The 72089-nt window shown below is 31.8% G+C and overlaps 5 protein-coding genes across 7 annotated transcripts; 1 reads left to right on the top strand and 4 right to left on the bottom strand.

Annotated features, from left to right (window-relative positions):
• Positions 1-13409: 13409 nt before the first annotated feature.
• Positions 13410-40632, bottom strand: LOC134706846 (ATP-dependent RNA helicase DDX42-like). Of its 2 annotated transcripts, XM_063566160.1 has the most exons (20): positions 40514-40632; positions 39203-39417; positions 38559-38691; positions 35223-35281; positions 34336-34480; positions 33569-33709; positions 32861-32980; positions 31109-31216; positions 30215-30283; positions 28938-29066; positions 27882-27981; positions 27138-27185; positions 26046-26143; positions 23259-23352; positions 20149-20229; positions 19229-19330; positions 17300-17401; positions 16408-16643; positions 15087-15191; positions 13412-14160 (listed from the first exon to the last, which is right to left on the bottom strand). In XM_063566160.1, exons 2-20 carry the CDS (start codon positions 39409-39411, stop codon positions 14044-14046), a joined length of 2196 nt encoding a protein of 731 aa, XP_063422230.1. In that variant the 5' UTR covers positions 39412-39417; positions 40514-40632; the 3' UTR covers positions 13412-14043. The 2 variants fall into 2 exon arrangements, with proteins under 2 accessions (XP_063422231.1, XP_063422230.1); XM_063566161.1 differs by lacking the exon at positions 40514-40632 and having other exon boundaries at positions 13410-14160.
• A 2594-nt stretch (positions 40633-43226) lies between these two features.
• Positions 43227-43673, top strand: LOC134705681 (cysteine-rich, acidic integral membrane protein-like). Its single transcript, XM_063564401.1, has one exon. The coding sequence runs from the start codon at positions 43227-43229 to the stop codon at positions 43671-43673; it is 447 nt and encodes a 148-aa protein (XP_063420471.1).
• Positions 43674-51900: 8227 nt separating this feature from the next.
• On the bottom strand, positions 51901-54388 carry LOC134704995 (uncharacterized). 2 transcript variants are annotated; one of them, XM_063563771.1, is made up of 3 exons: positions 54370-54388; positions 53780-53878; positions 51901-52590 (listed from the first exon to the last, which is right to left on the bottom strand). In XM_063563771.1, the coding sequence occupies exons 2-3, from the start codon at positions 53795-53797 to the stop codon at positions 52078-52080; spliced, it is 531 nt and encodes a 176-aa protein (XP_063419841.1). In that variant the 5' UTR covers positions 53798-53878; positions 54370-54388; the 3' UTR covers positions 51901-52077. The 2 variants fall into 2 exon arrangements, with proteins under 2 accessions (XP_063419841.1, XP_063419840.1); XM_063563770.1 differs by lacking the exon at positions 54370-54388 and adding an exon at positions 54230-54363.
• A 4548-nt stretch (positions 54389-58936) lies between these two features.
• LOC134706847 (uncharacterized) lies at positions 58937-61880 on the bottom strand. Its single transcript, XM_063566162.1, has 2 exons — positions 61761-61880; positions 58937-59720 (listed from the first exon to the last, which is right to left on the bottom strand). Exons 1-2 carry the CDS (start codon positions 61776-61778, stop codon positions 59202-59204), a joined length of 537 nt encoding a protein of 178 aa, XP_063422232.1. The 5' UTR covers positions 61779-61880; the 3' UTR covers positions 58937-59201.
• A 2597-nt stretch (positions 61881-64477) lies between these two features.
• Positions 64478-70095, bottom strand: LOC134706848 (heat shock 70 kDa protein 12A-like). The gene is made up of 5 exons (XM_063566164.1): positions 69995-70095; positions 68845-69173; positions 68338-68556; positions 67180-67339; positions 64478-66004 (listed from the first exon to the last, which is right to left on the bottom strand). The coding sequence occupies exons 2-5, from the start codon at positions 69160-69162 to the stop codon at positions 64542-64544; spliced, it is 2160 nt and encodes a 719-aa protein (XP_063422234.1). The 5' UTR covers positions 69163-69173; positions 69995-70095; the 3' UTR covers positions 64478-64541.
• Positions 70096-72089: the final 1994 nt, after the last annotated feature.

Below are 72089 nucleotides of genomic sequence, written 5' to 3' on the forward strand. Positions count from 1 at the left end.
GAAATTATAGCTTATTATGTAGTATTATTACTCTTGTCTATTTAACTGAGTTTGGATTTGCATGGCGAAATGTCCCTGTTTGACTCCTTGTAGAGAAGATATGCTTCCCTCAGTTTGTGTTCGTAATAATGATTTATTTCTAGTTGTAGTGCTTTATCAGTTATAATATGTGATATTAGTTCTTGTTATTATGGTCTATCCGATAGTGCCATCGTTCTTAACTCTTACGTGTATTCCATGTACAAATATATTTATACAACAATTTCATTGATATAGCTATCAGATATTTCCAATGTTCTGAGCTCTTACAATAAGGGTCTATTAGGTAGAATATTTATTGTGAACTGAATTCTTCATGGTCCAACAGGTAGTATCATTGTTGTGAGCTTAGTTCATTATGGTCCAATAGGGAGTATCATTGTTGTGAGTTCAGTTCATTATGGTCAAACATGTAGTACCATTGTTGTGAGCTCTCACCCATCAGGTCGTTTATTTGCTATGAGCTCCCATAAGATAATATCGTTGTTCTGTGCTCTTATTTACCGGCCCTATCATTGCTGTGAGCTCTTGTTTACCAGGTATAATCTTTGTTATTAGTTCCTGTTATAATGGTCTATCAGATAGTACCATTGACTCTGTTCGGCCTAACCCTTAGAATTTTACGTACCCTCTATAGATCCATAGAGAGGTCAGTAGCAAACTTATATTTTTAAAATAGCAATGCTTACCTTGACCTAGTACATTTAATCCTACAGACAAATTAAAGGAAATATTTTTCTTATTAATGATTTGATATTATATTTCAGAGATGTGTTTCATTGCAATTGATGTTTCTGAATTTAAATTTATCATCTCATTTTCTTGTTACACACGATTCTAAAGACATTATTACTTAAAGTCTGTAATTATTTTCTTTGAATTTATGAGACGTTACTATTTGACAAATTATACGTCTCTGTTCTTATTGAAAGGTCTTATATCTACTCATTAGATCACTGTCTGTTGTATAAGTAAATACGGCGATTTATTGTGTTATCTACTTATAATTGTTGTAAGTAGATACCTTATTATTGACTCCAAAGATTTTACTCTTTTTTTTTTTTTTAAATATATTGATATTGTTTTTCACCCAGAATGATGGTATTTCATAAAATAACAGTCAATAATTCAATATGATATGAATATATAATTAGTTGTTGGAGAGTATATAAGATGCTGCTAGACTTTAAGATGTGACAATTTGAATCGTATGCATATGTAGCAGCTTCGTCGAAGAATAGATGTCGCTCTATGTTACTGGTAAGTTTTACTTATTTTTGTTAATGATATTTTAGGACAAATGGGAATCATGTATACACTAAATTACTTCTTATATCGAGTTCGGCTTACAGGGTAGTTTTATATAAACATGTGTTCAGCTTCAATTCACTTGAAAAAAAAATGAAATGATAAAAATTATCACAAATTACTGAATAAGTTTAGACCTTTATGTGCTTATAACATATGTCAGGCTTTAACTCTTCAGATAAATAAAAGTTTGGGATACATTTAACAGCAACAATCATATAAACCCATTCAGATATGATAGCAACTATCATCGCGGTTCGTGACTTAGAACAACTACCAGTAATTGAGAATGTGTCGGGTTTTCAGATCTCAACTGTCCCCCTTTTTCAATCTCAATCATTCCATTAATAAAACGTATATAAATCAACTTACACCAAGATGTCGTTAAATGGAATTGAAGATATAATAATGACATTCACGTTCTTTGATACCACATCTCATTATGTTGTACATACCAGTATACAAAACAAATTATAGGAAAGCACCTCGTGTCATAAAAGGAAACTAAAATAGAAAATATATAACAATATTAAAAGCATTTCCAGTTACTGAATGTTTTGGTTGATTTCTAAGAAAATAGTTTATGTATCAAATATGCATATTCAATTTACAATTTCTGCATGTGTCATTTACAAATATAGTGTCCATATTTGTCCCCAATATGTTACATACGAGGGGATGCCACGATCGGCATTGCCTTGTTTGAACTGTAAACTGTGTGCACTAGTCTGAATAATCACCGATACTGTTTACTGATTTATCTTAAAGGTAAGGTAATGGGTTCGGTGATCCCTTTTACTCAACAAGAGCTCTTTCCAGGAGAATATCATAATAAAATGGACAAAAGGAAGGATGTGGGTAAAGCAATAAATGCGGCAAAATATGACATACAGAAAACAAAATGGTTATGGAGTAAACATTCGTGTGACAACAACTCAGACGATACATAAAAAATCAGAATAATGAAGAAAAAGTTGGTTTCCCTATATAAGTGTACTTGCAGTGTTGGTGTACGAGGCGCGTTTATGATTTTCATTATGTTATTTGATATGAAATATTGACAAAAAATAATATTTACTTGTAAAATTATATCATGAGCCTGTAAAAAGTAAAATCACAAACATACTGAACTCAGAGGAAAATCAATACGGAAAGTTCATAATCACATGGCAAAATCAAATAACAAAACGCATCAAAAACGAATAGACAAGAACTGTCATATTCCTGACTTGGTAAAGGCATTTTCAAATGTAGAAAATGGTGGATTAAACCTGGTTCTATAGCGCTTACATTCTCTCTTTAATAACAGTCTCATCAAATTCCGTTATATTTACATGATGCGTTAAATAAACAGTCACAATTAATAAAATAGTCAAAATATGGGTACATCAGTCATCATCGCATAACAATTTTAAAAGGGACAATTTAACAGAACATAAAAACATCTATCTACGAACACATGGATTGACTTGAGTAATATATGCTCTTCTTGATCCATTTGAATTAATAGAAACAACGCTTTCGCCTTTCTTGTTCTCATAGAATCATATGATATGAGCTCCATGTTTTGTGAACATCTTTCTTAACTGTCGTATTAGACTGACCAGTGCATATTGTGCCTGGCACTTTAACTGTATTTTAGCGCAAAAAATAATTTACATTTGGCTGGAATTATTGCCGTCGTAGTTCCATCTTGTCGCCTTCGTACTTTTATTCGATGGCAACACGACGGGATTACGAGGTCTTCACGAAATCGTGTTGCCATCGTAAGACCCTCGGGTAGCTTCGTGATTCATTCGTGTAGACTTTGTTATGTCAAAACTGCCCGATGGAAACGATGGAAACACGAATGCAATACGATGTTCAAAGATGCATTCCCGGTGACATTACGATGGTGAGGATGGTGATACGAACTCAATACGAACCCTCAACATCGGACGCACCTTCGGGGATTTTTTAACATGTTAAAAAATTTAGAACCTTTCACGAAGTTGTCTCCGAAGGCTAGAAAAAGTAGCCGATGGTTCTACGATGGTTAAAGATGGCACTACGAATAGTCCGATCTGGATACGATCAGTCCCGATTTTGAAAATTTACATAATCGTGTTGCCATCGGCGTAAAAATCGGGACAGTGTGGCGCGGGCATAAAGGGTCAAAATTACATTTCACCCATTTTCACCATTTTCCCGCCAAAATTCGGGTTTTCAGGCAAAATAATTTTTTTCCCTCATCGGTGACCTATGTTTTTTATTTGCTCATTCTTTGAAGCTATACTTCAGCTTTTTATATTACAGTTTTGGACCAAGTGTCATAGAACGTTTTTTTTATATTCCGATAAAAATATGTCAACAGCTCTATCATTTCATGGAAAATGGTCCCTTTTACATACCTGTTTAAAAGTAACATTTTGAGCTTAAATGGTCCGTGACCCCCTATTTTTTTTCGACCAATTTGATTCACTTTCTGTAAAGAATAACATATAAAAAATACGGCACTTCTGATAGAAACTTCGAATAGGCCCGAGCCACCTTAAATGTTGTCGATCTAAGGGTGTTCTCAAAATCAGTATGTATTACTACTCGATGAAACATTACTTGTAAACTGATGATAGATTGATTGATTTGCTAAACGTTCAGTGGCAAAAAGGTTATCAAAGGTACCAGGATTATAATGTAATACGCCAGACGCGCATTTTTTACGTCGACATATTCTCATCAGTAACGTCCAGATCAAAATATCTATAGAGCCAAACAAAGAGAGTTGAAGAGCATTGAAGACCCAAAATTCCAAAAAGTTGTGACAAATACTACCAAATTAAGGTAATCTATTCATGAGATAAGAAAATCCTTAGTTTTGTCGAAAGATTCAAAGTTTTGTAAAGAGGTATTTATGAAAATGACCATAAAATTGATATTCATGTCAACACCGAAGTGCTGACTACTGGGCTGGTGATACTCTCTGGGACGAAATGTCCACCAGCAGTGGCATCGACCCAGTGGTGTAAACAGTTATCAAAGATACAAGGATTATACTTTAATACACCAGACGCGCGTTTCGTCTACATAACTCATTAGTGACGCTCAGATCAAAATAGTTATAAAGCAGAAATCAAGGCCGTTATCTTTTGCTTTTCAGCAGACTACCATAATTAGATGAACTCGTTATGTGCAACATTGTCGTTTGTTTGTATAAAAATAATTTATTGTATCTGAAAAGGTGCAATGTGTAAAGTTGTCGTACACAAGATGAAAAAAAAAGAGTAACGGTGATACTGTATTTTCTTTTCAGATTGTGTCTGGTAATCACTATCAGTAAACATGTTGGGAATAAGCATGGTACTATTTTCATGTAAGTTACAGAATACAAGTTATTATTCACATACTATGAAAGGAGTAGGTCCGGTAAGGACCGATTTTGGCCTCAATTTTCAATTTCATTTGACGAAGGATTTTTACCGCTTTTTAAACACTTAAGTGTCTATTTCATTTGATTCAATTAATTTTTGTGAAAGATTTTAACTTATTTCGTCATTAACAACGGTCCGATTCAAGCTTAAATATGAAAAATCTACCAAATATACGAAAAAATGTCACTTTTCAGATTATTTTTGTCAAAAATGAAGGTGGCCGCATCCGTGTTCATCTTAAATCTTTATATATGTTATGTATTATCATCAAATACAAATTCCATCGCAATATTTTTGATGAACACGAATGCGGCCACTTTCGTTTCACACGGAAACCGTCTCAAATTTAACTAAAATGCTGGAATTGTGAAGACTTCACTAATTTAGCATGACTTAATGGTGCTAGTACCAAATATATGTGCATTGTATTGTAAAAAACAAGGCCAAAAAGGGCTCTTACTGAACCTACTCCTTTGTTTCGGTTTTATGAACAGCCATTCTATTATTTGAATTATGTATAAACAACAATTATTAATTGTAAAAACTTGTTTGGTCCTATTGGAAGATTGATTTCAGATAGTATCATTCTATTTCAGCTGTGTATGTTTGAAGGTACATAAAAAATGATCAAGGACAAAGGTTCTAGACTCGGCCGTCGTGTAATGTTTCGCATCTCAGTCTTATAAATTAAAGAAACAAGTCCCCACTAATGGTCTACGTATATGAGACATAAACGGTGACCAGGTGTCTTGCAATAGTAGAATTGTAAATGTCTAACCTGAAGAACTATACCTAATGTATAAACATATCGGTACATATAATTTCTTTATCACATATGCATAAAATCGAATATGTAAGTTTGCGATCAAAACACAGTAGTTCCAATAAGTTCATTTCAAATTAAAAGGCCATTATGTACTGATACATGAACTTTTATTTTGGTTCGGCAAAGATATGTTGATGACGTCTTTATGCTTTGTTCGCTTAGGGGATACTGATTGATACTTTTTATCTTGGAAAACATATTTTAATCGAAATCCAGCAATAACACTGCGGACTACTTTACGATCGGTACTATATGTCTATTGTCCTTGTGATAGTTGTTTATCTTTTTGTACTCCGTGTTGATCTGTTAAGTCAAGACCTTTCCAACAGATTTTTACAGTTTGTTCTGAAGATGTTGTGCTGTTAATTTTACCAATGTCCCATGTTCGGGGAAGGTTGAGAGCTCACATAAGTGTTTATCCCGTGCCTTTCTTATGTGTCTGTCTCATGCTTGAAACCTGCATTCCAGTGGATGGCGTTTATGTATGTCCGTAGTATGATGTACTATTTGGTTTTGCATTGATGTTTAGAAATCAGGTTGGTTATATCTTTTTGATTGTCCCACCTATTGTCATACGGGGTCTTTTAAACCTCACAGGTATGAATTTTGGTCATTTTTGAAGTCGATGATCTATAGTTGTCAGTTGCAGGTGGTCCTTTGGTCAATAGATATTTGTTTCATAGGCAATCATCATATACCTATTTAATAAATGTACATACTAAGAAGACATAAAAAGCTCAAAACACACTTCGGACTGTACAAAAGCAATACTGATCCCTTTAAAAACAATTACCGATTGTGCACGGGTTATTTAGATAGTCAAGGTAGTTAAAAACTTTCATCATCATAAAAAAAACTAGAGATGCTTTCTGTAGATTCGGAAAGTTAGATACTTCCTTCTCCTCTAGGGCTTCCCATTATGTTACGCAGGATGGGCACGAATCCGATGACAAGTCTCTTTTAAGGATGGCGAAAATAAAAGCGAGAAACAAAGTAACGGGTAAAATACCTCATTATTTACAGATACCATAGTAACAGTAAACACTGACATTTGGTCAATAGGGGCACAGAATAAATCAGACAATGTTATAAACCCAGATGGAATAGAACCATCAGATGTTACCTCTAGGAATCTCCCAGTAGACTGGGTCATCGGTGATATGAATAAATCAAAGGATTTTTTGGATTGGAATCAAGACAATGTAACCACATCCAATTTGCTAGAAATAAAGATCTCCATGAACGACAGTTTTAACGGAATTACTGTACCAAATGGGAGAGAAATTGACGGTACAATGGAATTAGGTACAAATGCTTCAAATTCAGGAAATCTGTTTGATGATCAAAATACAACTAGGCCACAGGTAAGTATAATACAAAGTATAATTGTAGTGGTATTAGACATAATAAATGTACATGAGATAAATCGTACAGTGCTAAGCAATAAAACCAATCACGTTGCATACGACACAAGTTTTCCATAGAATATTCTTGGGAGATCTTTAATTTGCATAGATAAAACATATACAACGTCAGTCCCTTTGCTCGGTTTTGTCAAACTTACTTACTGCCCTTGTACGCCATTGGCGTGAAGGGCAGTGGTTTTGTCTAAAGTTACTGGTAAAATGTCAAAATTCTACTAAAACGTAAGATTGCATCTCATAAATACGATTATTTATTTAGATAATTACACAGATTACAATTTGTTTTAGAAAAGAGCAAAGATTTTGACAGGAATCTTAACAGTTAAATTGTTACCCATTAAGTAAGAAGTACTTTGATTACCTGCATGACCTTTTACATAAGCCGTTATTTGTTTTGGTCCTAAATATTCATTAAATATTTGACACATGACTTAAAGGTCCCAGGAACAGGAACTGGTCTGTCGCAGAATATTGAAAAAATGGGCATTTAACTTAGACCCGTTCAACAATATTTTTTTTTTTATAATAATACATTTATCTCTTTTATTTTCTGAAATGTTGGTGATTTAATTCTATTAGAATAGGTGAACGTTTGTATAGAAAGCATATAATATCGACGAATAAAGTTCTGAAATATAAAACGACCAAAACCTTATATAATGCCACAAGCATATGAGTGCACTAAATAATGTGTGCTTATTACTCTTATGACATCGGATCTAGATTGGCAAAATGGTAGTTTTTTTAACATGTTACCCCGATTTTGTTTTTAGTCCATGGATTTATGAGTTTTGAACAGCGGTATACTACTGTTGCCTTTATTTTTAACATCAACATCAATATTACCTGTACAAAGTCATATTTTCTGTAACATCTTTTGTTGTGCTTGTTATTTTCTCGGAGTTGGTTGTTAATGGTATTCCATACACAGAAATTCTAGTGAGCTTTTCATATCGACTAGATGACAAAATATATCTTACATACCAAAGTCATGAATATAACACAATTCTAAACAAACAATGAATAGTAAGATACAATAGATGAAATATAATAGTTAAAAGCTTAGAATGCATAATATAGTATATCCTTAAACATAGCACAGGTTAGAATACATGCACAGCAGATTATAGCAACTATAGTCACACAAAAAAGTGAATAAAAAAGCCCAGGCATAAAAACACTACTAGTAGGGGCATGAGTTGTTATTTGGATCCCATGTTTGCACCAATTTTTTTTCGAAATGGTCAAAATGTGTTTCCATTCTACAATGGTTCGGCAGCTCATTCCCGATTTGTGCAGCCTTATAGCGAAATGATCATAAAACATACCTGTTAGTTATGACTCTCGGGAGTACGGCTGATTCCTGTTATCTTAAAGCATTCTTAATAATTTTGATATCAAATTAATCATGCAGAGATAGCTTGTTCTTTTTTCGTGAGTTATTGTTATCCGTTTTACTGCCTTAAATTTTTTTATTATTCGTATTCATTATGTTTGTTTATTTTGAAGTGTCCAGTGCTTACGGATATATTAACAAGCGTGTTTGTCTTCTTATTGGAAAATCCACCGAATGCATCATCAATACAACCTGAAGATGTAGATGAAGGAATGATTCTCGACCCTGGTGATTTACCGGACGGGGCTATAGAGCTTCCACCTGGAGTTGACATACCGGACGGGGCAATATTGCTTCCACCTGGAGAGTTACCAGATGATACAGTGTTGGTTGGTGGTAATGGTGATATTCCAGGAGACGTAGAAATAGACAATACTGCAGAAAAAATTTTGAAAAATGATATATTTCCACTTAGTGATACTTGTAATAATATTTTTTCGAGATCTTGGGTCAAGTCTCTTTACTTGTTTCTTGTAACATCATGTATCATATTGGCATTGGCTGGGTATATTATGTTTATTCTTCTTCCAATGCAAAAAAAGGAAATATTGTCACCTATTTTCATAACAATACGATCATTTATGTTAGTTGCTTCAATCAAAGTCTTGTTGTTTGCCTGTGAAGGCATTCCCGCTTGTAAAATATTTCCATTTGAATTGTCAACTATAACCTGCAGTGTTTGTTCATGCATATTCGTCATTACACCGAGAATTTGTTAGTCACACATATGTGCTTGTTGTCATGCCAGTCTCTCTACAGGACAGTGTTTAAGACGGGAGAGAACCTCAATATGAAAGTTACCCGTATTTCGTTGTCATTCATATACATAGGATGCGCGATTTTAAGTATGATGTACGCCTTTGTAAATATCAGAACTTGCGATGAAAACTTAAGTATGACAAGCGTAAGTGATATCATTTGCCTGAATGCATTGTGTATAACCTTAGTTGTTTCTGTTGTTATAGCTTCAGCAGCAAAACCCTTGAAGGCGTTTAACAGTTCCCAGCAGGGAATTCTGAAAACTCAGTCACGGATGTCTTTGACTATGATGGGGTGGTATGCTATAATGTATTGTCCATGTCAAGCAATGATTGTAAGCTTAGTTGTACAAAACTGTCCAAATGAGATACCACTGATGTTTGTTAGTTTCTTAATCGATTTACTAAAGATGCTGTGTTTGTCCATTTTTCCTTTTATTTTTTGTCTGAGCATACCAGATCTTCGACAAGCATTGTCATCCAAATTATGTGCATGTTTATACAAACAAAACCCTGGTCAAAAGGCATCTATGGAATTATCTACCAAAACTTAAACCTACACAAAACATTAAAATCTCTTTACCAATCTATCTACCAAAAGTTAAACCTACACAAAACATTAACAGCTCTTTACCAAGCTATCTACCAAACGTTAAACCTACACAAAACATTAGAAGCTCTTTACCAATCTATCTACCAACAGTTACACCTACACAAAACATTAAAAGCTCTTTCACAATCTATCTACCAAAAGTTAAACCTATACAAAACATTAAAAGCTCTTTACCAATATATCTACCAAGATTTAAACCTACACAAAACATTAAAAGCTCTTTACCAATCTATCTACCAAAAGTTAAACCTACACAAAACATTAAAAGCTCTTTGCTAATCCATCTACCAAAAGTTAAACCAACACAAAACATTAAAAGCTCTTTCACAATTTATCTACCAAAGGTTAAACCTACACAAAACATTAAAAGCTCTTTACCAAGCTATCTACCAAAGGTTAAACTTACAAAAAACATTAAAACCTCTTTACCAATATATCTACCAAAAGTTAAACCTACACAAAACATTAAAAGCTCTTTACCAAGCTATCTACCAAGAGTTAAACCTACACAAAACATTAAAAGCTATTTTACAATCTATCTACCAAACGTTAAACCTACACAAAACATTAAAAGCTCTTTTACAATCTATCTACCAAACGTTAAACCTACACAAAACATTAAAAGCTCTTTCACAATTCATCTACCAAAGGTTAAACCTACACAAAACATTAAAATCTCTTTTACAAGCTATCTACCAAACGTTAAACCTACACAAAACATTAAAAGCTTTTTTACAATCTATCTACCAAACGTTAAACCAACACAAAACATTAAAAGCTCTTTACCAATCTGTCTTGTTTGCAGAAGTTAATCCTAATTACAATGCTTGAGAACCGTTTATACAATCAAAGCAAGTGAACAAATCAAAGTCGTAATCTACAAGCATTATTATCTAACATTGAATAAATGGTATGTGGCTGACATTATTTCCGGAAATTAAGAAAAATAGCAAATTAAAATCTGCTAACTAAAATACATATGAAAAATTGCGCGAACAACTTTTTTTTTAAAACTTGAAATTATCATTTCATGAAACCTTCCAAATTTGCTCCAAGATACTCAGTGAAATATTCATGTCTATGACATACAATTTATAAAGGATCAACAAATTCGTTTTAGCTGCATGACTTTACCATTATGTCACGTCACATCAGTCACAATACATTTTAATCTGTAATTTCCGAATCCCTGCTGACATCAAGTCAAGTCATTAATTTGTTTTCGATGTTTACGAATATTCTAAAAGTTTATATTGCTATATAAAAAAAATCACAAACTGTTACAACTTTTATAAGATTAAGGCAACCTGCCTTTTGTATACTACTTTTACTACTTATTGTTAACATAATTCATGTTATGTATTTTCTCTGTAAATAAAATATTTCTATTGTGAATTTTCTTGTATTTTGAACTTTTACCTTATCCTTGTTATAAAACATCTACATGAGCAAAAATATTCTCACAGCATTGTGCTAAAGCAACTATTTCACTAATGTAATTTGTTTTGGTACCAAGGTGATGTAGGAATGCCTGTAAATCTGCCTTACTTGTCTTAACGGGGATGTGCTTTCCAAACACGAAAACTAATTCAGCAGGAAAATGACGAAAGACAATTAAAAGTAGTCATTAAAAGTACCAGGCTTATAATTTGATACGCCAGATGGGCATTTCGTCTGCATAAGACTGAGCAGTGACGCTCAGATAAAAATATTTAGAAAGTCAAAACAAGAACAAATTTCTTGTAACTGATTCATGCACTGCACATGATTTTCATTCCCCATGACCAAGGAATTGGGTTTTTTTTTGGTTGACCGAACGATGTCACTGTGTCTCTACCCATAAAAGAAAGTTTCTCGGTCTTATATCTTCTTCACTAACTAGAATAATCTGACTGTTTGACCGAATCCGGATTCATATAGAAGGTGATGCTTGTAAAGCAGGAATCCCTTGTCTGTAGATGAAGCTGTCCTTGTCCCATTCACTCGTGGTTTTTCTCTCTCTCGTGGATGGTACATTCAATTGATTGTTCTTTACTTTGCGGTCATATTTTTCTTAAAATAACATATACCAAGTCAGGAAAATGGCAGTTGTTATCTTATACATTGTAGTTCGTTTTTGTGTGTGTTGCATTGTCAGTTTTTCCACTTCAGTGTTTCTGTTGTTTTGTTGTTTGCCTCTAATAGCTGATGTGTTTCCCTCGATTTTGACTTGTAAGTGAAGTTGTAACCCGAATTAATTTTCTCTCGATCGATTTGCGACTTTCAAACAGCGGTATACTACTGTCACTATTTATTTGTGCTACCTACAAGAACAGAGCCTCATGTTCTACAAGTGTTCGATTTTTATGTTTATGCAACATACTTCTCTTTATACACACACTATTCAGAATTATCAGAAAATTTAATACTTCAACAATATGAAAAATCCAGTCAGTAAAGGATGACTAATGGCACTACTCTGACCAAAACTGAATAACAATAATGATTATTCAACAGCATACCATATATGAATAGTAAAGCATTCATGTATCTTTATAAAGACACCTATAATTTGAAATGTTCTATAGTTTCAAGACTGAGAATGTAAGGCATCTTAATGTGTATAATCAAGCTGCACGAATGCAGATACAATTGTTAATATAACTGATGCAACATAAACATATAAAGATATAAACCCAATCGAATAACGTAACATTCTGTGTTAGGTTGATAAGGTATAAGTTGGCAAAGAAGGCCCATTCCCTGAAGACAACACAAAATTTCTACTCGACTGTAAAAGATACAAATTCAATTATCAAACTGATAATTGACAATTATAATCAACCATTTAACTGGTGCCAGGACAGAAGCAATAGATGTTTATTGGATTACTTAAAAACAACAGAAATTCTAACTGGTAGCAGTATCAAAATTTGAGATTGGTTTGTCAATTCAAATGGACATCATCAAAACAGCCAAACAGATGATTTTTTCAAAATCAAAAAAAAAAAAGCAGTGTATTAATGATATAACACTTCAACAATAAAAGTAAACTAAATTAGACACCAAGGGTGCTCATATTATCGTAAAGACAAGGATCTACACTGTATTACAAGCTATAAATCAACCAGGGTCTAGAGTAAAGAGTGAGTTTAACGAAGATAAACAACAATAAGACAAAAAGACCACAATTTGAAGAGATTATAAATGTAGAGACATAAGGGGAAGTTGACAAAATTCCAAACTGAGACAAGAACATTAATTACAATGTGGCATTGTAAAACTAGTTTTGTAATTACCCATGGGACAGGCAAATAACCATGTGACATGGTAAAACTAGTTATGTAACTAGATACCATTGAGATGGGAGCCATCTCTGTGGGCCCCGCTGTCAATAACGTGGGGTAAATAAGTTGTATGGATAATCTGATATGAAGCATTATTTGAAGTTATTACATAGTCTCATGTGTGATTTTACTCTAAGATTTTAAGTTAAAACTGATAAATATTCTCAACTTACTTTCATAGTATAATAGTGATATGACTGCATGATGTGAACTCATTGTTGACTACTCTAAGGTGACTTCTGGATATAGTCAATCAATCAGACAAATTTTTCAGATTTTAATTTTTAATTTCGTTTATGTGGATCATGATAAATGAAGAATAAGATGAATACAAAATATCAAATATTTGCATATTAAAAACAGAAAAATGAATTATATGCAAAAAATACCATAATTACTTAACACTGTAGTTTTAAATATTTCTTTACATTTCTTTTCAATTTTTATGACAATGTATTTATGAAAATACAACTTCAAACAAAAATATACCTTTTCAAGTCATAAATAATTATACTGAGAAAATATTTCCTAGCTTTTAAAACAATGTTAAAAAATTAGTTTTTGAAGCTACACTTCAAATTTTACAGATCTCTAATAGATATTTTTATATCCTACATGGCAGATATAACAAAGTCATAAAAATTCATGAATATGAATGGTTGCTTATTCAGGTATTGACACACTTATCTTGCATCACAGCATGTGCATCGTAGTTGCAGTGATAGAATGCATACAACAAACAACTTAATATATTTTAGTAATTTTCAAGTTACATTCAATGATCAATATTAACTACCATAAATACAACCCACATATGATATAAGCTGTTTTGTTCACATTTCATGTTCATTTCATTTTTTGTCAGTAAACATAAAATTTGAATTTATGATCATATCTCAATAATATTGACTAAAATTATTAAAATATCCAACAGTAAATAATATATTTATTCCCATCTTGATTTTTTGCGCTTCTTATTATCTATTGGCTCTTCTATTCCACCACCAATTCTTGTTGGAACTCCATCTATGGAAGCTTGTACAAAATTAGCCTTGAACTGTGTCTGAAATACATTTAATATCAATATATATTAAGATGTGTAAAACAATAGTTATATAATTCAATACAGCAAGCAAAATTTAATATATAATCATAGCAAAAATGTTAACTCTTGCATTTTTATATCTGTCATCCTAACATACAAGAAATGATCTTAAGCCAAAGATTTTGTATCCTGTCTTACATGCATTAACTATTGCATTGTTACAGCCTGAGAGCGATTTGATTAAAAATGGTCTCCAGGAAGCAAAAGTTATGATTCTGACAGTATAAGTTGAAAAAAAAGAAGGATTTTTGTTTCAAATTTTTACAAAACCCAAACATTGATGAATAATAATTTTAGATGCTTTTGAATTTTGTCAAAATAGGCACAAATAAATGATACAGTCCTGTAACACTTTAATTTGGCCTCCTTTTGTCCTTTGGATCCACGCACACACCTTCTGTGATGTGATCTCAATAGAGATCAAATGTGCATGTGTGAAGCATATTAAGTTATTGAAAAGAATGTCCAATTAAAAAGTGAACTATAATGTATGTAAGCCAGAAGGAAGACCAGTTTTGGTGATATATTCCGCTCACAAAAAACATCATTCATATCATTGTATTTTATCTATAATATTAAATCAAACAAACCTAGGAAAACTGTCATTATACTACTGCACATGCCAACCTCAAAACCAATCTGTGTCTACTTCTATATATATACATGTATTATAATATGAGGGTCATATGCTTATGAACTTGGCACACTTTAAAGGTAAAATTGATGGCTAAATAAGTGTGAAGGCTTTTGGTCTTTTGTGGATAGTTGTCTCATTGGCAATCATACCACATCTTCTTTTTTATATTATACTTTATAACATTTATATACATTATTTATTGTTTCCTATTGATCATTACAATTATAATATATGTTTATATACTCACTCCAAATGCTTGTTTCATGGCAGCTATTCTCTCAGAGGATGTACTTGCAGAACTACCAATACCTCGAAAGCTACTTAAACTTGTGGAATCCTGAGTCCTGGTACTCTGAAATAGTTAAAAGCCTAAATTTTACTTTATATTCTATATAACTTTTGGACTATTTTAAATCTCGGTCTATTTCTGAAATTTATTCTTACATAATTTTGATTTTTTAACCCTGTATGCTAACATTGCCTATGTAAAGTTTTAAAATTGTTTGTATGTACATTGAACGACAAATATATGTGACATATAAAATTTTCTGACGTCAGACACGCAAATGAATGTGTTTGTAGATAGATGTTTTTGTGTTCTGTTAAATTGTTCCTTTTAAAATTGTTACACGATGATAACTGCTGTTCCCATATTTTGACTATTTTATTTATTGTGCCTGTTTAGTTAACGCATCATTGTAAATATAACGGAATTTGCTGAGACTGTCATCCAAGTGAGGGGGTTAGTGCTATAAAACCAGGTTTAATCCATTATTTTCTACATTTGAAAATGCCTGTACCAAGTCAGGAATATGACAGTTCTCGTCCATTAGTTTTGATGCATTTTGTTATTTGATTTTGCCATGTGATTATGGACTTTCCTAATTGATTTTCCTCTAAGTTCAGTATTTTTGTGATTTATTTTTTTTAAACCAATTGATGCTCAATTTTTTTTTCTATAACTCAAATAGGATCACAACCTTATATAATTAAACAATCTCCCTTAAAAGAATGTACAGATTAAAACTATAGCATAGGAGGGCAACTTATATAAAGTGGATTATCACTACATTTATCCAAAATACTTTTGAACTATTTTAAACTATATTTTATGCCCCACCTAGGACATTATATTTTTTGGGTCTGTGAGTCCCTTTGTTCGTTTGTTTTTATCGTCTGTCTGTCTGTTACGCTTCAGGATAATGTTTTGGTCAAGAAAGTTTTTAATGAAATTGAAGTTTAATTAACTTGAAACTTAGAACACATGCTCCCTATGATATGATTGATCTTTCTATTTTTAATGCCAAATTAGAGTTTTTACCAAAACTTCAAGTTCTGCTGAACATAGAAAATAACTATTGATACATTCTTGTTTTAACACTCTTCTTTGTTACTTTATAAAGTTAAGCTGTAGAACTGCATGATGTACTTACAAAGTGGGAGTGAACTCTACGTATGAAGTGCTATCATATTGTACTGTTGCAATTAATTATCAATCAGAACTTCCTTGAAAATTATTTACATTTCTTATTTAATATTTCTGACTATTGAACTAAAAATAAACTTACATTTTCAGCTCCAAGGCCAGGCCTTTCTTTCATACCAAGTCCTTTTCCTGTTTGAAGTTTGAATTTTTTCCCTTTCTCATGTTTGAATCTACTCTTCTTGAACCAGGTACTTTTATTTGCAATGTCAATAAGGGGTTTAGGAACAAATTGGCTGGCAACTTCTAAATGACGTACTAAACTACCAGCAAAGTCTTTATCTTTCTCTGTTACTAAAGTGTAAGCAAAACCCTTTTCTCCTGAAATTTCAAAATCAAATATTATTTTGTATCTTTGAATTTTCAAATAATAAGAAATCTTCATAAAATGCACTTTTAAAAAAATTTCTTTGATTCTCAAATATGCATGTGGTTGAAGTGGAAATCCTTTTCATTAAACATCACAACAAAACATAGTTATAAACAATGTAAGTTATAAAAGAGGAAAAATAAGGTAAATGTATATAAGTAGCATAACTGGAATATAACATAGTATCAAAAGAAAAATATTTCATATTCATATATTTCTATAACTGGGCAAAAGATAGTTGTTGTTCTGAAAATAGCTGAAAGTAAAATGACAGCCATTTTAAACACCTTAAATCACAAAATTGTTACATTTCATGCATAAAAACTGACAAATATATAATACCCATAACCTTTATACAATCTTTTTTTCCCTGGTTTAAGCAATCAATCTACATTATCAGTCTACCTGCTGCCGCCTTTCCTAGTTTCACTTTTTCGATTGACTTTCTTTTAATCACTGGACATGCTACACACATTATTAACCAACCATACAGCGTTATAAATAAGTATTAGACAATCTCACCATTCATATATGTGCCTGTTGTTAAATCAAAGTTACTTTTTCAAACCATACACTTTTTGAACAGAAAACTAATGTAAAACTATACCTGCTCTGCCTGTTCTACCAATGCGGTGAGTATGAGTGTCTATATCTCTAGCTACATCATAATTAACTACCGTCTTAATGGAAGGAATATCTAAACCTCTAGCTGAAATGAAAATACACAATTATGGTTCAAGTTACTGAAATTTAAAGCCAGAATAAGTAAAAACTTACAATTTATTAGAATATACATTTTTTAAATGATTTAAATAGCAATATATTCTGTTAATTATATTAGTAGAAAGCATTCTATAAATTATTAAAATGACTTTTTTAACCAAATTAGCCTGTTTCAAATCATAGGAAAACAGGCATACATTTACTTTGTGTTATTTAAAAATGTTGTCACTGTGACCACTTAACCTTACATGCTATTATTTAACAGTAATTAAACAACTCATTGTATAGATAAACCATGATCAATTAATTATATCACCTGGTCAAACATACCCTTTTAATTTCTATCTTTTATATAAAATCATGTTTGCAGTTGACCTTTACAACCTTCATATGATGTTTCATTCTTTTAGAAATTAAATTTAGATTGATTTTCCCTCCATATTATATTTTTTAGTAAATAGCAAAATATTGGTTGATGTATCTATCTTTACAATGGATATAGATTTAACAAGTGAAACTGCGAGCTACTGCTCACTGATGATACCCCGCCGCAAGTGGATAATATTAATACTGTGAAAGTACTTTTATTCGTTGGGTACCAATTTTCGTGGATTTCGTGGATGACTTTATCCACGAATTTAAGTGTCCAACGAAATAAAACAACCATTGTCCATTGATTCAAGACATGGAAAGATCCATAATTTGTTTATGTTACTGTGTTTTTAGGTGACATGTTTATGGCATAATTAACACCTTTGGTGGTCTTTAATCTATTGATCACTTTATCATTGGTTAATTAGTGTTGTCACTACGATTTACACAGGTCAATGTTTACATTGCAATTTCCTAAATCCAGACTATTGTAACCTTTGTTTCTAACGGCTTTAATTTTTCATTTTTTCTTTTTTTTGAAAACTAAAATCCACGAATTTAAAAACCCACGAACATGAGAATATTGCTTAAACCACGAAAATTGATACCCACGAATTAAAGTACTTTCACAGTAGTGTAAAAATATGCAAGTGTTCGGTAAACAGGAATGTGTCAAGTGATGAATCTGAAAACGCATCACACGGTATAGCTGACCTATATAAATCCTGAAACCAAATTTCAGAAATCCTTGTATTGTAGTTCCTGAGAAAAATGTGACGAAAATTTTCAACTTGGCTATCATGTGTAAAATCATACAAGTGTTCGGTAAACAGGAAGTTGTCAAGTGATCAATCTGAAAACGCATCACACGGTATAGCTGACTTAGATAAACCCTGAAACCAAATTTCAGAAATCCTTGTATTGTAGTTCCTGAGAAAAATGTGACGAAAATTTTCAACTTGGCTATCATGTGTAAAATCATACAAGTGTTCGGTAAACAGGAAGTTGTCAAGTGATCAATCTGAAAACACATCACACGGTATAGCTGACTTAGATAAACCCTGAAACCAAATTTCAGAAATCCTTGTATTGTAGTTCCTGAGAAAAATGTGACGAAAATTTTCCACTTGGCTATCATGTGTAAAATCATACAAGTGTTCCGTAAATAGGAAGTTGTCAAGTGATCAATCTGAAAACGCATCACACGGTATAGCTGACTTAAATTAACCCTGAAACCAAATTTCAGAAATCCTTGTATTGTAGTTCCTGAGAAAAATGTGACGAAAGTTTCATGGGACGGACTGACTGACGGACGGACTGACTGACGGACAGACAGAGGTAAAACAGTATACCCCCCCTTTTTTAAAGCGGGGGTATAAAAATATACATTCATAGTATCAATAAAAAAAATTGAGTGGTCTAAAAAATTTTATTTACATACCTGCAACATCAGTGGCTACCATAACAGGCAGTTCTTTCTTTTTAAATGTTGTAATGACTTCATTTCTTTCCTGCTGTGTCATATCACCATGTAATAAACCAACTGTAAAAAGAAAGTTAAATGTATTATCTTATTCAATGAGATATAATATGTGTATAGATATGTACAGTGAAAAGTGAAATAAGAAAAAATACCAAACCCTTAGAACTCTTAACGAAAAGTCCCTAAGCAAATGCCAAACTCAAAAGCACAAACATATCAAACAAATGAATAACAAGTGTCATATTCCTGACTTGGTACATACATTTTTTTTATGTAGAAAATGACGGATTAAACCTAGGTTAATAGCTAATTAAACCTCTCACTTGTATGACAGTTACATAACATCCCATTATAATAACAACAATGTGTGAACAAAACAACCACACATAATAGGTAAAATTTTCAATTATTGTTGAAATTTCTATGTCATTAGGTCACTGGTGGAAAGTTGCCTCATTGAATTGACCATTATATCACATCTTCTTATTTTTATATAAATGGAAATTATACATTTCATATTTTTCTGATTTTATACTCAACCATTGTTGAAAAGTAGAAACTGTTTTTCAAATAAGAAGAGATAAGACAAACAATGAAGTCACAAACACGATGATTAAAGAATGTGGATATAAAAATGGAAAATTTGCAGACCTGATAATCCTAATATAGTGCATATAAACACAAAATAACTGAGAAACTAAAAGTTTTATGTTTCTATTCAAAATTTATTTGTAACTCATTGGATGAGTTATTTGGTCATTGCTCTAATTTCTAAATCTTTTCTAACTGTTACTTCAACATCATCTTGAACAAACATCTTGACAACTGATAAGGACTAAGTCTTAGATATAGGAACCTGGTAATCCTTCAGGACTTACTTTTAAAATCTCTGGCTTTTAAATTTGTTGTTAATTCCTCTGCATTTTTCTTCCTTGTCACAAATATCAATACACTGCCCACTGAAAATAAAGTGTCATATCTTATTAGTTTAAACTCCCAATGACCAACTATTTCTGGAATAAACATTGCTTTAAAATTTTGTATTATAATTGAAATGAACAATTTTAAACTTTAGGACAAAATATGCAGATAGTTATCTGTAACCTTTACATTCTGCCTTTATCAGGCTGATTGATATTATTTGTGTCATCCTACTGTTAATAAAAACTTTTCTAAATGGTGCTAAATAAAATTGAGAATGGAAATGGGGAATGTGTCAAAGAGACAACAACCCGACCAAAATAAAAAAATACAACAGCAGAAGGTCACCAACAGGTCTTCAATGTAGCGAGAAATTCCCGCACCCGGAGGCGTCCTTCAGCTGGCCCCTAAACAAATATATACTAGTTCAGTGATAATGAACGCCATACTAATTTCCAAATTGTACACAAGAAACTAAAATTTAAATAATACAAGACTAACAAAGGCCAGAGGCTCCTGACTTGGGACAGGCGCAAAAATGCGGCGGGGTTAAACATGTTTGTGAGATCTCAACCCTCCCCCTATACCTCTAACCAGTGTAGAAAAGTAAAAGCATAACAATACGCACATTAAAATTCAGTTCAAGAGAAGTCCGAGTCTGATGTCAGAAGATGTAACCAAAGAAAATAAACAAAATGACAATAATACATAAATAACAACAGACTACTAGCAGTTAACTGACATGCCAGCTCCAGACTTCAATTAAAGCAACAAAGCATGCCTTGAACATTAAAGAGTCTGTATGTTGAGTTTTTCTAAATACAGAAAATGTAAATTCCAAGAGAAAATCTTTTTCTGGCTAAACTGTGCCACTTTTACTATAACGTTTGTGACAAATATCTTGTAGACAGAAGTTGATATGCCCTATATTTTCAACATGTAAATGCAGCAAACTCCTAAGAGTTTAAACTTTTACTAAAACTCTGTACTATGCCTCTCTTCACTTCAGGTTTTCCTCATAATTCAATAATGCCAATATCAATGAGTATTTATACTGGTAACAATCCCCAGTTAACTCTATGACATATAAAATAGAGATCAAATCTGGGAACCAGAATTAAAAAAAACCCTAGAGGCTCCAAAGAGCCTGTGTCGCTCACCTTGGTCTATGTGAATATTAAACAAAGGAAGCAGATGGATTCATGACAAAATTGTGTTTAGGTGATGGTGATGTGTTTGTAAATCTTACTTTACTAAACAGTCTTGCTGCTAACATTTATCTCTATCTATAATGAACTTGGCCCAGTAGTTTCAGTGGAAAATGTTAATAAAAATTTACAAATTTTATGAAAATTGTTAAAAATTGACTATAAAGGACAATAACTCCTTAGGGGGTCAATTGACCATTTCGGTCATGTTGACTTAATTGTAAATCTTACTTTGCTGAACATAATTGCTGTTTACAGTTTATCTCTTTCTATAATAATTTTCAAGATAATAACCAAAAACAGCAAAATTTCCTTAAAATTACCTTAAAAGGGGCAGCAACCCAACAATGGGTTGTCAGATTTATCTGAAAATTATAGGGCAGATAGATCTTCATCTGATAAACAATTTTACCCCTTGTCAGATTTGCTCTGAATGCTTTGGTTTTTGAGTTATAAGCCAAAAACTGCATTTTACCCCTATGTTCTATTTTTAGCTGTGGCGGCCATCTTGATTTGATAGTCGGGTCACCGGACACATTTTTAAAACTAGATACCCCAAAGATGATTGTTGCCAAGTCTGGATTAATTTGGCCTAGTAGTTTCATAGGAGAAGATTTTTGTAAAAGATAACTAAGATTTACGAAAAATGGTTAAAAATTGACTATAAGGGCAATAACTCCTAAAGGGGTCAACTGACCATTTCGGTCATGTTGACTTATTTGTAAATCCTACTTTGCAAAACATTATTGCTGTTTACAGTTTATCTCTATCTATAATAATATTCAAGATAATAACCAAAAAACAGCAAGATTTCCTTTAAATTACCAATTCAGGGGCAGCAACCCAACAAAGGGTTGTCTAATTCGTATGGAAATTTCAGGGCAGATAGATCTTGATCTGATAAACAATTGTACTCCATGTAAAATTAGCTCTAAATGCTTTGATTTTTGAGTTATAAGCCAAAAACAGTATTTTACCCCTATGTTCTATTTTTGGCCGTGGTGGCCATTTTGTTTGGTGGACCGGATCACCGGACACATTTTTTGAACTAGATACCCCAATAACAATTGTGGCCAAGTTTGATTGAATTTGGCCCAGTAGTTTCAGAGGAGAAGATTTTTGTAAAAGATTACTTTAATTTAAGAAAATGGTTAAAAATTGACTATAAAGGACAATAACTCCATAACGGGTCAACTGACCATTTCGGTCATGATGACTTATTTGTATATCTAACTTTGCTGAACATTATTGCTGTTTACAGTTTATCTCTATCTATAATAATATTCAAGATAATAACCAAAAACTGCAAAATTTCCACAAAATTACCAATTCAGGGGCAGCAACCTAACAACAGGTTGACCGATTCATCTGAAAATTTCAGAGCAGATAGATCTTGACCTGATAAACATTTTCCTCTAAATCCTTTGGTTTTTGAGTTATAAGCCAAAAACTGCATTTTACCCCTATGTTCTATTTTTAGCCGTGGCGGCCATCTTGGTTGGTTGACCGGGTCACGCCACACATTTTTTAAACTAGATACCCCAATGATGATTGTGGCCAAGTTTGGTTCAATTTGGCCCAGTAGTTTCAGAGGAGAAGATTTTTGTAAAAGTTAACAACGACGACGGACGACGGACGACGCCGGACGCCGTACGCAAAGTGATGGGAAAAGCTCACTTGGCCCTTCGGGCCAGGTGAGCTAAAAAATGGATATCATATATCTCCCCAAAAGAGGCTAGGTCAATTAAACAGCTGTATTTACAAAGTGCAACCTGTAACACTATTAATGAACCTTGGAGATGGCATTAAACAGCCTTTAATACTAAGTTGAAATAAAACTATAGAGAACTGAAACATACTGCTAGTAAATTCAACAAGTCTTTTTATCAGCCAGGTCCATTTTGCAGGTCCAACTGGTAAAACTTCTACAATTTGTGTGATATCTTCATTAGCCTGTAAAAGTATATATATATCAAATATAAATATAAGGAGAGTTTGGGAATATGTCAATGAGACAGTAATTCTATGACAAAAACACTAATAAAAGTCTTGAGGGGGACATAAATAAAATTGAGAATGAAAATGGGGAATGCGTCAAAGAGACAACAACCCGACCATAGAAAAAACAACAGCAGAAGGTCACCAACAGGTCTTCACTGTAGCGAGAAATTTCCGGACCCAGAGCCGTCCTTCAGCTCGCCCCTAAACAAATATATACTAGTTCAGTGATAATGAACGCCATACTAATTTTCATTAGGTACACAAGAAAATAAAATTAAAATAATACAAGACTAACAAAGGCCAGAGGCTCCTGACTTGGGACAGGAGCAAAAATGCGGTGGGGTTAAACATGTTTATGAGATCTCAACCCTCCCCCTAAAGTAAACGCATAACAATACGCACATTTAGAATTCAGTTCAAGAGAAGTCTGAGTCTAATGCCAGAAGATGTAACCAAAGAAAATAAACAAAATGACAATAATACATAAATAACAACAAACTACTAGCAGTTAACTGACATGCCAGCTCCAGACTTCAATTAAACTGATTGAAAGATTATGATTTCATCATATGAATATCAGGAACAATCCTTCCTGTTAGGGGTTTAGTATCATACCATCATAACATATACTGTGAAAGTACTTTTATTCGTGGGGTACCAATTTTCGTGGTTTTCGTGGATGACTTTATCCACGAATTTAAGTGTCCAACAAAATAAAACAACCAACAACCATTGTCCAAATCAAGACATGGAAAGATCCCCATCGGTAGGTTTGACCACTGATATGATCTAGAGAATATATTGAATAACGCCAAATCTGAGAATACTTTAATAGCAGTCACAGAACTACAACCGCAAGCAGGATTATACCCATTTTATCTTTAATAACTTAAACTGTACAACTTTTGATCCTTTAATTCTCATAAAATATATTTTTGATCGATGAAAGTCAGATTTCCGGTAATGATATGCTAGTATGATAAAGTGTTCATTTTATATTCTCATAGTTCTCGTACATATGGAAAATAATAACTTCATGCTGGGCTTGATTTTTATAAAAATTATTTGACAATTCAAGTTTATAGCATTTGTTTATGTTACTATTTTCAATAGGTGACATGTTTATGGCCTAATTGACACCTTTGATGGTTTTTTAATCTGTTGATCACTTTATCATGGGTTAATTAGTGTTATCACTACGATTTACACGGTCAATGTTTACTTTGCAATTTCCTTCAATCCAGACTATTTGAAACCTTCGTTTCTAAAGGCTTTAATTTTTCATTTTTTTTTTAGAAAACTAAAATCCACGAATTTAAAAACCCACGAACATGTAAATATTGCTCAATCCACGAGAATTGATACCCACGAATTAAAGTACTTTCACAGTATGAGAAGAACATAACCCATGTCATGCCAACAACTGGTTTTTGAATAAATGTGTTTAGTGAATCAATATTAACGCCAAAATATGCAATCTTTAATGACCTGACAGTATCGTAACTATATCCCTTCTTAATAAGTCTATTTAAAGGTTTTGTTAGTTTCTGAGGTGAATACTGACATTTCTAATGTGAAATACCTGAACGTATAAGAAGTCTGCATGTTGAGCTATATTTACGAAAGATTTCCTTATACCGAAGATAAAATTAAGTAAATGTTTTGACTAGTTAAGTCTTCAACAATAGACAAAAGAGTCAACAATATGTCAAACTCTAAATCACTTGGTCTACACAAATTTAGAATAAATACTTTACTAATCATTAAAAAAGATGAAAACAAAAGATATATTTTGCACTGTCTTCTTCTTAAATTCTTATTGTTACACCATACTGACTGTTATAAGGAAATAATTAGGAAACACTTTTCATTTAACATTCCTGCAAGTTCTATAAATTTTGCAGCATTACCAAAATGTATTTTATTGCAAGATATCATATTAGTTATAAATAAGTTGTTCAATCTTTGCTCTAAATTAAAGATTGGATGCATTTAACAACAGAAAGAAATTTTAGTAAATAAACTCATCATAGATATATAGATTCTTACACTGCAACAAGTGTATTACGATATTTCTCCACTCGAGACAGTTAAATTTTATTATTTAAAGCGTGAGGCTTGCCGAGCCCTTTAAATAATAAAATTTAATTGTCGAGAGTGGAGAAATATCGTAATACACGAGTTATAGTGTTGGAATCTGTTTCTCTAATGCTTTTTATCGTTCTTTTTCCAAAAAAATTCAGAAAATTGTGCTCTTTTTATGCGACGTCATCAGCCAAGGTCTCCTTTTTTGATGACGTCACAATAGGAAAATTGAGAAGAAAACAAAACATTTTGACGTCATAATCAAATTTCGACTAATCATTTGCCGAGAACAGATTTTTCACTAGTGAGGAGAAATATTTTTCTCACACCGGTCAGGAAATGTGAAAATAGCACAAAAATTAGAGAAACTAGGATTTAATTTTGTATTTATGCCAGACGCGTTTTTCGTCTAGTCATCAGTGACGCTCGAAACCAAAAAAGTTATAAAGGCCAAATAAAATACTTTATGACTATCATTTAGTTGTCTGACCACTCAATAATTATTTTTTTCATACAATTGTATAATGTGACCTTGAACATTTCCCAGCTAATATACTGACCTCGCCTGCCTCGCCTTGTACAACTCTACATGGATCTATCAATATATCCCTGGCTAATTTTTCTACCCTCTTTCTGAATGTTGCACTGAAAAGTAAAGCTGAAACAATAGGGGTTACTAAGGTGTGTACGGTCCTGAAATAGGAAATACCACATCAGAATTTAAAATAGATTTCTACATTATTTACAATTATTTCCAAGTTTTCGGTTTTCTATGTTGTGTTTTATATACTATCATTTGTCTTCTTATCACTTTTATTTTTTTTTGACATTTCATTGTCATTTCTCTTTACTAACAAGTTTTAATGTCTCTTTTTCTCTGCTACATACTTTTCAAAAACCATTTTTACAACTAAGTCTCTAATGCATTATGTGGATTTTCTTCAGAGTGGACTGAACAAAATATGTGAACAGCTAAACTGCTTAATTTGAGTGTATGCATATGTAAGTTAATGACTTTTTTGTTAATAGTACAATGTATGAAAATAAAAACTTTGTCAATGAATTAAATTTACTCCATAACAAAACATAAGTCTGTAGATAAGTGGTTGTTGTTGGTTATTGCCTGTCACATTTGCTTTTTGTAAATTTTGTTAAAAATAAGGTTGTCCTTTTCTCATTTGAATCATTTCACATGTTTCATGTCAGGGTCTTTTGTAGCTTACAATACAGTATAGGGTTTTCTCATTTTCTCACTGTACATGGGCTATAATTTCTTACATCCACTTGAATTGAATTCTTGTGAATAGTTGTTTCATTGGCAAACTTAAAATATCTTCTTATATATTATTTAAAGCCATGCTTGGTACATAACTTTATGCTTTAAAACTTCATGTTAGTATAATTTGTTATCCTGTCTTCACTATCCATTTATTACTGTAAACAGGGAAATTTTCACAGTTCTGGTACACACAGTTTTATTTTTGAAATTTCCACAATAAATATTATTGTACAAAAATAAAACTGCTACATATATTTTAAAGAAAGCTCTGTCATTTGACAAAGAATGAGCATCATGTTATATATTCAGTTGACAGATTTTAAAAATAGAATAGTGTGAAATCCCCTGTTTTTAGTAAAATGAATCTACTCACTCTGCCTGTCTGGTCTTACATGGCCAGCTATGGATCTTACTTGGGGTTCTGTAATGAATGCATCAAACAATTGTAATTTGTTATGATTGTCACTTAAATTTAGGTTAATAGAAATACAAGTTTGTTTTATAAATTTGAGCAGATGAGTCGTAACATCTTATTCATTTGTCAAGTATTTAATTAAATATTTAATCAACTATTTGTGACTGTACAAGTCATATACATTTTTTCAATAAGTTCTGGCTTATTCTTCTCTGTCAAATAATTTAAATGTTTTATTATTATAGTAAATAAAAATCATTTAAAAATCATATCTACAAATGAATCAATACCAAAACCCATATTAAACTTTCTATCTTTGTAATAGAAAAACATACCAAACATTCTATGATGAGACTATCTGTCTCATAAAAATACCTACCAAGCCCATATCAAACATTATGTCTGCCTCATAGTAAATACAAACCAAAGTCCGTATCAAACATTCTATCTGCTTTACAATGAATACAAACCAAAGGCCATATCAAACATTCTATCTGCTTTACAATGAATACCTACCAAAGCCCCATATCAAACATTCTATCTATCTCATAGTAAAAACATACAGAAGCCCCATATCAAACATTCTATCTACTTTACAATGAATACCTACCAAAGCCCATATCAAACATTCTATCTGCTTTACAATGAAAACATACCGAAGCCCATATCAAACATTCTATCTATCTCATAGTGAATACATACCGAAGCCCATATCAAACATTCTATCTGCTTCATCAAATACTAGATATGTAACACGTTGAAGATTTGTTGCCTTCTTTTTTATCAGATCTATCAATCTTCCCTATGGAAATAAGATTTAAAGATATATATAATACTTTTATGAAAAATGCCCCCATTATTCTGTAAATTGTAGTCTGTTTGATTTTCAGTGATGCAACATTTAATATGTTGTTTAATTGTAATTGGATAATGATATTACTTATTGCATTTATTTGAAATGCTTTGACTTCTCAAAATACAAAATTTTCTAAAACATTTTACCCAAATGCAGTGAAATTTCTCTCTTCAATTGATCTCAACTGGTAAAATATTTAAGCTTTATAAAGTGAACCTTTTCTGCATGTTTCTTGTTAGATCAAATTCTTAGTTTATAGGATCATTATGAAAATCTTGAATCTCCTATAACATGCTTTTTGTCTCATTCCTCTGTGAAAAGGATGTAATTCTTAACACTTTTGGGAGGTATTAATGATAGAACACATAACCTATTTATCTGATATTTTAAAATCACTACATAAACAGTTTATACTTTTCAGACTATATAAATTGAATAATAAATTTCTGTTAAGTTTAATGGTTAGCATGCCTAAACAAGAATGTGTCCATAGTTAAAGGATGTCCCACTCACACTATCATTTTCTATGTTCAGTGGACCATACAATTGGGGTCAAAAATTTAATTTGGCATTTAAATTAGAAAGATCATATCATAGAGAACTTGTATACTAAGTTTCAAGTTTCAAAATTCAAGTTGATTGGACTTCAACTTCATCAAAAACTACCTTGACCAAAATCTTTAACCTGAAGAATGACTTGTATGCTAAGATAGTATGACTTTATTGTACTATATAAAAAATAATCATACATTGCCTTGAAATAGAAATGTAATTTGTACATGCCTAGCTTTCTATCTGTTTCTTAGTCTTGTAGGAATAACATTTATATTTTGAGACAATTATTGTTCCATATTTAGATGTTGGGTTAAAGGTCATTACAATGAGTTATGTATAATACTTACAGGAGTAGCCACAATAATTTCTGCCCCTGCTTGACAACCTTTAGTCTGTTCCCACATACTTCCTCCTCCATAGGCACACACCACTTGTATATTGTATCCTTTACCAAATTTCTTCACTTCTGTGTAAATCTAACAAATAGAATAAATAATCATCATAGCACTTTTAATAAGGGATTGTAATACTGTCACAGTATATAATTAATAGACATACTTAAAATTAGAATTTAATGCATGTGTTAATTATTAAAAATAATGGAAAATCTCAATAACATGTTAGGGAACAAATGCAATATCTTTATTTAAAAAAAAATTAAAATGTGAGTTTTAATTATTTGAATGTTTAATCTGTTTGTCCTTTTCAAAAAACAAAAAAAGTAGTGACTACATTGGACTTTTATATGAATTTTATACAGGACCACAGTTTTTATCTGAAATTTGTAAATAAAACATTTGTTCAGAAGTGAAAATAGATAGCCAGAAGACAGTAAGATCCTTTAAGGGCATACGATACGGTTTTGATCCTGTATTTACAAGTTCATGAAAATTTGCTTATAGGCTATTTTTTACCTGATTAAATCAAATATGTAATAAAAAATATACCTTCATGTGCTACTTTTTGAGTAAAATTAGGTCGAAATTTTGTATATTTCCTCAAAATTCAGATTTGTGGCCGTAATTTCTTTTTCGAAAGAAAGACATAACATTTTTGTTATAAAAGATAAACACAAATAGTTTTTTTGTTAAATAATCGGTAATTTCTGTATTTTATAAATATCCGAAAAAAATATGCAATTTTTTATTCAGAAATAACTCATATTTATCAAATGTTTATGAATTGAGGAAAAAACGTCATTTTTTTACCTCATGTTTATCAAAATTAAAAAAAATCCTCTATTTACAGTTTTATAAAATTTGGGTCACATAATCTCCCTGCAAAATGAAACAAAATGCTGTTTTGAAAAACAGGGGTCCATGAACTCGTTTTCAAATTATATCAGTTTGAATGATAAAAATCGGTCGAAAAATGCATCTTTTCCCGATATGTCACAGTTTGACGTCGCGAAAATAACAAATTACGTTAGCAACGTCATTACCTTCCCTGTAACTGTATCGTATGCCCTTAAAGAGTTGGTCATTAATGCATTGATAATTTTTAGTATCAATATTCATAACAAGTAAGGTAGCAAGTCTGGGAGAACATTTCTCTTGCACTACCTAAAATTCCTGGACCTTGTTTAAAAATTTGAGTCAATTAAGGGACATAATTCAAATAGTACCTGTTGTGATAATTCTCTGGTAGGTGCCAGTATTAATCCTATAGGACCATCTCCTGGTTCTAATTCTCTCTGTAAAAAATATATATTATTAACCATATTTCCAGTTGTCTTAGAATAAAGAAAATCATGCCTAAATAACTCATGTCAGACAAACACGTATACCTTCTAACATTAAAAATAAGGCTTGATTTTGTTGTTACACATGTAGTCATACTCAAAAGCTCAACAAAAATGGTGGAAAAAAATTTCCTCTAGATACTATCTTTTGATTGTAAGAAGCTTCTGTCCTATTTAGGTGAAAAATGTATGTAATATTAACTGGAAGAAAAACTAAGTCCGTTTATAAGTAATAAACGGAAAAACAGGAAATATTTGTTTCATAGATATTATTTTTTTAAAACTTTACCCACAGAGTGAATGTAATGTTAACTGGCAGAAAAACTAAGTCTTTTTATAAGTAAATTACAGATAAACAGGACGGTGGTTTTTTTACAAAATTTACTTCTGAATACTATCTTATGATCATTGGTAGAAATCCAGGATAGTTTAACAAAGTTATTAAATTTCAAAAACTTTAAGCAAAGAATTTATATTTGTGGACACCAACACAGCCTACGGAATTTCGCAGGCTCAACAAAAAACATAATGCTTTTATTCAAAATCTAAAAATTTTACATTTCCTTTACTGATTATACTTTTAAAGTCAAGTATTTTATAAATCCTGGAACCAGATGACAGGAAAAGTCTTACATGGGTTCACCTGGGGTATTAGATAAGACTGTCATCTGTCTTAAAAAGAGTATTGACTTAAAGTCCAAAATTGAAGGACTCTAGTTATTTTCTTTATATAATCAAACATTTTATCCATATATAATAATATAATCAATATAGTACCTGAAGCATTATATGTATGAGCATTGGCCAGAGATAAGCTGCTGTTTTACCACTTCCTGTCTTAGCTATACCTATTATATCTCTCCCATTCAATCCAATCGGCACCCCCTGAAATAAAAATATTCTTACAGAACAGTCATGAATAACTTTTACTGTATAACACTCTAAATGAATTTATTTTGTATCACAATTTTCCAGTGTGAATCATAGTCAAGATAATAGAAAAATAATACTTAAAGTTAGATCACATAATAATATAGGGTTATTGCATGAATATTGGGGATTATTCCATATTGATAAAAATTTAGTAGGTTTTTCTATATTAATGGGATTTTGAATAAATAAGCATATTCACCTGCGGAAAAAGAATATTCACCGCGCAAAACGTCGCATGCTTTTACGTGTATAATTTTGGTATAAAAACGTTTGATGTATAATTGGTTTTGATAAATATTTTCCATTACATTATTTTCTCTCGGAAAATGGAATAAAACATTTACTGTCTTTTGGTGAGGTAAATATGTGGTTTTATTGACTTTGAAAAACTGATATTCACTTCGGCCGTTGGCCTCAGTGAATATCAGTTTTTCAAAAGTCAATAAAACCACACATTTACCTCACCAAAAGACAGTAATTGTATAATATTGTCCCGAGTAGAAATTTATATTGCACGAGCTTGCGAGTGCAATATATGTTCTACGAGGGACAATATTCCCCAATATTCATGCAATAACCCTTTTATTGAATAGCAATATGATATTTGAAAGTATAAATTGGTTTAAACTAAGATTTTGACGTTGATGACGTCATGAATTTTGAAGATTTATTGCACTAACTTTTGGTTACTTTCTGTGGGAAATATTATATTGCTATACAATAATATAGGGTTATTGCATGAATATTGGGGAATATTGTCCCGAGTAGAATTTTATATTGCACGAGCTTGCCAGTGCAATATATGTTCTACGAGGGACAATATTCCCCAATATTCATGCAATAACCCTTTTATTGTATAGCAATATAATATTTGAAAGTAAAAAGTGGTTTAAACTAAGATTTTGTCGTTGATGACGTAATGAAATTTGAAGACTTATTGCACTAGTGCAATATTGGAATTTATTGCACGCTAACTTTTGGTTACTTTCTGTAGGATATATTATATTGCTATACAATAATATAGGGTTATTGCATGAATATTCCTCAATATTCATGCAATAACCCTTTTATTGTATAGCAATATAATATTTGAAAGTAAAAATTGGTGTAATCTAAGATTTTGTTGTTGATGACGTCATGAATTTAAAGATTTATAGCACAAGTGCAATATTGGAATTTATTTCACGCTAATGTTTGGTTACTTTCTGTGAAAATTATTATATTGCTATGCAATAATAAGCTTTATTTGTCTGTTTTATTAGTCTTGAAAACTTTGTCAACAAAGTTTTTTTTGTTGTTGTGTCAAAAGTTATTTAAAAATTTTAGTTCTAACAGTAACATGTAATAATTTTGAATCATGTTACAAGTTACAAAAATAAAACACATATGAAGTACTTTTTAAAATTACGTAACTTATTTTCTATACATAGTTATTGTCCTTTGAATTTTTATCTGTCAAACTAGCATTTTCTTTGTCTTTTTAGAGACTTTTTTTAATACTTTTTCTTCAACATTTATTCATATTTCTCGTAATAAAGGTTTTTTCTTAGATTATATATTTCTTATAACAGACATTTTTTTTACAATATACCCAACCTGTGATTGAATTGGTGTTGGTTGTGTATATTCTAATTTCCTTATCACTGCCATCAATGCTTCATCAAAGTTAAAGTGAGCAAAACTGCAAACTGGTTTTGGGACAGAAAATCCTGATACCTGTAAAGGAAATAAATAAAGTATAAAAAATAACAAAAACAGCCAGTCTAACCATTCTTTATTTAATCAAAAATATATTAAGGAAGTACATAACACTACTGGGAGATAACTCTGATTTGATTTTTGGTGTTTTAACGCCACTTTTAAGCATCACATTTAGGCTATTTCGTGGCAGCTACTTTTTATTAGTGAAGGAAGTCAGAGTGCCCAGAGAAAACCATCGACCTTAGATAGGAAAACTGACAATCCTAGTCAAGTAGTATTGGAGTGGAGTGCATCCGCACTAGCGGGGTTCAAACTCACAACCTCAGTGTTGACTGGCTAGTGATAACAGTAGTAACTACTTAGACCACTCAGCCACTGATGCCACTGAGATAACTCTAAAAAATCAACTGAACATTTTTATCACTGTTTATTAATTAGGAAATATTAAGCTTCTCAATATCAAAATTAGTGTTTGACAAACTGTTACAAGTAATATCCTTTTAAATATTTCTGAAAATTGCTTAAACTTGGATGTAAAATTTAATTATAACACACAACATTTTTATATAATCAATAATTGCTGATTACTTTATACAATCTTACCCTGATATCAAGTTTCTTTCTTAACTCTGCGACCTGTACATCAGTTAGTTTAGAAACTTCTTCATGTTCTTCATAAAAATTCTTTTCAAAATCTTCATAATCTATTTCTGAATGATCTATGGGCGGTAAAGGATCTATCATCTGAAGCAAATAAGAATTAAAGTTGCAATAATGCTCAAAATTTGATATCAAATTTCTGTAACGTCAGCAAATAAAAGATACTTTATTCTATATTATTTACCTTAATTGTTTGGTATAATCATTACTGAATGTATTCATAGTGTTACATACAAATAATAATAGTCACTTGAAAAATGGATTGCAAAAAAGATGCTTTCTTTTATCTTGAAGACTCATCTATCAAAACACTTTTATCAATAGGTCTAATTAGGCTTTATAAAAACCATTATTTTAACGAATATCTTAGTCTCTAGTTATAAGATTTTCTTATTCTATTAATAAATTAAAACACATAGATCAGATTAAATGATACTTTTTTCTCCATCTCAAAACCAAAATCCAAGAATGAGAACAAATCAAGGCATATTAATTTGCTATATGTGAATATTTATTAGTCCTTTTAAATGTTGCAAAGGTGACAAATGAACAAAACTTTGCTAAGGGATCCTCTGAAAATTCCAAAAATCTTTGTTTTGAAATTTTCTGGCTTTTCAGTTTGTGGGTGTTATAACTTTTGTTTCTCTTGCTTAGATTTTTTTGATTGTTTATTTAATTTGACAGCAACAATAATATTTTTCTTGTGTCACCTTATGTTTAAGAATTGGATTTCCATCTTCATCATATTCCACATCATCGTCCTCATCTTGGATCACACCAGCATTAGGATTCTCCTCCATATATCTGAAGAAAGCTTCTTGGACATCCTCCTGTTCTATGTCATCTCGGATTTCCCTAAAATAAAACATGTACATCAATAATATTGCATAGCTGAGAATAATAAGTGTCTGTATGAGGGTATTTGGTAAATATATCATTTATGTATGCAAAGCTTGCGAATGTGTCTAAGATTCCTAAAATTGTCTGATCAGCATAACAAAAGTTAAAAGCCATAAATTTTTCTGAGAAGATGATAATTCTACATCCTCATTTAATGTACAAGTACAATCAGAATGTGAAATTTGTTTCCACAACATACTATTCCAACAATTTACAATAGACACCTAAAATTAAATGTTACTTTATTTAAATAGCAAGTTCTGGCATCCACATCATTTGTGATTTTTTGTTTTATCTTTGAAAAGCATATCTAAATTTCTATATGTTTTATTCCAAACACTGAAATGCATCATCTAAATGGCTTTATATATATGTTTAGATTGCAATTATAAGTACATTTTTATAAACTAAGAAAAACTTAATTTTCATACAATCTATGTCTGATCTCTTTTCTGCAATTTCCTTTCTTAAGCTTATCAAATTTGATATAAACATTGTAAACCAACTTATTTTCTTGAGCCATTTCCGATTAGAACGGTAACAAAGAATATAAATCGTCATAAACATGTAAACTTGGATCTTTGCTTATTTAACTACATTACATAAGTAAATTTGGCTAGAAAGGACTTGACACAAAATAAAGTATCAGCAAAAATAAGTTGGTTTACAGTAGTTTTAATCTGATCAAAACACTGACTTTTCTTGCTTCTTGTGTTTAGGCTTGGGTACTTCATCTGTCTGTTCATGAACCTCTTTCTGCAAGTTAAGTATATATCAATTATACAATCAACATCAAAAGCTTATATTAAAGTGTATGTACCGTAGACATGATTTCTTTTGTAGCAGATTGAGCTTGCTTTTGGTAACTGCAAACATTCTTTTATATGATACTTACATTTTTTGCATAAAATTGTGTGTTTGAGATTTTAATAACAGGACTCAGGTAATTAAAGACTAAGTTTTTAAAATGGGAAAGTATGCTTTATATTCAAACCATTGTGATTATTTTTTGTCCAATAAGAATTGGGAGATAGCAGATCTTCCATGGGTTCCAATTTCATCCTTACTTTGAATGCATATAATTGAGGAGATTCTGAGATGATAATTGGATATAGACACCATTCTTTCATTGAAAATACATATAATGCTAGTATATAGCAGCTTTTTCTGGTATAGTTTTCACGCATGGACCCTCTGCTAGGTCCCTTGTTCACCACAAATAATGAGGGTAGTGTAAGGGAAGACATCAAAAGATCAATGAAGGATAAAAAACTATGTGAATGAAGTTTTTTTTATCCTACATTGAACCTTTGATGTCGTCCCTAAAAAAGATCAACAGAGTAATCTTCTAAATTTTACTTTTAAGTCTCAAGGTACAAAATGTATGGTTGATAATGGTTTTTTATATAAATACTGTGTAAATAATGTTCGTTTACAATTTTACCTTACTAAACATGTGAATTTTAGAGTGTATCTAACGAGAATAAGATTGTCTTCACATAACTTATTTGTTGAAACAGGACGATATCACGGTGTTAATAGATCAAAACGAAAATGCACTCTCTGTACTTTAAATACAATAGAAGACGAGTTTCATTTCATTTTACAGTGTGATTGTTATAATGCAATTAGGAGACAGTATATTAAGCCATATTATTATAAGCGTCCATCATCATTTAAGCTTATACAGTTGTTGAGCATAGAAAATGTAAAAGACATATGTAACCTTTGTAAATTTCTTTTCCATGCATTTAAACGTAGAACAGACATGTTATAAGTTACCAATACTTACTACAGATTATTATTCTTCTCGGATGTATTCATTTATCAGTTATATATGTTTTATGTATTTATTTATGATATATTGTATTCACATATATATTATATTTGTACTGATGAGCATCATTTGCTCAAAGTAATAAAGAATTGAATTGAATAATTAAGTTTCACTTTCAGTCACAATGTATGGTTGATAATTAAGTTTTACTTCCAGTCACAATGTATGGTTGATAATCAAAATTTACTTCCAGTCACAATGTATGGTTGATAATTAAGTTTTACTTCCAGTCACAATGTATAGTTGATAATTAAAATTTACATTCAGTCACAATGTATAGTTGATAATTAAAATTTACATTCAGTCACAATGTATAGTTGATAATTAAAATTTACTTTCAGTCACAATGTATAGTTGATAATTAAAATTTACTTTCAGTCACAATGTATGGTTGATAATTAAAATTTACTTTCAGTCACAATGTATGGTTGATAATCAAAATTTACATTCAGTCACAATGTATAGTTGATAATTAAAATTTACATTCAGTCACAATGTATAGTTGATAATTAAAATTTACATTCAGTCACAATGTATAGTTGATAATTAAAATTTACATTCAGTCACAATGTATGGTTGATAATTAAAATTTACATTCAGTCACAATGTATGGTTGATAATTAGAATTTACATTCAGTCACAATGTATGGTTGATAATTAGAATTTACATTCAGTCACAATGTATAGTTGATAATTAAAATTTACATTCAGTCACAATGTATAGTTGATAATTAAAATTTACATTCAGTCACAATGTATGGTTGATAATTAAAATTTACTTTCAATCACAATGTATGGTTGATAATCAAAATTTACATTCAGTCACAATGTATGGTTGATAATCAAAATTTACTTCCAGTCACAATGTATAGTTGATAATCAAAATTTACTTTCAGTCACAATGTATGGTTGATAATCAAAATTTACTTTCAGTCACAATGTATGGTTGATAATCAAAATTTACTTTCAGTCACAATGTATGGTTGATAATTAAAATTTACTTTGACTTTCAGTCACAATGTATAGTTGATAATTAAAATTTACATTCAGTCACAATGTATGGTTGATAATCAAAATTTACTTTCAGTCACAATGTATGGTTGATAATCAAAATTTACTTTCAGTCACAATGTATGGTTGATAATTAAAATTTACTTTGACTTTCAGTCACAATGTATAGTTGATAATTAAAATTTACTTTCAGTCACAATGTATGGTTGATAATTAAAATTTACTTTCAGTCACAATGTATAGTTGATAATTAAAATTTACTTTCAGTCACAATGTATGGTTGATAATTAAAATTTACTTTCAGTCACAATGTATAGTTGATAATTAAAATTTACTTTCAGTCACAATGTATGGTTGATAATTAAAATTTACTTTCAGTCACAATGTATGGTTGATAATTAAAATTTACTTTCAGTCACAATGTATGGTTGATAATCAAAATTTACTTTCAGTCACAATGTATGGTTGATAATTAAAATTTACATTCAGTCACAATGTATGGTTGATAATCAAAATTTACTTTCAGTCACAATGTATGGTTGATAATTAAAATTTACTTTGACTTTCAGTCACAATGTATAGTTGATAATTAAAATTTACTTTCAGTCACAATGTATGGTTGATAATTAAAATTTACTTCCAGTCACAATGTATAGTTGATAATTAAAATTTACTTTCAGTCACAATGTATAGTTGATAATTAAAATTTACTTTCAATCACAATGTATGGTTGATAATTAAAATTTACATTCAGTCACAATGTATGGTTGATAATTAAAATTTACATTCAGTCACAATGTATGGTTGATAATTAGAATTTACATTCAGTCACAATGTATGGTTGATAATTAGAATTTACATTCAGTCACAATGTATGGTTGATAATCAAAATTTACTTTCAGTCACAATGTATGGTTGATAATTAAGTTTTACTTTCAGTCACAATGTATAGTTGATAATTAAAATTTACTTTCAGTCACAATGTATGGTTGATAATTAAGTTTTACTTTCAGTCACAATGTATGGTTGATAATTAAAATTTACTTTCAGTCACAATGTATGGTTGATAATTAAAATTTACTTTCAGTCACAATGTATAGTTGATAATTAAAATTTACTTTCAATCACAATGTATGGTTGATAATTAAATTTTACTTTCAGTCACCAGGTATGGTTGATAATTACCTCAATATCAGCCATAAAGGCATCCAATGGATCATCACTGTCACTGTCATCTTTCTTTTTGCTATCAGCCCCTGGACTCCCTGGGGCAGGTTGATATTCTAAATTTTCTTCTTCATCTTCCTGGTCAAAATATCTGAAATTTTTCAAATGTATACAATAACAGGAATATGTCCATAGTACACCAATACCCCACTGGCACTATTTTTCTATGTTCAGTGGACTGTGAAATCGGGGTAAAAACTCTAATTTATCATTAAAAATTAGAAAGATCATATCACAGAGAACATGCGTACAAAGTTTAAAATCGATTGGACTTCAACTTCATCAAAAGCTTTATTCTGATGCAGGACAGACGAAATCACACACCAGAAAACATAATGCCCCTAGGTAGGGCATAAAAATAAGAGGTCACTGCTGATTGGTTTATCAAGTAGAAGACAATGTGGCAAAATAGAATTAAATGCAATTGATAATCTCCTTGTTTTAACCTTTTTTTTTAAAGTAAATAAGATAAATAGTCTGACTCACTACCATTACTACCGTTGTGGAACCAAAGTATCAAGAAAATGAATTCAATATCAACAATTTTATTAACCATAGAAGATTTATTATAATAATACATTCTTAATCATGCAAATACTTACTCGTCTTCATTATTTGCCCTCTTTTTACCAAGATTTGTATGATATCCAAATGATCTACCAGGCATAGACTTAGATGATGTATTCTGTGGGGCCATACCCAGACCAGCCAAGTCAGAACCAATGCTGTGCTCATCTTTCTTACTATTACCTACTGAAAAACTTTGAAAACCAAAGCCTTTGTTTTTTCCTTCACCCCCCTTGTGGTACATTTTGTTCTGAAATATAGAAATATAACATTTTCTTCAGAACAAATATGTTAGAATTTGAAATGCATTTCATAAGCATGGTTTTTTTTTAACATTTTTCTGTACCTACATTGTACATGTACATTTTGCACCTATCCTTATCATTCAGGGTGGAATAAATGGCCATAAAAATATTTCTATACTCCAGCTATATTCAGTATTCTTCATTTTCAAGCTTAATTTAAAGTTAAGGGGATAGTCTATATCTCAAGATTTACAGAATACTTAACTTGTTACATGTGTTAACCTCTATATATTGAAGAATATAAACAGGCCGTACATTGACCTATAATGGTTTCCTTTTTTTTTTAAATTGTTATTTGGATGGAGAGTTGTCTCATTGGCACACACACCACATCTTCCTATATCTACTTCATGCATGTATGCTTTGACACATTCCCCATTTCCATTCTCAATTTTATTAAACAATATATAAGTTATATTTGAGTGTGCTTCAGACATAAAAGTATTTAGGGTAAGGCTACTGGCCTCCTGGTTTGGTATTAACTGAATTCAACAACCTCATTGCCCTTGGGAAAGAAAATGGAATTGTAATTAGTGTAGATGAATTTGTGGGCGAGAATATCGAAAGACTGTTCGAAATTATGCTTCGATCTTCTGTCTTGTAGTGTTGGTCAGCTAAGATATTCATGCATTGCATGATCTTCTTAGCACACTTTCTAGTTTTTGTATGGTTGGTGAACGGGTCCCAAAGCTCTTAGGTGTTTATGTTATTTTTGACTATTTGCGGACTATAGGTACAATGTATGTTGGGGAGAGCTGGAGATTAATCATTTCTTTGGACGAAGGCCCTGGTTTAATAAGCCTTTATAGCTATGCTCTCTATGTGTGTGTGTGTGTTTATGCCTAGGTACATGTATTTTGCCAAGTCGACCAATTTCTGAATTTTTAAAGGGTTACAGTTTCTTGACAAATGCCTTGAAATGGTATACACAGTCAGAGTTCTCTTTCTATAAACAAGTAAGTAGGTATAATTTTCTTGTAGCAGTATTAGTTAATCCGCTAAAAGGTGAAAAGGGTTAGTTTAAAATACTATTTATTTAACCTGTACACTCCTTGGTGTGTGCTGTTTTCTCGTAGTAATGTAAGAAAATAGAATAATAAAAATCTTCAAAAGGGAATAATGATTATTTCTCCTTCAAACGAAAGAGCTCATTGTATCGGTATCGGACCAACTACGTAGTATTTCCGTCTTACACTTACTCGTCTTCAAATTTTATCCTTCGCGCGCATCTACAACCATTATAAGATCATACTTATCCGAGACGCCCGGAGCTTGGAGTCATAAAACTTTGCTCAGTGCTTGGACCACAAAAATCATGCTCGAAACATGAAATCCGACATTACGATTTCAAAAAACTGACTTCATTACAAAAAAACTGAATCGAAAGTTTTATGACTTCAAGGCCGAGAGAGTTTGATATGCTACAATTAAAGCACTTGTTTGGTGGGATACACATACAACTGCAATTTTGCAGATCAGTCAAAATGAATTTTGATTCTAATGAAATATGTAATTTCACAGCAAAGAGGGATTTTATGAAGGGGGCACTAACTAGCTGTCATACCATGTTCACTCAGTTATCTCAAATTATTATATTTGATTTATAACACATTAAAACACATATCCAAATTATAATAAGACTTGATTAAACAGTGATAAATGCATGTACTAGATAATATATGTCAGAATTCCGTGTGCATTTTAGTCTCAACGCCATTCACTGTCTATCGAGATGACCTACCAAAACTACCGACGGTCATATAAAACGATATAAACAGAACGTAAATATAAATAGATAGCGACCTCGTGCAATTTTTTTTTTGCGGATCGAATCAGTTAATAAAATGATTTATCTTAATTTGTTTCACTTTCAGTGTTGACAGTCCTTTTCCTTTAATAACTGGACACGCATAAGTCATGCGTAACGGGATTAGATGAGGTCTCTTGCAAGTGAATAATTCGCCTTATCAGAATCTAAAGGACTGTGGGTAATTTTATTGTTCGTACACCAAAATGAAAATTACGTTATGTCATTTCGGATTGATTTCCATTGTAGTTAAGAACGTTTTGAACCAATCAAATCGTTTTGGTGAACACTTTTGAAAATATTACCCAGAATGCATTATATTCTAAAAGGGCGAAATTTGAAAGGTTATTCATCATCATCTTCCAATAATGGTCAGGAGTCGTAGACGACTGTAAATATTGACCAGGTGTAGGTCTGAGGGAGCCACTCTCCACACATATTTTATATGTACAAATAAAAAGCTAGTATTTACAGTTAAAACTATCTACATCAAATGGTGGTTTATGTAGTTGTCCACAGGGCCGCCACTGCATGGAGGCTGGCCTTGAAGTCGTCCAGAGTGGTTGAGTTGGTCACCGTTGTTGGTAGCTGGTTCCAATTCTGGATAGTGCGAGGAAAGAAGGATTTTCGGTACACTTCTGTTTTGGTGTAGATCTTCCTCAATCTGTTTGCCCCTCTGGTACTGGTGTCACTTTTGTTGGTGATACTGTTGGCTTCTGGTATGGAAATCATACCATTGATGGCCTTGTACATGATCAATAGACGATGGTCCTTGCGTCGATCTTGTTATGATTCCCATTTCAGAAGATGAATCATGTTGATGACACATATAGGGGTTTTGTCTCTGTAGTTATTACAGACATAACGGGTTCCCCTTCTTTTCACTTTGTCTAGTCGGTTTATGTCTTCCACTTTGTATGGGTCCCACACAGCAGACGCATACTCCAATGATGGTCGGACCATGGATCTGTAGGTTGTTTCTCGGACTGTTTTGTTACAGTCCCTGAAGTTGCGGCGCAAGAACCCTAGAGTTCTTGATGCTTTGGCTGCTGTTATCTCTGCGTGCTTTTCCCAAGTTAAGTCTTCGCTAAGAGTAACACCAAGATATTTGCTGCTGTCCACAACTTCGAGTTGGTGTCCATGTAGGTGGTACTGTGTCTCCAAGATGGATTTTTCGGTTGGTGCCTATTCTGATGACCGTGCATTTAGCAGGGTGAAAATGCCAAACAATGATGATTGTCGTATTATGTCATTTGCGGTTGTCAATCAGGATTGTCGTATTGGGCCATTTACGGTTGTCAACGAGTAATTGTCGTATTGGGCCAATTGCGGTTGTCAATGATGATTGTAGTATTGGGCCCTTTACGGTTGTCAATGATGATTGTAGTATTGGTCCATTTACGGTTGTCAATGATGATTGTAGTATTGGTCCATTTACGGTTGTCAATGATGACTGTAGTATTGGTCCCTTTACGGTTGTCAATGATGATTGTAGTATTGGTCCATTTACGGTTGTCAATGATGATTGTAGTATTGGTCCATTTACGGTTGTCAATGATAATTGAAGTATTGGGCCATTTACGGTTGTCAATGATGATTGTAGTATTGGTCCATTTACGGTTGTCAATGATGACTGATGTATTGGTCCATTTACGGTTCTGGGTTGTCAATGATGATTGTAGTATTGGGTCATTTATGGTTGTCAATGATGATTGTAGTATTTGGCCATTTACGGTTGTCAATTATGATTGTAGTATTGGGCCATTTACGGTTGTCAATGATGATTGTAGTATTGGTCCATTTACGGTTGTCAATGATGACTGTAGTATTGGTCCATTTACGGTTGTCAATGATAATTGTCGTATTGGGCCATTTACGGTTGGCAATGATGATTGTAGTATTGGTCCATTTACGGTTCTCAATGATAATTGAAGTATTGGGCCATTTATGGTTGTCAATGATGATTGTAGTATTGGTCCCTTTACGGTTGTCAATGATGATTGTAGTATTGGTCCATTTACGGTTGTCAATGATAATTGTAGTATTGGTCCATTTACGGTTGTCAATGATGATTGTAGTATTGGTCCATTTACGGTTGTCAATGATGATTGTAGTATTGGTCCATTTACGGTTGTCAATGATGACTGTAGCATTGGTCCATTTACGGTTGTCAATGATGATTGTCGTATTGGGCCATTTAAGGTTGTCAATGATGATTGTAGTATTGGTCCATTTTCGGTTGTCAATGATGATTGTAGTATTTGTCCATTTACGTTTGTCAATGATGACTGTAGTATTGGGCTTTTACGGTTGTCAATGATAATTGTCGTATTGGGCCATTTACGGTTGTCAATGATGATTGTAGTAAGTTGGGCCATTTACGGTTGTCAATGATGATTGTAGTATTGGGGCACTTATGGTTGTCAATTAGGTTATTTAAGGTTGTCAATTAGGAGATAACTGTATTGTATTTTAAGCTCGGACGGCATCAATTGGGGATTTGATGGTCGCAAATTACGTTTTCTGGCGACGCGTTAGCGGAGACAGTAAACGGGTATTTGCGAACATCAAATCCCAAATTGATGCCGTCGGAGCTTGAAATACAATATTGTTATCTCCATTCAAATGAAATCGACAGAAAATAACGTTAAAACATGTATTTAAAATCTGTCAAATGCCGTCTACGCTTGCGCGTACGTCCCATAACATCAATTATCAATTGATGCCATGTAAGAAAGTGACGTTATCCAATCAAAATGAACGTTACAAATGTTGTTGCATTTGAATGATGATTGTAGTATTGGGCAGTATACGGTTGTCAGCTATTATAGATTCCCAAGCATATAAGGTTCTCGTTGTTTTATTGTAGATTTGATAAATACGACACGTAATCTTTTTCCAACTGATTTATCTTATAATTTATCAGAAACCGAAAACGCGATTCAGAGTTTAAAAAAAATGTGAAACTACCAATACGAAAGGTGATATGAAACACTAGATCCTGGTGTAAACATATAACAATGACTTATAAACTAGTAACCTTTGTAAACTTCAAGACAGATAGGAAGAATTAGTCAAACCTTGCTTTGTTTCATGACAAATCATGCTCAACATTGTACAAAGTGTTTTAGAAAGTGAAAAATTATGCTTTTGCAATTACTACTCTGATTCAAGCAATAGCTACCATAAAAATAAGAGTTGAAAACTAACCGTTCAACAAGATGCTTGATTGTTTCATTAATATTTTATTTGTGAATTTTGGTGGACTATTTTTTTCAATACACAATCGGAGTTCGCATTGGGGAGAATTGTGCTTCAATTCTTGTCGACTTGTTGCCTCTATTTGTAGGAGGCAGATAGACTTGCTACATGTCCCTTCCTAATTATGTTTTTATTTCTTTTTTTCAATTTTGCCCCTTTAATAGTTTTACTGCTATAACTAGGAGATTACAATTATACTGACAACATATAAATTAGTAAGAGAAAAATAATTGAAAGGGAATTGAAGCAAGTCTAGGAGGCAGACTTCATGCACGCAGAAATTTTTTATATCTTGATATCTTGTAGAAAGTTGACGAACCAGGGATATGTCAAAGAACGTCTCGTCCTTTTTCTAAAAAAAAGTTCATCGGAAGATACCCAGAACTTGTTGATAAATATTCCGTATCAACTTCGCAAATAATACAAAATGGTCTTGAAGTATAGATTTTGCGTACTGACGTTGGTTATCATCTTAATAACGTGTTATAGTATTCCTTTATTTGTCTTTATTAATATTACTTGTACTGTTAAGTCTGTTTTTTTTTTTAGATATTCTTTTGACGTGACTCTGTGGTTAATATGTAAAACATCATACCTTGAACGACAAAATTATTTCATTTTTAATATTACTTTTACTTATGGATCTTGACATACTATGAATGACAAAACTATTTTATTCAATAATACTACTTTTTCTGTTAAGTCTGTTTTTTATGATATACATTTGACGTGAAACTGTACTAAGTCTTATGTATCCCGTTATACTTTGAACCACACAATTATTTTATTTATTATTATTACTTTTACTGTTAAGTCTGGTTTTTATTATATCTACTTTACGTGTGACTCTGCATTTATGTATGCCGTCATACTTTGAACGAAAAAAATATTTTTATGTCTACCTGTGCAAATTTCAAACGCGCAATTTTACACCAGTACTGAAAACCTTCTATCCTATCCTTTACGGATAGTCTTTAAATAGATAAATTAAGTCGTATAAGAAAATCAAAATGAGTATGTTAAATTTGATGTAAGCCTTTTTGTGCTTCTTCGTTACATTTGTTGTTTTAATAGTGATATTAAGGTGATAACACAATATTGACTGCTGTACCCCTATTTTTGACATTTTTGACATTTTTACTCTTTGAGTATGTTTGTTTTGTTCATGCATCGTTGACAATGTAATGGAATTTGATGCGACTGTCATACAAGTGAGAGGCCGGTTTAGCTAGCTATAAAACCAGGTTCAATCCACCATTTTCTATATTAGAAAATGCCTTTACCAAGTCAGGAATATGCAGTTGTTATCCATTCGTTTAATGTATTTGGACTTTTGATTTTGCCTTTTGATTTTGGACTTTCCTTTTTGAATTTTCCTAGGAGTTTAAGGCGAAGTGTACGTAATTGCACGCCCCTAGCGGAATACGGGATTAATAACGTTCGACGTTAGTTACGCAAGTTATCTCCCTTACTCCAAGAAAGGACACACGAAAGAGAAAATACTTCGTGCGGTCTATCATAAATCCAACAAGCACGCCCGTGCTGTCTGAAAAAAACATAATCATGAGAAATTATCTGAATTACTCCATTTAGAAATCAAAGCATTCTATTGTTTCGTGCAGCCTGACTTTAATACTAGTTGATTTTTTTTTTGTTTCAGACGCATGGGACATGAAAGGCATTTCGTGTAAAAACTTATGATATCAACAGATTGTAAAAACGCCTCACAACAGAATTATAAATAAATAAACATGTGACGATTCTACTTCTATTATTAATTATTTAATTATAAAAATTAAACCTGAATTGACCCAACAATATCGTTTTAAAAGCCGTAGTTTTGAACAAAAACACACAGTACAGAACATACTGTTTTAGGTTACCGAACAATTTATGAATGACATGTGAAATTAATTATCAGATTAAAAAATCGTTGACATGTTCGTTTTTTGTGCTAATGAAAACTTTAGGACATGTTTTATATCAATTTAGAAAATAAGAAGATACCAAGAGAATATAATTTGACGACTAGTCTAGGGCAAGACTTACAAGTCGGAAGAACAAAGACGAAAGTTAACAAATTAGGCCCCAAAAATATACTCATAGTAAACTAAAAAGTGATAACTCTAAACATTTATCTAGAATAATTAAAAACTATGTCATTCAACTTCCAGTTTTCAACTTTTTATACATGTGCAGAAAATAAACAGGTGTTTTCTATTCCGTCCGAAATTTATTGGAAAACTGAATCTAAATTTAGAACCAAATTGAAATTGAAAGTACAAATACACATGATTCATGTATGATAAAAATATAACACGTCATTTCTTCTTTTTCAAATTCCAATTTCGAAGAGATAGCAAAATTTGTTTTCTTTAATTGTGCATGTGTGCATCATTTCAAATAAGACAAAAAAATGTAATTTTGACTGAGTAACGTGTTTTATTCCTAATAGGTCTCAATTCAAGATTATAAATGAGTAGAAAATATCATTACGGTTAAAGAAAAGAGGCCAGGAAAGTTGTGTGGCACTTGTAACTGTAATTTAATGTTTAGTGGAATGAGAGGTGAAATAAGTTCAGACTTTTATCCATTTCGATAGCATTTTAAACTTTTTTTTTTTAATTTAACGGAAATCTACTGCAAGGAATGCATATAAACGACCTCAATGATTATCCAGGGAGATCTCGCACTCAGTCAGCTCTATGCTTTCACTTAGTTCATGATAATAGATCATAATACAAGAATTGAGAAGCCCGTGGTGTACTAGCAGGGGCGGATCCAGCCATTAAAAAAAGGGGGGCCCAACCCAGGACAAAGGGGGGGGGGGTCCAACTATATGTCCCCATTCAAATGCATTGATCGGCCCAAAAAGGGGGGTCCAACTCCCGTAAGGATCTGCCAATTACTTGTCCAATAATGCAAGAATTTGGAGTTTCATATCATTTACATTCAACATTTTTTTATAGGATATTACTTTTCTTATTCTCAACATTGACCCCCCCCCCCCCCCCCCAAAAAAAAAATGTATACGATAAAAATCATTGAATAGAAATCATTTCAAACTCCAAAGATTTGTATTATTGGACTAATAGTTAGTTTACTGGTTGTTATTCACTTTGGTTCAAGTCTTTTACTTCACAACATGGTATTTGTTTTTCGTAACTATTTTTTTCATGAATAAGGCTGTTGATTTTCTCGTTGGAATTTTTTTGCATTTTTCATATCGGGGTTTTTGTGGCCTACACATTATGTTTTTGTCCCTTTAATTGTTGAAAAGAGTTTGGTTGTTAATAGTTATTGCTTACATCGACTTCATTTAACCAGTGGCGAGTAGTTGACTCATTGGATGTCATACCATATCTCCGTATTGCTTCATATGAAATAAATAGGAAAGCCGTGCATTTGCATTATGCAGAAGCTATATTCGTATGGCACTTTGCTAGGTAAACCCGTGTAGCAATACAGTATGAATAATCTCCGTGCATTACACTGAGTACATTCTTGTAACATTTTATTAGGTAAATTTTTAAAGCATCGAACATGATAATTCTCATAAGGTCGCATTCTTATATAATTAATTTTACACCAGTTAATTTAAAGCGTTACTCTATATTCATCGCTATTTAAAGCATTCCCCTACACAATTTTTTTTTCATAACACTGCATGGGTATGTTACAGTCGTTATTGCACTGACTAGGTACGTCGATCTCAAAAGAATCACATAAGGTGTAAGGTTTTCATTTTGAATATACATGTATGAAATATCTTCGACTGGTAGTTATACCAAATACGCCGATCTTTTCTAAAAAAATTTAAATGTATAAATAAGCGAGTCCTTCTTTTTAACTTCATTGCGGTCTAAAACATTCTGAAGATAAAATGAAATGAAGCGCTTTTCTGGATTAATCTAGATAAGGGACACTAAAGGCAGAACATTTTAAAGCCACGGATGTTTAAGAACTAAAATAGTTGAAGAACCATAGTATGCATTATGCTTATTGTTTAAATCCGTGTTACCCCAAGGGTGACTGGGGAAACGAAATATGGTCGCTTGGTCTTCTCCCGACCGGCAGTAAAACATTTGTCGAAGAGGAGCGTCCGTTTGGCTGTGCAGGATTTATTAAGCTCGCAGTCACGTCCGGTCAGAATGGGAATGCTAAATCCGATGCCTCGTGTAAAGAGAGTGCCACACTCTATGCCCGTTAAAAACCATTGCAACAACTATAATTTACGGGTTGAATATGTGGACTGTTGCACGCGAAAAATTTCTGTCCCTATCCAAAATACATGTACTCTCATTTTCTAGTGGCACTCCAAATTTCCCAGACCATAATTCCGGATGGTCTCTGTTATGAACAAAACTTCCTATTGTATTTATTATTAACTTGTTCTCGTCCTGAACATGCATGACATATTTGCCACTAGACGTTAAGCAACCAACAATCAATCAATCAATTTAAATTCTTAAATGTGGATTTTTAACAAATAATGCATGGAACAAACAAATATTTTCTTATGTTACTGAAACTTCATTCAGCAAACATTGCATCATTCTTTGTCATTTAATTAAAGAAAAGGGAAAGTGATCGAGATTGGAAATTTTGTAATAAAATATGTTTTGGCAGAGATGCGTCTTTAGCATGTGTGTAAACATGACTATGAAATAGGTTTATGATGTAGACTATATTGTGTGCAAATCCTCAGATTAACAACATGCAGAAATGACGAACATGAAAATATGCAGAAAATAGGTCTACTTTTTTAAATACAAACATACAGAAGTAAGATTGAAAACGAGGTGTATACCCGATCTTAGTATTAAACCCGATCAATTCATTCTGACAACACTGTGTTAACCGGGACAAATTCAAACTCGATATTTGATTCATAAAAGAATTAAACAATCCATGCCAGCATTGAAAAAGGTTCGGAAATCACTCTTATATAGAAAAGATGAAATTAGAGTCTACGGCAAACTTCTTTCATTTGCGGTAAAGTAATTTACAAACTTGCATTTTCTTTTGCTACAGAAATATTCTTTGAAATTAGTTAGTTTATTTCCTTATCAAATTATAGCGTAAGATCATTTGTAATACATAGGAAGATGGGTAATACACACGAACGCCATTGCTAAGGCATTGTACGGTATAATAGAGTTTCGACGTAGAAGTTGTGGGGACGTTACTGCAGACAATGACGTCGCCAGATAATTTCAATGTTCCGGCCAAAAACTTAACTTCAACAGAGAGTAGCGTAAAAACTAATACGGTTGCTAAGGACTTTCTTTGCACCGATGGATTCGTCTTTCATTTTTAAATCGTATATCAATTTTAGAAAAAAATCCATTGTCAAACAAAATGGAAAATCTTGATAATGTAAAAATATCTGCTAATTTTGATGATTTTCCCTATATATCCTTTGTAATTTTGGTGTATCGTGTAGTTAATTTCAACGGCTCGTATCTCAAAAACGAAAACGGTTACCCCCTTTTTTTATTTCATTTTCTGGTGTAATTTTACAAGCAGAATTCGTATGTGAAATTAAAAAAAAATCCATTGTGAAGTTTAATTACGTTCACTTCGCCTTAATTAATCAACACCTGCAACAATGATTATACATTTCACCTGCAATATGAAATGTATCATCGAGTTGATACGATAGGGGATTGCATTTTAATTCTTATCATACAAGGTTCCCTTTTACAACTTAACTATTGAACCAAGGGTTTTAATGGTAAAGATGAAGCCATCACTTGGAAAGTTCATGGTTGACTGTTGTGAAATATCTTTATCATGGTTGACTGTTGTGAAATATCTTTATCATGGTTGACCTGAAACATGTTCAAATTATCACAACCACCATCTCGTTCTCTTTTCGTTAATCGTCGGATTGTTTAAACTTGTCATAAAAAACACGACAGAAACCGCTAGTGGAACACAATCCCTGATATTTCGTAAGGTTGGTGCTGCGAAATCGTTTGTTTTATGTATATATATTATTTTGTACAGTATCTGTTTTTCTTTCTTTTCTTGTCGTGGTGTTACTTGTTGTTTATTTCCGCATTTTTTTTATATACTTCGCGGTATCTCCCCTCCCCAACAGTTGTCTACTTACAGCTGGTCATGTTATGTTTCAACTGTTACAGACGATTGTATGTTCAGATGATTGTTATCCTGAAAGAATGTAGCTTGCTACCTGATAGCTTTTTTTATAGGTTTGTCTTGTGCGTAATTTACAATAAATTCGTTTTGCCACATTCACTTTGTTTGAGGAGAAAAAAAAGTATGTTTACCACAGACATGATATGTTATAATTTTTTGACGCTGATGGCAATTTGTTGTTTTCTTTCTTTTTGGTTCAATATAATGTTTGGGTTGGTTTTACAAATCGGTCGGAATATACACACAAGGTTAATGCCTTTGTTCCTAATGAACGTCTACACGCAAAAAATACATCGGGGCGTTTAAACTGATAGACACGATAACATTTTCAGTGCAGGTCACATTTTTGGGGTTTTAATCTATTATTCTATACCGTAAATGAAATAGAGAAGGTTTATCTTGTTTGTATAGTGTGACAATATCCTTTTGAAACACTAAAAAATAGAGATCACCCAAAACGATTTACATAAAGCCTAACTTGTTTTTGAAATACTTGATGTTCATGACATGATATTTAGCAAACCAAATCACTTCAATAGTACAACGTTATTACGGTTAAATCTTTTGTTTGAAATTACGTAAAATAAATTAATACCGGCGTTTTGTGTTGATGTCTAAACACCATTGGTCCATTCACTTTTCGTAATCCGTTTTTTTAAAGATTTTTTTAAAGAAATTTCCAATGGTAATTTAAACTGCAAAGTATTCACATGCAGTTATTATATATTTTTTAAACGTTGCATTTAATTTTTACATTTATGTTGTCATATTTATAAAGTCTCCAACTACTCGCATGCAGAATGATACGATGGAGGTAAAATAACAAGTGCATGCATTTTCACCCCCCCCCCCCCCCCCCCCTATTTCACTACCATCTAAACATCTTCCTGCGATAACAATCTTCCATATGCATATATTAAAGATATGTGTGTCAAGATTAGCCTTATTCATAAATAGTTATTTGTTATAAGAGAAAAGTAGGCAATGTAAATTTTAAAATTCACTGATCAAATTATCTTTGATTTTTTTCTTATTATGATGTAAAAGTACGAAAATTTTGTGTAACGAATATTGGTCATACTTGGCTGAAATCTGGCAAATAAATACGAAGCAGAGCTGTCTCATTGGCCATCTCACCACGGGTTTTCCCTTTTGTGTGTGTTAATGTTTAAGTAAAGATATCTTTTAGAGAGAAGTGAGTAAAACATTCAATTTTTATTCGCATAGATGCTTTTGAGAATTAAATCAAAATTCGTGCGAGCTATTTACATATACAATACTTGCTACACACACTTTAATGAAACTTTCATTATATCTATTTGAAACAATGATATTTTGTTCATGAATGGTAACATTGTCATTGTAAATATCTTCAGTGTGGTATAGTTATATTGTAAGCCATAATCAGCTGTTTAAGGAAATTAGGCTTCGTAAGATCTAATCCGTTTATAACAAGATTGAAACACAGGACTCCGAAAATAAGACATACAATTGCAGTGTTAATTCTTCTAGCATGTATGGCCAGCTTACTTCTCTTCCCTGCACCAGCATCGTCGGCAGCTGATAGGGCAGGCTTCGATTCCAAGTTAGTGAACTCCTCTGTCATTGCTCCATCATCAGAAAGTAACGCATTATCACGACTCGCCTGTCTAAGCTGAAGTAATGCCCCTTCTATATATAACAATATTATTATTAATATTCCTATAGCCACCTGTATAAGTAACGATAAGGAAATCACGGTAATAGCAATTAATGGCTTTTTTCCTGCTCCTAGATCTCCACCGAAAACAGATTTAATCTGCGCGACATTTGATAAGAAAAGTGCCACATCTAGCATTCCCAGTGACAGTGCTTTTCTTGCATTATGTCTGTTTCGCTGTATATTCTGAAAAGCAAATTATAAGTCCATAAATTCATTTAGCACATTTTCTTCTGTATTGCGATAAGTGATGAGTAATTCAGCTTCATGTTTTATAAATTGAAAGACTATATACTAAAACAGTTTAAATATTGTAAGCAGTGGTATAGATAATTTAAATTACTCAAACATTGGAAAAAATTAGAGGCTTCCACGACCCCGAATTACCATAGCAGACTTGAGAGACAAAATCAATAAAAGCATAAATTTCAGTTAGAACACTTTATTTGATTGTTTTTCATACATCCTTAAATTCTGTTAAGTCGTGCCTTCTATGGATGATTATACCATAAGGGTTTTGCTCATTGTTTTAGTTCGTTATATAATCAATAGCTGCTTAAATCCATTTCATTTATACTCTGGTGAATATAGTTATCTCATTGGCAATCGTACCAAATCTCTTAATTATGTTTGCTGAAGAATCAAAATCTCAAATTTTTGAGATTCTGTTTGTCACGATTTCATTAACTGGAAGCTCACTTTTTATTTTTTTTGTAACGAAAGCGAAGGTTAAAAAGATATATGGGTCAATAGAATTGGAAAACAACAAATATTACGGTAAAGTTTTCCTTGTCGAAAAAGACTCACCAAAGTCAGCTAATTGCAGGATTTAGAATATATACAAAGCGCAATTTTTCATAAAAGAGGAATTATGGAAAAGAACATTTTTTTTACCGAAACAATGATATGAGACGTAATATCTCATTTTAAAGGTAATATATAGAGTATATTTGAAAAAGAGCAATTTGGAAAAAAAGTATGTAAAAATTGCGATCAATATCTTTCGGTTAGTATTAGTTCACCTTAATTGCAATAACCAAAAGGGAATATTTGACTAAATATAGGTTATCGGTTATTAAACAATAAATTAATAAAGGATACATGTCTATTGTAAATAGTTAGTAGAAGTTGGCCATGAGCATACAGCTGATAAAATGAAAAATACTAATTTGTATTGGCGCAAATATATATCTTTATTTTTGGCGCGTTTGGTACACAATCTTTAGAAAATAAATTGGTGCAAATAAGTTGTCACGCAAATGATTTTTTTTTAGCAAAAGTAATAAAACGTCGTCTGAATGTATGATTTGTATTAATTTTTCGAAAAAGGGAATATGTCAAAAGTGAATCATTATAAATAGAATAAACAACTTACCGCCAACACCGTCGCCATTTTCCCTTCACTTTAAATATGTTTGAAATGACAAAAGTACACTACCTCGGTTCATTTCACATGTTACTCATACCTGTAAACCTTTAAAAAAGTACAATTGTTTCATTTTATGTCTCCTCAGGTAACAGTTTTAGTGAAAAACAAAACCTATCATTATAACTCTTACAACTTTAAGATGAAATTTTTAATACCAAACGCAGGCTCGATTACTGAATGAATTAATCAATAAAAAGCAGATACGGACATCTTAAAAAATATAAAGTAGCACCCAAACTATTTTCCGGTATTAATTTGAAATCCTCATCCTTTTCTCGGTGAAGGGGGTAAGGGGTGTTGTGACCTTTATGTCAGCACAATAAACCATCAAGGGTATTCTAATATGGAAGAGTTGCAATCTTAAATTACAAACAAAATGTATCATTTATACTATACCGCAATCTGTCTCATGGATTATAGATACTTCATTAGCTACAATACCAAACCAAGTGTTTAGACGGGCTCTTGACTTGAAAGCAAATAATGAATACCAGACATTTAATAGTTACTCCACTCGGATACGAAATACAACATACTTGCAAAACTACAGATACTGTATATCAGTGCGGTGAATGTGGTAAACAATATGTTATTTAGCCATAATTACGGGGCGCCGAATGGGACTCTTGTGGTTTTGTACAAAATTCAATTCTGTCATAACAAAATCATTTTTGTCTTACAAAACTATGTGCTACAGACTTGTTTTGTGAGAACTTCAATTTTGTGATGACAAAATTCATGTATGTAGACAAAATTCATTTTTGTCATGACAAAATTCATTTTTGTAGACAAAATTAATATTTGTCATGACAAAAGTCAATTTTGTCTAAAAGGTATGCAAATATAAACATATTTGCATACAAAATTGACTTTTGTTACCTGATATGGAAATTAAATCACAAAAGTCAATTGTGTGAGACAAAATTGACTTTTGTGAGACACAATTGACTTTTGTGAGACAAAATTGACTTTTGTGAGACAAAATTAACTTTTGTGAGACAAAATTAACTTTTGTGAGACAAAATTAACTTTTGTGAGACAAAATTAACTTTTGTGAGACAAAATTGACTTTTGTGAGACAAAATTCAAGTTTGTCAATTTTGTTGAGACAAAAGTCAATTTTGTCAATTTTGTTGAGACAAAAATCAATTTTGTCAATTTTGTTGAGACAAAAGTCAATTTTGTTAATTTTGTTGAGACAAAAGTCAATTTTGTCAATTTTGTTGAGACAAAAGTCAATTTTGTCAATTTTGTTGAGACAAAAGTCAATTTTGTGATGACAAAATTCATTTTTGTGACGACAAAAATCATTTTTGTGACGACAAAATTCACTTTTGTAACAACAAAATTTACTTTTATGAGACAAAATTGACTTTCGTGAGACAAAATTGACTTTCGTGAGACAAAAATCAATTTTGTTGAGACAAAATTCAATTTTGTTGAGACAAAAGTGAATTTTGTCAATTTTGTTGAGACTAAAGTGAATTTTGTCAATTTTGTTGAGACAAAAGTGAATTTTGTCAATTTTGTTGAGACAAAAGTAAATTTTGTCAATTTTGTTGAGACAAAAGTCAATTTTGTCAATTTTGTCAATTTTGTCTCACAAAAGTCAATTTTGTGTAACAAAAGTCAATTTTGTGTAACAAAAGTCAATTTTGTGTAACAAAAGTCAATTTTATGTAACAAAAGTCAATTTTGTGTAACAAAAGTCAATTTTGTGTAACAAAAGTCAATTTTGTGTAACAAAAGTCAATTTTGTGTAACAAAAGTCAATTTTGTGTAACAAAAGTCGATTTTGTATGCAAATTAGTTCACAGAAACCAAACTAAACTAATTTGAATACAAAATTGACTTTTGTCGCCCAATTTTCAAATTAGGTAACAAAAGTCAAGTCTTTGTAACAAAAATGAATTTTGTCATGACAAAAGTGACTTTTGTCCGCTAATAGATAATTTTGTATGACAAAATTTTAAATTTGTAGTATGATACAAATTTTGTTAAACTGAACTTATTTTTGTTAAACAAAAGTCACTTTTGTCCGTACAAAACTGAATTTTGAGTACAAAACCACAAGAGTCCCATTCGGCGCCCCGTAATACCAGTCTTTTCACAAACGTATGCAGGGCCATCGTAGTGACTATATATGAGTGAAAGCCAGACCTTCCTCTCAGTCGACATTTGGTATTACCTGGCCATACTAAGGCAGATCTCAATCGACTAACTATCATCTTCATTGACCACACGACTGCTTGGTCGAGGGAGGAGATAATCAGTTGAGAGAGAATTTGGATAAGAGTATAAAAAACATTGGCACCAATCACGATCAATGAAGATTTGTTGTTCTTATCCCGCAGTGCTATTCATTTGGGTTGTATAACTAATCAGTCTCCTTATCCTATTAGACTATTGCCTGTCGATGGGAAGTGTTTTAATTTGATGCATGTTTTTTTTTATATTATTAATTTACTTTTAGTTTGAAGCAAGCTCTCTGTAACTGCGAGAACTCTCAAATCATTATCTCGTGTTAATTTGGCCTGTTGACACAATGTGTAATGCATTTTTTTATTCAATGTTTTGCGTTATATCTCGTCTGACTAATTTTAATATGTACCACCTTTGATACCCTTTGCTTAACCTTGAGTTTTCTGTGTTGTGTTCCGTTTATTGATTTGTGCCGTTCAATTTCTTAGATATTGCTTGTCCAATAGGTACCATATGTATTATTATATATTTTTAACGAGTGTACGGAAATCAACAAAAAGTTGATCTGCTGACATAAAACTAATGTCTTCCTTCATTCTATGGTAGCCCAATGACCTCATTTGTTGTACAGCCCACTGGGTTTTTTTTCGATTCGTTTAATGTGTTTTAGTTTTGATTTCTTTTTTTGTTGTTGTAAATAAAGGCAACAGTAGTATACCGCTGTTCGAAATTCATTATTCGACAGAGAAAAAACAAATCCGGGTTACAAACTAAAACTGAGGGAAACGCATCAAATTTAAGAGAACTACGACACAACAGAAACACAACATTAAAATGTAAGACACACAGAAACGAACTATAATATAACAATGGCCATTTCACTGACTTGGTACAGGGCATTTTAAAATAAAAATTTGTAAGGTACTTTCCGTTTTGTATTTTCTTCGAGTTCGGTATTATATTACTGTTATTTTACTTTTTATTATGACATAACAACACCAGTAGAATTATAACATTTATTAAGAACTCTATTTAGTCAGATAATACAGATTTTATGGGTAAATTCCGTAACTTGTCTTCCAAATAATGATACAATATTAAAAAAAAAAGCTGTATGAGAAATACCATGTTGTATTAAATTTTTGCAAGTTTTACGTTAACCAATTTATGAGATATACAAATTAGTGATTATAATATTATGTTAATTGATATCTGAGACTTTATTTCATACACTCTCACATTAAACCAATCAAGAAATGGGATATTTGGATACTTCAGAGAAATTCGTTTTTGGATATGTGGGTCTTAAGTTCAATCACTCAAAGGTGAAGAATACAAGTCACTAAAGGGTGGTACAAAGGATATTTTTAACGAAAAATACCTTTTTGAAGCTTTAAGCAGACATAACTATTTGGAAAGTATTTCATTGATTATTTTGAAACTGTAATATTATAAGTTTAAAGCCATTGTTTCAGAGTGTTTGGTTTTGAAAGTTCTTAGCCGTTAAAGATCAGATTAAAGCAAAAAACTGCAAACAAAATAATATAGCAGTGTATTTTATTCTGGCTCGAGAGTTTAAGCTTTTGTCTCTTTTTTGGAACATAAGTACGGGGCGCCGAATGGGACTCTTGTGGATTTGTACAAAATTCAATTCTGTCATAACAAAATCATTTTTGTCTTACAAAACTATGTGCTACAGACTTGTTTTGTGAGAACTTCAATTTTGTGATGACAAAATTCATTTGTGTAAACAAAATTCATTTTTGTCATGACAAAATTCAGTTTTGTAGACAAAATTTATATTTGTCATGACAAAAGTCAATTTTGTCTAAAAGGTATGTAAATATAAACATATTTGCATACAAAATTGACCTTTGTTACCTGATATGGAAATTAAATCACAAAAGTCAATTGTGTGAGGTAAGATTCAATTTTGTCAGACAAAATTGACTTTTGTGAGACAAAATTAACATTGAATAAAATGTTCTAGATCTTCATTTTCCTGTTCTCAAATTGTACACATAGGGTTAACTTTTGGATCGAACTTAGCTCTTTTGGCTTGGAATATGTACGTTTGAGTACATATTCTTGCTTTTATTTCTCCTGCCTTTACATCTTTACTATTGTTTTTTTAACACTTTTTCATATATTGTGAGCTTAATTACTTTTTGGGCTTTGATTTATGCCATTTGATAAGGGAAATTTCCGTTTTGAATTTTCCGTCTGAATTTGGAATTTTTGTTATATTACTTTTTACTATGACACAGCAACGCCATTAGAATTATAACATTTACTAAGAACTCTATTCAGTCAGATAGTACATATTTAATGGGTGATACTCCGTAATTTGTCTGATAAATAATGATAAAGTAGTCATGGAAAGCTGTATGAAAAAATCATAAGTTGCGGCATTGGATTAACTGTTTGCAAAAGTATGAATTATTCGAAATACTAAGAATTCTCTTATAAAGCATAGATTACTTTAGCCGTGTTTGGCACAACTTTTAATGTTAACTAATATAACTATTATTACTTTAAGGATTTATATTAATTTAAAAAGATAGGTCAAACAAGTGATAACTCTACGACAGCACAACACTGTTAAATCTGCCTATTTGTAGCAAAAGATAGTTTTGTGCTGACATGAATTATCATTGATATTGTTATATTTATAAATTAACTGTTTACAAAATTTTGATTTTTTTTGTAATACTAAGGCTTTTCTACCTCAGGCATAGATTACCTTAGCTGTATTTGGCAACACTTTTAGGAATTTTGGATCTCGATGCTCTTCAACTTTGTACTTTATTTGGCTTTTAAAACTTTTTGGATTCGAGCGTCACTGATGAGTCTTATGTAGACGAAACGAGCGTCTGGCGTATATATAAATTTTAGTCCTGGTATCTATGATGAGTTTATTTAATATAAAAACAATTTTGACCGATTTGTAAGATTGACAAATTAGTGATTACAATATTACTCTCAATATTTTGATGAGACGTCATTTCAAACACTCTCACAATGAATTAATGAATTCAGATATAGGAAATTTGAATAGTTCAGACAAATCAGTTCTTTGATCTGTTGGTATTTCAAAAGTTCAAGTCTGATATAAGACTTATTGAAGTTTTATGCAGTCAATTCTAACTGGAAAGTATGCCATTAATTATCTTGGAATTGTTATATTATAAGCTTTAAGCCATTGTTTCAGAGTGTTTGGTTTTGATAGTTCTAAGCCATTAATGATCATATTTAAGCAAAGAACTACAAATATAAAAAATAATATAGCAGTGTTCATTCTCCTGGCCCGAGATTTTAGCTTTCGTCTTTTATCTGGAACATAAGTACCCCCTGTATGATCGGTAGGTCTTGATTCTGGTTCCAAAAGAGTTGATTCTTCTGTGATTTCGTCTTCAGCAGGAACCATTGGACCACCACGTGCTATGTCTCCAAGTTCTATCAAGGCGCCTTCAACATCCAATAACAAAATGATTAAGATCCCGATCACTACTTGTATGAGTAACGATAATGAGATCATAGTTATTGCTACTTTTGGTTTTGCTTCTGTTCCTAGATCCTCGTCTACAATTGATTTAAGCTGGGCTACATTTGACAGAAAGAGTGCAGTATCTAATATTCCTTGTGATATTGCTTTTCTTGCATTTTGTCTGGTTTTCTGGATATTCTGTAAAATACACGAAACGAAATCATTTTCAAATTGGTAGTAAACATTTGTATTTGCAACATTATTTACCGAAATGATATGAAACATCTAAAGGCTAACGTCTGGCTATCAATATACACTAATTAGCGGTTCTTTTTATTATCGAATTATTTCTTATTGAACCTTTAATTTTACTTTTGACTTAAAGCAAAGAGATGCAATTACTTCAAATCATAAAATAATTTTAGATATAAAAAACACAATAATAGGAATTTTCTTTCATGTATAGAGACACAGAGATCCCCCCAAAAACCCAACAAAAAAAAAAACAATAACAAAACCCATCTAGGTATACCTACAGTCTTTTAGAACAGATATTTGTTTATATAGTCAACCTACCAAGCACTCCTTGTCTTATAATGCTATGAATAAAATCGAAAAAGACTAATGAAAAAATGATATCACTCGTCTCTTACAAAACATATGATTTGCTAAGGAATACGCTCAAGTACAACAAATATGAAATCTATCTTTACTAAAATACTATTTTCGCATTATAACACTTTTTTCACAATTGAACTTCGATTCATGCCGTTTAGATCATACAGCAATGATTGTAGATACTCGTTTTAACGTTTGAATTTAAGGGTTGATTGTTTCTCAGTCTGTGTCTCGGGAGCATAACATTCAGTGGTTGTCAGCATAAATCAGTCATTGGTTTCTTTTTTATATTTTATTTTACATTCTGTGCTTTTTCATAGTTTTCAACATATGTATGTTTTGCTCATCGTAGCCCGTACATTGATAATACAGTTTACATCCTTGCCAAGTTGACCTTTGATCTCCGGAAGATAGATGTCTCATTGATAATTGTACCACATCCCCATATTTCTATATTTTTTCATCTCATATAAATCTAACGGAAATCACAAGTCAAGGACTGAGTAAGGTAACACATACGAAATTAAACTAAAAGAGAAAAAGTGACAAATTCAGCGACATTTGTTAATATGTTACTTCCCTTTTTTACTGATTTTCAAGACGCATAAGGATTTGTTTTTGTAAAGCTAACAGCTGAGATAATAGTCGAAAACAGGAAAATCAATTTACTGTGTATTACTCTTTATTTATTGTAACAATAGCGTAACCGACTTTTTTTAACATGCAAAATACATTGCGTATATCATTTTTGTAAAATATTGATGAATTTATATCGAATTACTGTATCTCAAATATATAACAACTACCGATTCCTCTACACATTCAAATTTTTAAAGTAATCTAGAGATAAGAATAGGAACAAAACACATAAATAGCTCTAGAGTATTGTAGTCAAACAGTCTAAATGGTGGACAGGGTGTACTTTCATCTCATCTCTAATCCCTTCCCTATTACCCTGTCCTTCATAAATCCCTTCTACAACAATACATACACCATAGAAACTCTATAATGGACAACCTCAAGGCTCATAGGTCTGGATAGTTCATATTTATATATATATATCTTATTTATTTAGAAAATTAATGTTTCACAATTTTTTTCGAAATAGCTCTTCCGACAAAATCAGAAGGACAGTCGTTTTTGGTGTCTTACCAGAATTAATATCTGCCAAATCTAATTCCAATCGACCTATCAGTTTCAGTATAAACATATTTATGACTAAAATGTTTTTTTTCTTAAACGGTATAATATCTGAACAAGAACATAGTTAAGTCTATTATGTAGTATTTCAATTTTTGGTGCTTTATAAAAGTTTGATATACGGAAAATATAAATACTGCAAACAAACTCATCATAGATACCAGGACTAAATTTTGTATATACGCCAGACGCGCGTTTTGCCTGTAATTGCATTGCTTACATCCACTTTATTTCAACTAAGGTGAATAGTTGTTTCATTTGCAATCATACCTCGTTCCTTGTTTTATGTTAATTGAGAATATGTTGAGGTTTTGGGTTTAATTGCATTCACAATTATCTTGATAGATTTTGAAAACCTGTCTTTTAATTTTTGTCTTTAAATAAATGAAAATGAAATAATTATTGAGTGTTTTAACTTACAGTCAATAGATCCGACATCTTAACACAAGCCCTGTTTCAGCGGTTTATTGTAAGTAAACAATAAACAACTTTTATAGTAAGTATTTAACTAATGACGCATTAAAATTAATTCAATATACAACGTTCATCACGTATACAATACTGCATAATTTGGTTTACTCCCTAGTCTAAAAAGTGTATATGCATAAAACATATGTATTCCATGCTGCACACATTTAAATAAAAGTCTTTAAGCTTTCTTGTGGTGTTTAAGCTGGAATCACTTGTGCTACTATCACTTTTATTGTGAGAAATTACTTTTTTAAAATATGTATAGAAATCAAAATATATATAAATGAGGGACGAAAGATACAAGACTGACTGTCAAACCCATAGATCGAAAACAAACTGACAACGCCATGGCTAAATTCAAACAAACAGGCAAATAATAGCACAGAAGACACAACATAGAAAACTAAAGACTAAGCAACACGAATCCAACCAAAACTGGGGGTGATCTCAGGTGCTCCGGAAGGGTTATCAGCTCCTCCTCCCCATGTGGCACTCGTCGTGTTGCTTATGTTATTACAAGTTCAGTAAATAGTCTTAATCGGTAGGTCACATAAGTGAAAAGGAAAGGGTATTGTAGTATCGACATATGGAACATATCCGCTTTCACATGTGAAACGTTTATACCATAACGGTCAACCAATTCGTGATTGTGTCCGTAAAATTTACGAAGGGAGGATTTCAGTAAGAACTCTTGGTTTAATAGCTTCCTTGTGAGCAGCAACCCTCTATCAAGGAAATCATGATAGAAAATACAAGCCCGGGATTAAAGTATCAATTGGGAGATATATACTCCGTATGCAGACGCTTTTGGAATGATGCCACATAGAAATGAAAAGCTGAAATCATCTTTTTTTTGTCGCAATGCTTTGTTTTCAACCGACCCTCATTGTCAATTTTTAGATGCAAGTCAAGATATGAGGCAGACTTAACTGTATTTGTAGTATACGTTATCTCTAGTTTGATAGGATAGATTCATTCAACATACTGTAAACCAACTAATTTTCGCGAGCGATTAATTTTCGCGACGTTTGCGAGAAGAACAAAAAACATGAATTTAAATCGTCGCTAATATAAATAACTTGGATCTTTCCTTATTCAATTGCATTATGTTAATAAGATAATCGCGAAATTAAATCGCCGCGAAGTGGACTAGAAAGAGCTAAACGCGAAATTAAGTATCCGAGAAAGTAAGTCGGTTACAGTAGCCACCAAAATTTGTATTATTTAGTGAGAGAACATCATCTATATACAGGAATGTAAAGTAAAGGATATTGCTAACTACTTATCTTTCTTCCTAAGTAGTTATTGTTTGAAGTCGGCGTCATAATAATAAAGTAATTAGTCGGCAAGAATTAAGATATCTAAAATACATAACTTCTAGGTCTTGCATCTGCAAAACGACGGGTACAGCATAAGGATCAAGATCTTTCATTAGTCCTAGAGCACATGAGTTCATCGATTTTACTGGTGATTTTTATGCTGCTAAGTATGTAGTTTTTTTGTGTAGGTTAGTACGACTTGTTCGCTTTTCACATTTTTGCTACATGTGGCGTTGTCAGATCAGTTATTCTCCGACTTGCTAATTTTAGATGTCCCTTTTGGTATTTTCCACCTTTATTCTAAGCTATCGATACCGTTTTACCCGTATACTAGTATATCTGATGTTTGAAGAGAACATATAAACCAAATATTTGACAGTTTATATCGATTAAAAGATTGATTGTTTGTGTGAAATACAGTGACACATTCTTTATGAACATTCTTCACACGACAAGACGGGTAATTCAAACCTTCTCCTCCAAAAAGGTAGCTGGATTTTACAAGTGCCTCAATTGGTTCCATTGGGATCATGTATCTGTAGAGAAAGAAAGACAGAAAGAAAGAACTTTAATACCTTATTAAATACATTGTTTGGTTTGGTTTGCTTGGTTTTTTTTCATCAATGGTTATTATAATTGAGAATGAAAATAGAGAATGTGTCAAAGAGACAACAACCCGATCAAAGAGCAGAAAACAGTCAATTGCCAACAATGGGTCTTAAACACATCGATAAAATCCCACACCCGGAGGGTCCCAGATTATGATTTTGCTAAATGTAGTATTTCAACTGCAAAATAAAACTAAATTTGCATTCTTTTCTTTTAATTAAAAGAGGGTTGCTAGTAGAAAAAATATGATTGATTAATACGTTCATTATATTTTGGTGTTTATGCCTCTTTAAGCACTACTAACTATTTCGCGGCGGCTATATTTTATTGATGAACGAAGCCCGAATACCCGGAGAGTTCCACCTACCTTCGATTCAGCCTTATTAGAATGTAATGCTTTTATAAATGCTCTCCTCTTCTTTGTTTTTAATTTGGTCTTCCAGGTATTACGATTCAAGCGTCAGATTATAAGCATGATGTCAATACTGAGTTTTTATCCAAACAAAGACATGTTCGCACTTTTAAAAAAAGAAAAACCCAACGAAAACCGAAGAAAATCAGCCTTTAGAAAATTAAAATATGAATAGAAGTCATGAATTTTGGTCTACGATTATTACTTAAGGTAAAAAAACCAAAGGTCGATATCAAATTGCCGTTTATCAAGGATAATAATGCGATTTAATCTCATTTAGTAACCATCCAGATTGTTTATAATATATTATAAAACATCTTTAATCGATAGTTTAATGTCCTAATTTTTTTAAAGACTTTGAACAACAAAACAAAAATTCATTTGTATAAGCTAGTCTACTTCAATTTTGATTTCGTCGTTGTCGGAATCTGTAGTATTTATACTAGTAGTCGATGCAACTAGTTGTCTTAAACTTGCTGTTGAACCTTTTCCTTCATTATCCGAATAGATGGATGTCCTAGAGTTGTGTTTATAAAGATTTCCTCTGTTAAGCATGAAACTGCCTTTAAAACTTTGATCGTCTGAAATTGTGTCAAGGCTTACAGAGGAACCCATTTGTTTTTTATCCGTAGACTTTCTGCTTCTTCTTGAGTACGTATCTTCTTCCTGAATCGTTCGTAAAGTCGCTTTTGAAGTGAAATGATTTTCAACAATACCTTTTGAACGTAAACTGTCCCGCCTTGATCTTGCAGAAGATGCTCTTGAAGTAGACACAGACGGCAAATATTCAAATCGAGCGCACGTTTTTGCGCCTGTGTCATCTGATATATAAGTTCCTATCATTTCAGTTCCGGCAAATTCTAATTCAACAGTTCCAAAAACACGCCGAGGCCATTTTCCGTCTGGTGGTGATACAACTATTTCTGCGTGTAATCGACAGCCTTCATCAGTCGTGTAAACAGGATCTTCTTCATCACTAGCGAATATTTGAACTCTTATTGGGGATAACCTGTTTTCTTGAGCTTCTTCGGTCTCAAACGCATCTATAACACGAATAGATCTTACTTCGCCTTCTTTTATTTCTTCATTTACAATAAAAAGTACACGAAATATATTGGAACAATACGGCTTGTCATTCCATATAACACGATGAGATTCAGGATGACGTCTTTTACTATAAGGCAGCATGGCATTGACGCCATAGGTAAAATTACACAATCTAGTGCCAAATGTTCTTGGGTTATGTCCAAAAATGACCGCACCCTTAAGGACAGCAAGACCACCCTCCATCGGAATAAAGAACTGTAAATCTGGAAATGCATTTTTAATTTCCAATTGTAAAATTTCAGATTCAGAAAAGCCTCCAACCATTAATATAGCGCTTACATCTTTACATCGGGGATGGTTTAAGATTTTGCCTATTTCTTGTGTTACGTTTAATACAATGTCAGCGTAAAGATCTTCAAACACCTCAGGCGAAAGACATAGTTTAGACTTTTTGAACTTTATTTTACCAGAGTATTTTGACTTGCAGATTGCATCTTCTATTTTTCGACCAGTATATGTCTCAAAAAGATCACAGAGTTCGAAAGGAAGCCTCATGACAATATCATTTTTCAAAAATCTGTTGTACGTCTTCTTTTTTAATTCGAATTGTCGGGTTAAATCTAAGTAATCCGGTCCATTAAAGTCTCTAAATTGTTGAATGATGTCATCTCCAAATACATTACATAGTAACTTCATGAATTCTTCATTAATTTTGTCGCCACCCCATGGTCCACCAGAAACTTTATAAAGCATATCGATCTCCTCTCCACGACTAACTTCCTGTGTGGAAATATTTACAGTACCTCCTAAAAGAAAATGGTGTTGTATATAATGATTGTTTTTTGTGAGTAAGAAAAAAATTAAAACAATAGCGACTGAAAATAGCATTTATCATTTACTTAGTATATTTGCCGATTAAAAATAATTTTCACTTGCAAACTTAGCACATGCAACAAGTATGTATCACCCTTTAATTTTAAAGAAACTGACTTGTTTTTAATTTCTGTGTAATTTGGTCCCCTGTGGAGAGTTGCCTCATTGGCGATTATAATGCATCTTTTATTTCATATTTGTTACAGGAATTTTGATTTTTCTCAGAATGTTTGGATTACATATCTGTCATGTGTTCTGTTTTTAATAATTGTTTCAGCAAAATATGATAATCCTTTGGAAGTTATACTAATTGATACTTTGATAGAACATGATCTATTTATTAGATGTTATTGACTTTGAGCTAGCTTTCATTAACTTTGAATAATCCTTTTCCATTACTGACGCCTGCTTACGTATAAGTTGGTTCGGTCTGTATTTGCTAAAAATAGGCGTTTGTAGCTGATTTGGAAAAAAAGTAAGGTACTTGCTTTTAATGATTTGTCAATAGCATGTTGTGCTTTCAAAGATTTGTCTATTAAATATTAGACGAGCATGAATTTAATAGTAAGTAAAAACCACCTTGATATTCTTTTCTATATTGACTATTGTTTTGAGGTCTTTTTTTCTTTCAGATATTCCTGGGATCCATGGTGTAAATCATTCAGATATGAAACCGTTTTTATTGTACACTGTACATTTGTTTCTTCTATTGTCGAATATTTCATATTTGGGATGTTCATTATTTCGCATCCATATGTACACTCTACTTGTCCAACATGACGCATTTTACTCTTGATTTTTCGAATATGACTCATTTATTTAACTTTGTTTATTTCAAGGCATTAAACATTTGAACTCTTCATGTTCTAGGTATATCAGATTAATATTCTTTTTAGTTTTTTTTTTGTCATTTTTTTACTAGTAAACATTTGCCCTTTTCGTTCATGGGATATTATATATATTAACTCCTTAATTGTTTGCGATTTGAGGCATTTAAAATTGATTCGGAATATCAAAATTATTCATAGATAATTTAAGGGAATGTCTTGTGATATGAGATCTTTCGAACTTGAGACTCCACTTAATTTTACAATAACTCAATACATACCGCCGGCGTCAACAACTATATATTTTCTACCAGCTTCGAATGATTTAAAACTCGTCACTTTGTTATTTCCAATAAATTTATCAACAGGAAGTAGCCTGCAGTGTATTGAAGCTGCCTCTGGTTCAAACAATATGGAAACCTTTTGTCGATCTAGACCAGCCTATTAAATGAACATGAATTTAACATATCAGAAATAGTTTCGATGATTTTGTGATAAAATCTTAGTTAACATGTTATAAATAGTTTCATAAATAACGTGAAACTACTTAAACAGTACTGAAAATTTAAACCACGTGTAAGTATGATAATAAATGATTTTTTCTACGTACAAAAAATGATTAGCGAGAGAAAAAAAACAACGATAAAATCAGTTGTGATTCCAGATTTTTAAGATTCATTGTTCATACAAAGTATTTTGCAAAGACTCTGAATAACAAAAACGTGTTCTACAGAAGAGCGAGTCATTGTTGAGATTTTCACTCTTAGTTAAACTGTTAGTATTCGCCTAAAGCAATGCGATATGTGCAATTTCCCTAGCAGTACGCGATCATGAACTATTATCTCAGTTTTCTTAGTTCAAAACTTCTTAAACGCTGACACTGCGCAAAGGCATTTCCGAAGCATAGTGTTCTCTAGGAAGACAGTGCTTTGTAATCTGTAGATATAGATGTGTTAAACAACCAACCGGTATTAAAATTACATAGTTTTGTGCATTTTTCATAATATCATTTAATCTTTGCCATATTTTCTGTATATGTCACCTACAAGGAATGTTTTCGACTTAAAGATTATAGAGGTCGTATTTTTCAAGAAAAAACTTTGCTATTACAGATAATAACTGATTTGTTAAATTCCTGTTAAGCACAGTCACGCTAAGATAGATGTAATCTGAGTTTTAGTATTTTTACAATGTTAACTATTAAAACACAAATTTACAATCATAATTCATCCTTTTATTAATGTGTGTTCATAACTGTATTAAACCATATATGCGTAGGTTCAAATGAGTAAAGCAAGCATTATCGATTTTGAGGGGTAAATCGTATTTTATTTATCCGAGGTAGCATCATAAATAACTTTGGATAATCATTCATATCCATTTATTTTCGTTATATCCTATTACATAATGCAATTGACTTTTTGATTAATTGATGCTACCTTTTCCGCACATTGCATCATAAACTCTTTAGCAGGTTCAGTCCATATTGATGGTACTGTAATAGTCCACCAAATTTCACTTTCGTGTAATCCAACATTCCTTTCACGGAGCTGTATCAATAAATGTCTACGTAGATACCCGATAGCAATGGAGAATATACGTCGTGCAGACATAGATTTCCCTCCCACATCGTCAATCTTGAAATCTCTGGCAATATCCTATAAAATTTGAGAAAGCATTACTTTGACAAAGGACAAAGTAAAGGATACAATAAATAGACAAACATATTTATTTTCTATAGTATTTACAATATCATTTAAGTAGTTAGTACTTATACTATTCTAATCCTCAAACTCAATTCCTTGGATGTTTAATTTTTTCTACTACATGTTATATATATTTTTATATACCAAAAAGCATTGGTAATTTTCATAGTTATATGTCTTATATTTCTGTATTTCACTTTCAAGTACTTTTACTGCACTAAAATAACAGTTTGCACCTACCTCCCCATTCTCAATAGCTTTGTATAGTAACATTTTGAATCCTTTAAAGTAATACCAATCATCTTGGAGATTGTTAGCAAGTATTCCTTCATACTTATCTTCAGCTTCATATCCGAATGCTATAAATCTCTTCTCTAAGTCCAGCAGAACAGAGCATGGAGCTTTACTTGTAGCAATATCATGATTTCCAGTGGTCCAAAGGAAAGTAGAAATATCTAAGGGATCTTTTCGGTATTCATGTCGGAAAGAGAAGGCATATCCAGCTGTTGTACTGCCAAAGTCGATCGCAGCTACGAGAAGTTTATAATCTTCATCCATATATATCTTCACTTGAAAGAAAAGAATGTAGCAAAATATAATAAAAATATTTCAATGTTGACTATTATCATTCTGTAAATAATTCTCCTTTTCATTATTCTTAATAAAGTATGTAAATGATTCCCTTTACATTGTATAATTATGACAGTTTGCAGATGTGGAACTTTATCTGTTGAAGTTTATGGAACCAAACTTTGAAACAGTTTTCAAAGTCTATTTTTTTCTTTTGACAAGTTTGAAATGTCAATGTTCGAATTGACATTGATGTGCATGTACTTTTCCCCGGACAAGCACCTCGTCAAATGTAGGCGGATGAGGACAGCTTATTACTTCCAACCTATTGTATATAACGTACCAGTAAATACTGGTTGTCATAAATTATAAATTTAAAGTCGAAGAACTATTATGTTATATGATTTCTATTGAAATGCATATTACAGTATTACATAATGAAGGATACAGAGTACATCATCCAAGAAGACCATATATAATGGCATTGTCATTAACAAAGTTTGCAAGGGGAGGTTTAGTTTGATGGAACAGATGTTCGATAACGAAAGTTGGAAAATTCTAAAAAAATAAATAATCAAAAGTTAGATAGCATGCATTTAAAATAGACAATAACGTTAATAGAACACAACATGTTATCATTGAATTTGAACGTATAAAAATATGTACATCTACCAGTGCCTTGGACATTATTGTATGTATATTAAGATGGAATTAACAAAACACGCACGCATACACCAATATCAAATCAGCAACCAAAATATAACTAAAACTCAATGTAACGAAAGGTGCAAAACCTCTGACATACTCTTTTAACACTTACCAAGACTAGTCCATCAGCGTTTACGTTTTTCGTGTTAAAAGTGCCGTTTCATCAATATAAAATGTTGGAGTCCATATTGTTGTACATGTTATACTTGAATCAATACATATTAATTAGCATGAAATACTGACCTGTTATAAACAATGAAGTCATTTAATAAGATGTAGCGTTAGATAAAGTTATGCTCGAATGGTAACCATTTATACATTCATCGTTAATATATCAGTTTAATTAATTTGGCAGTCATACCCAATTATTAAATGCATTATTATTCTGAATTGTTAAGACAAAATAGTTTAAACACAAACGCTTAAATTTGTTACGGATAAAGTATTGCATATATGTTGACATTTAACTTTTGCCGACGATATTAACGTTCATTTAAGTGTAAAAATTGCAGTTAGAAGTATTTTGTTGAATACAACTAATGAAAGACACTTAGTTATAATACACATAACAGAATAATCGCTTACCATTTATTTACGAAAGGGACTAATACTGAATTAAATAAAGGACCTTACATCGGTCTGTTTTTTAACTTAACACATATTGAGCACTCACTAGATGCAACATTTTAAAATTTAATTGTTTTCACGATGAGTTATGTTTTTTTTTTATTTTATGTTATTGACCAGCAAGTCAAATAATAAACTCATCATATATATCAGGACTAAATTTTGTTTATACGCCAGACGCGCGTTTCGTCTACAAAAGACTCATCAGTGACGCTCGAATCTAAAAAAGTTAAAAAGGCCAAATAAAGTACGAAGTTGAAGAGCATTGAGGACCAAAATTCTTAAAAGTTTTGCCAAATCCAGCTAAGGTAATATATGCCTGAGTTAGAAAAGCCTTCGTATTTCAAAAATTCAAAATTTTGTAAACAGTTAATTTATCAATATAACCATATCTAAGTCGTAGTATTTTAAGGAAATTACAGTTTAATGGGGATTCGAATTGTAGAACAGTTGTTTCTTATAGCTTTTCTTTTACCTTAATTGTTTTATACTTTATAGCAGTATTCACTATCTTTCCTTTGTTCTTGACTTTGGAAAGGCAAATAACTAATATGGTGAGGTAACATATGTTTGGCATGTGTTCAACATCCCCTTAAAATTTTAACATATAAAATCACTTGAGTTTTCAGATCGGTTCTAAGAAACAAAATTCTCTAACTAAACGTACACAAGAGACTGATCAAAGAGGAACATAGAATCTGGAAACCTTATTGAGACACATTTTTTTTTCACAAGTTTTTTTAAGGTCCCAGACTTCTAATTTTGTACGCCAGTCGTGCGTTTCGTCTACATAACAATCAGCATTGATGCAAATATAAAAAAAAAGTTAGAAAGCCGAACAAGAATAAAGTTAAAGATCATTTAGGACCCAAATTTCCAAAAGGATGTGCCATATACTGCTAAGGTAATATATAAAGGCAACAGTACTATACCGATGTTCGAAAATCAAAAATCGATTGAGAAAAATATCCGGGTTTCAAACTAAAACAGAGGAAAACACATCAAATAGAAGAGGAGAATAACGACACAACAGAAACACTAAAATACAACACACACAGAAACGAACTATAAAATATAATGCCTGGGATGATAAAATCCTTAGTATTTGGAATAGTTGATACTTTTGCAAACAGTAAACTTATAAAAGTACCATCTACTTGATATTCATGTCATCAATGTAGTGCTGACAACTGATAGGTAATGCAAGCAGTCTGAAATAGAGTGTTAATATGCAAGCGCTGCTTGAATGTTATGATTTTGCCATTTGATTAGGGACTTCCGTTTAGAATATTCGGCGGAGTTCAGTATTTGTTAAATTAAACTTTTTCCTACATAGAAATGAACAGTTCACGATTAAGAAACTTAAATTCCTCTATTGTTTTATTATTCCAAACTAACCTAAAGACACAACAGAAACACTAAAATACAACACACACAGACCTTGATTGACAAATGTTAGATGCAACTCAAGATACAATACAGACTTAACGGTATCTGTTGTATATTTTCTTTCAAGTGAGATGGAATAGATAGTTAGGTTCAACATCGTAGCCAAACTTTGAATTATTTAGTGAGAGCAT

The sequence above is a fragment of the Mytilus trossulus genome, chromosome 2 (assembly GCF_036588685.1).
Source record: "Mytilus trossulus isolate FHL-02 chromosome 2, PNRI_Mtr1.1.1.hap1, whole genome shotgun sequence".
NCBI classification, from domain to species: Eukaryota; Metazoa; Mollusca; class Bivalvia; order Mytilida; family Mytilidae; genus Mytilus; species Mytilus trossulus.

Bases quoted from the DNA above. Each gene is read 5' to 3' on its own strand.
- LOC134706846 (XM_063566161.1), bottom strand. From the start codon at position 39,411: ATGTACCACAAGGGGGGTGAAGGAAAAAACAAAGGCTTTGGTTTTCAA. The intron at 33,710-34,335 runs GTGACACAAGAA...TATTTGCTTCAG, and splicing joins ATCCAATTCTTAAACATAAG to ATGATAGATCCTTTACCGCC. The intron at 30,284-31,108 runs GTACTATATTGA...TATTTTTTACAG, and splicing joins TCATACATATAATGCTTCAG to AGAGAATTAGAACCAGGAGA.
- LOC134705681 (XM_063564401.1), top strand. From the start codon at position 43,227: ATGGTTGTCAATGATGATTGTAGTATTGGTCCCTTTACGGTTGTCAAT.
- LOC134706848 (XM_063566164.1), bottom strand. From the start codon at position 69,162: ATGGATGAAGATTATAAACTTCTCGTAGCTGCGATCGACTTTGGCAGT. The intron at 68,557-68,844 runs GTAGGTGCAAAC...CAAATTTTATAG, and splicing joins AAGCTATTGAGAATGGGGAG to GATATTGCCAGAGATTTCAA. The intron at 67,340-68,337 runs GTAGCATCAATT...TTCATTTAATAG, and splicing joins TGATGCAATGTGCGGAAAAG to GCTGGTCTAGATCGACAAAA.